Raw genomic sequence first — 72,089 nt, forward strand, 5'->3', positions numbered from 1 at the left:
TTGATAAGACGTACATTTCACTGCTAAACCATTAGAGCAGTTCAAAAATATTATTAGTGCTCTTTTGTGTACATGAATACATATGCCTGAAACAGTTGCTTTAGTACCATTAGTTCACTATGCAGGCATCAAAAGAAGAGAATTATACAGATACTTTGTAGAAATCTCCTAAGATTATCTAAACTATCTTTTTCTATGCAGAATTTCTGTTGCTCTTTTAAGAGTTAGTACCTGGGCTAGAAACTAAAGTCTTGTATCATTAGAAAAGAGGGGAACTCTCAACTCCTCTTTGTTGGTAGAAAGGAGCCATTTCTAGTCCTTATGCTCCATGAGCTAGACATTGTGGGTTAGATCTTCAGCTGTGCCTTTTGCACTCCCTCGATCCCAGGGCTAGTTCCCCAGCATAGGTTAGAGCAGTCTGTAGGCTTAAAGTTGCTTCCGAAGTTGTATTGTGTGCTGCAGATGGAGATCTGGGCCATCTTGCCTGATTCGTCACTGCCATAAATTCTGTAGAACAGTAGCATTTCAACCAGTTGGGTCTATAGCAATCAAATTCTGCAGGACTTTTCCATAAAAGTTTCACTCAGTTCAGTGTATTTATGCCTCTTTAGTTGCCAGTTGCAAACATTTGTGAAATGTGAATATCAATCAGGCTCGTAGCCAAGATTAGTTTAATCAAGACAGAATATTTGTCTTCTTCTGCTTTAGGTGGAAGTAAGAAGTAGTTGATGGAAGTTAGGTCAATCAGATGGGGAATAGAGCATTTGATGTGCTTTACCAGTCACAAATCACAAATTTGGAATGCTGTTTACAAAACAGTTCACAAACAGTCCTTAGCTCAAATGGGCTCATAAAACCATTTGTACAATGATTTTTAATAAGGAACAAATTTATGAAAATTGTGACCCATTCGCAGGTAACACACAAAGGGACAGCGTGATACATTTATTGAATACTGTGTTCACAATGAAAAAATTGATCAGCTCTAAGTCTGGCCACTTGTTGTCATTCAACATATCATGACACTTTTATATAAGAGTAGGGCTGTCAGTACTGGCATATTGGAATTTTCTGAAGATAAGCAATTGATCAACTTAAATTTCCCATGATACAGTATGCTTTCTCACTTGCTGTCTAAACTGCTGTATGGGGTCTCTGTGAGCTGTTAAACGGTTGCTATAGTTTATCCTGGAGGTGGCTCTATTAAAGTTGTGGGTGACATGGTGATTTGGAGGTGTGGGTGTAAGGCAGAGTAAAAGGTGAAATTATTGCTGTACATTTATTTCCACTATTTTAGTGGATCTGAAATCTGCTGAAGTAAATTGAAATCAGTATTTATTTTCTTCTGTGCTGAGGTCGGCAGTGCTGCTTCCCGAGGCCCTCACACGGAGGGAGGCCTCAGCATGTGGCTCAGCAACATGCTTACAGAGCAAGTACAACACCAGCAGCAGCTGGGATGAGTGCTGGAGAGTCTGTTGGTTGACAAGAAGTTGGGGCCCTCCCTCAATGCTGACCAGCATAAAAATTAATAAGCACAAACCAACTTAAACTAAATTGCCCAAAATATACCATATGTTGCATTGGGCGGGGGGGGGGGAGGGGTTACAGTGTATTCTGTAACATTCTGGGATCCTTCCAAATGAAAGGCATTGACCAAGTGCAAGACATATATCAATAACATTAAAGAGTTGCACAGGGTTCTGTACTGGGACTGGTACTATACAACATATTCATAAATAATCTGGAAAAAGGGGTAAACAGTGAGGTGGCAAAATTTGCAGATGATAGAAAACTACTCAAGATAGTTAAGTCCAAAGCAGACTGCGAAGAGCTTCAAAAGGATCTCACAACACTGGGTGACTGGGCAACAAAATGGCAGATGAAATTCAGTGTTGATAAATGCAAAGTAATGCACATTGGAAAACATAATCCCAACTATACATATAAACTGATGGGGTCTAAATTAGCTGTTACCATTCAAGAAAGAGATCTTGGAGTCATTGTGGATCATTCTCTGAAAACATCCACTCAATGTGCAGTGGCAGCCAAAAAAGCTAACAGAATGTTGGGAATCATTAAGAGGGATAGACAGAAAATATCACATTGCCTCTATATAGATCCATGGTACGCCCACATCTTGAATACTGCCTACAGATATATTGGAATAAAGATATATTGGAATTGAAAAAGGTCCAAAAAAGGCAACAAAAATTATTAGGGGAATGGAACAGCTTCCATATGAGGAGAGATTAATAAGATTGAGACTTTTCAGCTTGGAAAAGAGATGACTAAGGAGGGATCTGATAGAGGTCTATAAAATCAGGACTGGTGTGTCGAAAGTAAATAAGGAAGTGTTATTTACTCCTTCTTGTAACACAAGAACTAAGGGTCACCAAATGAAATTAATAGGCAGCTGGTTTAAAACAAACAAAAGGAAGTATTTCTTCACACAATGCAGAGTCAACCTGTGGAACTCTTTGCCAGAGGATGTTGTGAAGGCCAAAACTATAACAGGGTAAAAAAAGAACTAGATAAATTCATGGAAGATAGGTCCATCAATGGCTATTAGCCAGGATGGACAGGGATGGCGTCCCTAGCCTCTGTTTGCCAGAAGCTGGAAATGGGCAACAGGGGATGGATCACTTGGTGATTACCTGCTCTGTTCACTCCCTCTAGGGTACTTGGCATTGACCACTGTTGGAAGACTTTGGTCTGACCCAGTATGGCCGTTCTTATGTTCTTATATATCAAACAACACCGTTCAAAATTAAAGTGATACATATTGTAAAGAAAACAATAAAAATGATGAGCAATGTAGAGTTTAAAAGGCCTAATTTTTAAAGTAACCTTGACATGGTCTCTCTTTTTGAGGGTGGGGAATGGAAGAGATCCACAAATAATTGCATGTGAAATTTTATGGGTATGATTATTTGTGGGTGTAGCTAAGGCATCTGGAAGTCTAGCTACCTCATTTGCAAGTGCCATTAAACAGGCAGATATATGTTCCTATTTGCACCTGCAAAGAATTGCAAAACCGCACACAAAATTATTTGTGGGTGACAAAAAATGAGATTGAGATTTTTAAAAATTAGGCCATAAAACTTTCACTCGTGGACTATAATTAAATAGCATATTACTGCTGATCTGCTATAGGGCTAACTGTACTAGTGTAATCAGGGTCTGAATGAGTTCGCCCTGACATGTAGAGATGAGCTGGGGGAAAAGACTTCAGGAGCAGACCATGTTTGCATAGACATGCCTACTCTGTCTAGGTGCACAGCAGCTGGAGCTGCATTGCCAGAATGATCAATTTTGGCTGGTTGGGTTACACATCACTCTAGTATTTGAATGCAGGGGTAATAAAATGTTGTTATCCCTATTTTACGAGTAAAGGGCAGCAGAACTGTACTTGGCATGCCCTGACTAAGAGGAGGGTCACCCTCAACTGAACTTCACTGGTTAAGCAGAGCATAGGGATGCCAAATCCTACTGAAGATGAGAGTAGATGAGGACAGGTGCTCCTACATGATGATGTGGACTCTCCCCAAAGCATCCTAAACACCATTAGACCTGCCTGTTTCTAGTGTTTAGTGACAGCTGATTTGATTTAACAGCCAGTCTTTGTTTCTAGTTGGTGATCCCTAGAGCTGACATTACTGCTGAGCAAGTCTAGGCGTTAAGCCTCAGACCTTGTGTGAGGACAGTGAATAAAGAGACTACACTGGCTGTGAGTTTCCCCACTACTTGCTGAAATCACCGAGGGCTGGGATAAGTGGTAGAACCTCCAAATGTGCCATCATGGGAGCAGCAAGCAGAGGCAGCAGAGGGGTAGTGGCCAAAGGGGCCAGCGGTGGCAGCTGCGAGCCATCTGCAAAAACAGTAGCAGAGGCATTGCTTGATTGCCTCCCCCCCGGGGGGGGGAGGGAGGAGGAGGTGAAACTTGTGAATGCACCTCTGAACTCTGTGTCTTTGCTAACCGAGGACAGCCAACTGTGTGTGAGGTGCAGTGGAGGGAGAGAGGAGTGCTGTGTTAAAAGGCCATTCAGTCATTGGACTTTCCCACCACATGGCAGGAAACTGAGGCAATGGACACTGCCCAACATGATATGAGGTCTGGTTTGCTTATGGTCACATGCTTTTGAATGCGGCGTTTTCCCAAACTAATGCTGGGTTCCCTTTCCCTTTTATTAAGAGTTCTCTTTTGTTATACACAAACTCAGTGCTTGTGAGTGGGGAAGTATTGCCACCTATAGGTGGCCAGGGGTAATGTTAGGTTTTCCAAGATTACTGGGTAGCTGGCTCTGTTTTGTATAGTTTGGAGGAATGCCAAATTATTGAGCCTGACCTTTGTTGCTGCCGCTTCCCCCGGCAGAAGGGTTACACTAAATACCAAATTTATTTTGGCCTTATTCAGTAAACTATCTAAAGTATAATAGTGAGAACCAATTTAATAAATGAGCTGCTGGAATTAGCTTGGACAGTTATAGCCTTGTGAGAGGGTATGTGGGCACATATGTACAAAGCTTGGGGAATTTCCATTTTAATAACAAGAACCTTGGAGAAGCATGAACAATAACCTGTCTGTTCTTTGCAATGGACAGTTCAGTTGTCGTGCAAAATGAGATTTTGCTAGCCTAATACAGAAATCTTGTTATCAAGTGTGGCTTACATCAGTGTGCTTTATTAGAAGACAGCAGAAGTAATTCTGTAAACATTAAACAAGGTCTAGTTTTTCCTTTTATCAGACTGACTGAATAAGATTAAATCAGATTTGGAGGGGAGTCAAATAAACTGATCTAACTGTGAGCATGGATGTCTGGTCCCATCTATGAATGCTTTTGAGTTTGGCAACAGGCTATAAATATCCATGTTTGGCCTTTGTTCTAAAGCCCTCCCCACAAACACCATCTCTTGGAAGATCTTCATCCTTTTGTAATGTCTGATCAGGGCTTTTTGTGTTCTTGGCCTTATTAATGTGCTCAAAACATTGCACAAGACATCTTCTTCCTACTGCCATAGGTCAATCTTTTCTCTGAAGTGATTACAGACTTCAGTTCCTGCACTGATGGGATGTTTCTCAGACTAAGACAAAGTGTCACTTCAGCTTGATGCATACGTCCAATGGGCTAGTCCAAGACTCTGAGCAATTCCAAGATAAAATCAATATTACACCTCCTTCTGCTTATAATTGCTCTCCTTTTCACATGTAACTAATAGTTGATCCCAAATGTCCTGTTTGTACTCTGGCTTTTCGTTAACCATGCTCAGTACTTTGATAGCACTTTTCCTCTCTGAAGCATTTTACAATGTTAACTAATTAATCAATCCTCAGAACACTCCTAAAAGACTGGTAAATAAGTTTGTGCTATTATCTCCATTTTACAAATGGGAGTAGGGAGGCATAGAGGTTATTGACAGACCCAGGTGTACAGAGAGATTCATCATTAGAACTGTGAGTATAATCAGCAGCTCTACGCTCCACTCACTACAACACTGTCTCAGAGTATGTGTTACTGAATAGACACTGTCCCTTACTTTAGGCTCTATGCAGCACTAACATTGTGGAAGCAATGAGGTTAAATAATATGTGCTTCACCCTCTTCCGGGCTGGATCCTCCGCTTGTGCAGCTCAGTATTAATCCACCAATTTAATTGGGACTAGATAGATTTATATCAGAATGTAATGTACATCTTATGGTGCAGAATGAAGGTGCATACAGCTGAGGCAGAGGTGTGAATGGTGTAATCAGAGGTTCTTAAGCATCTGCTGGAAAAACTGTACAGAATGACACGAAACTTGGCCCATCGCAATAAAGGGCAACCCCCTCTATTCCAGACAGCCTTTGAGAACATGGGGCCTGTAGCTACGCATCCCTCCCCCCCCAGGAAAAAAATTACATGCACGGAAGGGAATTTCTACTGGTAAAAACCTTCAGCTTGTATGATCTGCTGCTAGATTTGCAGCAAAAGTCGGCGTAGCACAGATGGGAGCAAGTTGCTGATGTGGGGTACTTTCCAGTTGTGCCCTACCCAGCAACCCAATGCCATGGAGCTCTTCCTACCCCATTTTTTCACAATGGATTTCCAGGGAGGGAGTATCCTTCCCCCTTCCACTTGTTTGGGGCATTTCTGCCCCACCTTGCTCCTCACTGCGTAGTGCAGAGAAAAGGAGTATGTGACTGTTGATTATTTTCAGGACCTATGGTAGCTATTACACTAGGTATCATCCAAGTTAGGGTGAATAATAAAACTCTGTACACTATAAATACTGTTGTTCAAATGTTCACACATGTGCAACTCCCGTGGTCTAGTTTACAAATGTTTTAATCCAGCCTTCCTCAGTGTGAGGTCTAAGCATTGGGAGTTAAGTGACACAGTGGGTTATGGTGCAAGCTAAGCAAATTTTGGTAGAAACCTCAGCCTGTCCAAAACGGTTTTATTCAAATGTATTAAACAGAATGACAACACAGGGCCTGCTCCAGCAAAGCACTTAAGAATGTGCTTAACATTCTTGTAGTTTAGCAGATTACAGACAAAATTAAAGTTAAGTATGTGCTTAAGTGTTTTGGTGTTTCAGGGCAATAGGGGCTTCAGTTTGATGAAGGGGAAGTTACTGTCTTTTTAGATGTTTGCATGGTAACGCTGTGTGGTGACATTGCATAACAATTTCAAAAAGGAAATGCCACCACATCAAACTATTTGAGGAAGAATTGAGAAACCAGCTGTGCAATAGCCCATCCTTAGAGAGAAGTAAGGAAAGGAGGGCTGGTTGCTGTACTGTGGCCAGCCCTGAAAATCCCCGAACTCCTGCAGGAGCCTCCCTCTGGAATGCGGGTGGGGGGAGGAGGTCAGGTTAATGGCAACTGACTTTGGGCCTGATGCTGTTCTCAGGGTAACTGCGTGGATACTTCCAGTCCAATATGTATGCAAGTCTGCATAACTGAGGCTTTTAGAGCCCTTAGAAGAGTCCAGCTGTACACAAAAAGCCAGTCTAACCCTTAACTATAGCAGACCTGGCAGTCTGCTGTAATACGTATTTGTGTGACTATGGGAATGGGAGCAGGTGTGCAGTGGTGTTGTGAAGACTAATTAGTTAACTTTGTTAAGAGTTAGAAAAATTATAGAGCTACCCAAGGGCTAAGTATTGACAGTCAGTTGTGTAAAATCACAGAGTTTTGTCTGAGAGAGGACTTCAGCCCTAAGTTTCCTATGGCTTTGGCCTCGTAGGTGGTGGGGCACACAATGGGACCAATTCTGGTCCTCATACCTGCCCCATACACTACTACAGCAGTGTAGGGAGGCTATATAGGAGCTGCAGAGGGCCAGGAGAGATCTCTCCTGGCACAGGAGCCAGTTGGAGGCATGCCAGTAGAGGTGAAAGGTATGGGCGTTCTGGGCTGCTGTACAGGCTATAGGCAGCCCACTGAAGCTGCTCTAAACTATCCCTGGGGGCCATTTTGACCTCTGCTCCCTGTTAGGTAGCACAGCACAGAAGCTAGCCTCAACTGAAATGATTGAGAATTTGGCTTAAACAAGGACTACAGAATCTAGTTCATGGGTAATTAAAGAAAGAAATTAACACAAACATCTTTTGCGTTTATGAGACACACAAAACACCAAATACGTATTTTTATTTTCACTTGCTAAACTTCTGCTCTTACACTAAATGGCATCTGTTACTTGGAATGCAATTGTAGTCTGTTGTGACTTTTTAGTTGGGGGGGGGGGGTTTGAAGGACCAGATGCATGGATACAATTTGGCAGGCTTGTGTTGCTCTGGTGTTGCCAACTGAGACGGGTTTCTGGAGCAGCTCAAAGCAGCAGGGGTGTATGGGTAATGCTGGCCCAAACTGAGGTCCCTTCCAACCCTGATATTCTATGATCCTTTGTGTTTGCAGTTACACTGGTGCAAGGCTGCTGGCTTCCAGTGGTGTTACACCAGTGTAACTGTAGGCAGAATTTGGCTCTGTATCTTAGAAAGCATTGCTGTCCTCAACTGTCATATGTGAGAGTAATAACAAGCTGTGGGAAACGTTTGATTATGAAGCCTGAAACCATAGGAAACTTGCCTGGTGTAAAGTTTCTTTAAAAGTTAGAAATACTCCATGGGTCAAATCCTTGCCCCATTAAAATCAGTGGGAAAACTCCTGTTGACTGCAGAAGGGCCAAAATTTCCTCTAAGATGCTTGTTGAAAAGTTTGGGAACCTGAGCAGATTTATAGCTTCAAGTTAAAACTATATAAATATTTAAAATAAGTGAATTTGGCATTTAAAGCTGAGTTTTGATTAAACCCTGGACTCACAGCAAAATTAAGCGAGTGTGAGTAATGACAATTGAAGCCAAAGAAATTTCTCGCACACTACTTGTGAATCAAAACTACAGTGTTGCATACGTTTCTACTACAGGGTTAAAACTGCCAACCCAAATGTTACACGTAATATATTTTTTTTATTTTCTAAGTCAGAAGATTCACTTAGTGTTGGGAGCAAGGATACAAGGGCCAAATATAATGCATGTTGAATTCAACAAAGTAATATTAAGACTCAACAGTTGAAATTTCAAAAAATATTATTGGGAACATCCTCTGTTGATTTCATTTTCTTCAAAGGATTTACAATAACATCTATAAATTATTGTAGTTTGACAGGCTCATTGTGAAATACATAATAGTTTAAAAAAATTAAACAAAGCTACTTTGCAAAGAATGATGTGTAAGTACATTGGAAAAATATACCAGTTTTTCTCCCAGCAATCACAACTGCCATTTCTCCACTATTTCTAATTTTAGCTCTGCAAACTTTGTTTCTGTAACAGAGGGTATTGTGTGTGGGGTTTTGTGTGCAATTGCTTGTGCGTTCTAAATGTCAGTATTCAGATGGAGCTAGAAATTTACCTTTGGAATGAAATTTTTGGATTTAGAAAGTATGATAGAATGCAGCAAACAAAAATAAAATTTTAAGATCCTAAAATGTGGGATTTACAATGTTATTCATGCCTGTAATTTCCCCACCCCCCTTTCCCTTGATGTTAATGTTAACAAAATGTTGGAGCATCATTTAGTCTTTTCCCTCATGTTAGTTGTCTCAGCACCAATCCCTATTACTGCCAAACACACTTCCCTTCTCCAAAAGGGAGGATATGCTGTGATGTCAAAGATCTTCATTGATCTTCAGACAAAGTTTTGCTAAATCTATCAGGTGCTCACTGAACATGCACAGAAGTGATTATTCAATTGCTTTTAAAAATCTAAGAGTTATATGTACCATCCCCCAAATCGAGCAAATGTGCTAATTCTCATTGAGGACTATGTTCATGACAAGTTTCAAACTTCGGCCATTTTTAATTGTCCTTAAAAGCGTGCTTACTATGATGATGATTATTATTATACATTTTGTAATGGAAAGAGTTTTTTCAGGCTTGCATAATTTAAATGTGGTTGAAAGGTTTTTATTCTTAAAATAATTAATCTTGCAGTAGAGAAAACATGGAGAATTTAAGATGAAAAGACAAATGTTATGTACTTATCAACACTTGAACACAAGGGTGATAATTGAGACTGGGTGCATTTTTTACAGCATTGTCTACTTAGAAGCCTAATGTCAATGAAACTTGAGACTTAGGCACTTTGAAAATGTTACCCACTGTTTATAACCTTAACCAGCACATGGTATAATACTGGAAAGAAATGCTAGAATGTAACCATTACTACTATAGGTTTTATATAAGCAAAAGGTAAACAATGTTGCATGAGACCATGAGTACACACCACAAATGCCACAGCAAACTGCTTTTAAATATCCCTGGGGCAACATTTCTTATATTATTACTGGCAGGTTTCTTCTGTTTTTTTATCTGACCTTTTATTAGCACACTGCTAGATGGCTACAGCTAACTGCACCTGGTGTGGTAGTGGTTTCTGTGTGCAATGCCATGTCTATCTTGGGAGACAACATGCATAAACTAGGTTGAGGGAGTGAGGTGAATGGATTGGACAGTGTGTGTACAGATGTGGAATTGCTATGTGGTCGTGAACTGGCGATCATGCTGTGTCCCTAGAGAGTTCATTCAACTATTTAAAAACACACCCACGCACATCTGGGGACTTCAGAAAATGTTAAGTGGCAACTATTTTCATTAAAAGGGAAGATGGTGCTGGATTGGGTTTGGATCTTCATTTCAAAAACCCCATTTCCCTCCTCCCTTCACGCCCCCCACCTCCAAAGTGTGGCTGTTCAGATCTGAGTTTAGACTGGGGGGAAAAGGAGGGGGACGGGAGAGCAGAGCTATGTCAGGTCCTGGCTTAAGTCCCGATTTCAGGATCACCACCTTCTACTGAAGTTCTGGACTGTTCAGATTTGGGGGGTTGATCTGTGTCACTTCCAAATAAATCCTTACAAAAATAAAAATAAAAAGCAGGGGGGGGGAGTCAACAATGAGCCCTGAGTAAAGATGTTGAGCCTTTGCAGTTGTGATGATTTGGGGGCTCTGTCTGTACCACTTCTGAATTGTGGATGATTTTATGAAATTACTGTGTCATGGAAAGCCTTGGTGGATCCCCCATGAATTAGTGGTGTTGTGTCATGTCTCTGCCAGACCAGAAAGAGACGATGGTGAGTGATTCCCCAGCACTCAATGATTGTCTAGTCAAAGTAAAACATCTTGGGGCAATGAGCTGGCTTTAGCTGAGAGAAGACAACTTCTCCTCTTGTCTGGAGGGGTTTGGGAGCAGTGAAAAGGTACCAAAAGGCAGAACAAAAGAAGCAGGTGACCCCCAGCATGAATCTTTAAAAGGATTTGTGGGGGAAAGTGGATGGATGCAGGGGAAAGTGGATTTGCGGGGGAAGGTGGATGGGGGTGGAGAGCCATTTTGCATCAGATTAAGATGAAGGGGGCTGCTTCAGGGGCAGGGTAGGCAATGGCATGGTGGACCCTGCCTGCCTGAAAAAAGGAGAGATGGTTCCCCAAGAGATGAATGGACTATAAGGTGGATAGCAAGTAGGCTAGATCGTCGGGCTCAACAGGTAGTGATCAATGGCTTCATGTCTAGTTGGCAGCCAGTATCAAGCAGGGTGCCTCAAGAGTCGGTCCTGGGGCCGGTTTTGTTCAATACCTTCATTAATGATCTGGAGGATGGCATGGACTGCACCCTCAGCAAGTTTGCAGATGACACTAAACTGGGAGGAGTGGTAGATATGCTGGAGGGTAGGGATAGGATACAGAGGGACCTAGACAAATTAGAGGATTGGGCCAAAAGAAATCTAATGAGGTTCAACAAGGACAAGTGCAGAGTCCTGCGCTTAGGACAGAAGAATCCCATGCACTGCTACAGACTAGGGACCAAGTGGCTAGGCAGCAGTTCTGCAGGAAAGGACCTAGGGGTTATGGTGGACGAGAAGCTTGATATGAGTCAACAGTGTGCCCTTGTTGCCAAGAAGGCTAATGGCATTTTGGGCTGTATAAGTAGGGGCATTGCCAGCAGATCAAGGGATGTAATCATTCCCCTCTATTTGGCATTGGTGAGGCCTCATCTAGAGTACTGTGTCCAGTTTTGGGCCCTACACTACAAGAAGGATGTGGAAAAATTGGAAAGAGTCCAGTGGAGGGCAACAAAAATGATTAGGGGGCTGGAGCACATGATTTATGAGGAGAGGCTAAGGGAACTGGGATTGTTTAGTCTGCAGAAGAGAAGAATGAGGGAGGATTTGATAGCTATTTTCAACTACCTGAAAGGGGGTTCCAAAGAGGATGGATCTAGACAGTTCTCAGTGGTACCAGATGACAGTACAAGGAGTAATGGTCTCAAGTTGCAGTGGGGGAGGTTTAGTTTGGATAGTAGGAAAATCTTTTTCACTAGGAGGGTGGGGAAGCACTGGAATGGGTTACCTAGGGAGGTGGCAGAATCTCCTTCCTTAGAGGTTTTTACGGTCAGGCTTGACAAAGCCCTGGCTGGGATGATTTAGTTGGGGATTGGTCCTGCTTTGAGCAGGGGGTTAGACTAGATGACCTCCTGAAGTCCCTTCCAACCCTGATACTCTATGATTCTATGAGAGGGCAACATTGTGTTTAGGATGTTATATTGTTTTCTATATGATCTGTACTGTTGGTGCTTTATCTGTTATGAGCAATGGCCCTAGAATCTGTGCAAAGCCCCCCTACTGGTATACGTTAAGAATTCACAATTACCATGTTGCCCCTGAGAGAGGTCAACTGTAAACCAGAAGCTTCACACTTTGGGGGAGTGTTCTGGAAGAGGGGTGTTTTTATGTACTGGGGAGCCTGAAGAGTCAGTGTTGCTCCCAGGGTGGGTAGGTGGCTGCACAGCAGGTTCCAATGCTCAGAGAAGGGTCTGCACCTTGAGAGGGCCTGGGGACCCCGTTCAGGCCCCAGAAGCATCACACACCCAGGGGACCCAGAGCACAGAGGCTAGGATTCCCCTCACAGCAGTCCTGGCAGGTGGCCAGGAAGGGGCACTTGCTAGGGTCTGTGACAACTGTGTGTAAACAATTGGCAGTGTTTCAAACCCTGACATCCGTATGCAATTTTTGCCAGTACTTATTCAGGCAAATTTGTATGAAAGTGAACAGGAATTTGAGTATGGCTGATTAAGGCTCTGAAGGTGGAGTCCTAGGAGATGTCAGTAGCTCTCATATGGTTTAACTGCTTAGTATTCTGGCATGCTCAATATGTATAAGGTTCTTACAGTGATAAAATACATTATTCTGTTTGAAAAGTAGGTGCAGTCTCTTATTAAAACTACCACTCTTAATTATATTTGTTTAAATGGTAAGAATCAAATTCTACAGTTACACTTATAAAAATCTGATCTACTCCAGATTTACAGCAGTGAAACTGAGAAGAATTTGGCCCTCTGTTGTAAACCACATTAAAGGTTGTGTTGCTTCATTCCTGATCAGGCTTTATGCCAAAACCTGATTCTATGGGTGGGGATATAATCAGTCTGTAACAAACAAGCTGTTTTGATTCAGAGTCCATTTCCTGCACATTGTAGCAACAATCAGAGAAACTGAAAGGAGCTGGCCCTCTTAAGGCACAGACTTTATACACGTAAGTACAAATGCTTTCAGGAGAAGCACAGGCTTCAAAGTATTTTTCACTGGAAGTTCTCAAAAGGGAAGGCTAATGTCTTCCATATTTTGGTAGCATTCAGCAATAAAAAATAATCCTGTAGCAATCAATGCTTTCCTGTTGCAACCAGTTTACAATTGCTTGAGGAGTGCTCACTTTGCTTTCTGATTTAATTTGAAGAGTTTAAAAGGTTTTGCTGTATGGTTCAATGAGGGTCTAATTCACACCCGTGTAAATCAGGAGTAACGTCAATTACACTAGTGTAAGATCAGACACAAGCCTACAATTTACAAAACCAAACGTCCAGGATAATTTTTGATTATCAGTTAGTAATGCTCATTTGGACAAGTTGCCCTATCATTAGTGGTCTGTTTGTAGAATTAATTTCCTCCTCCTCTTTCCCCACTTCTAAACTAACTGATTGCAGGCCAAATCGCAATCAATCAATCAATCAATCAAATGAACAAGATAAATTCCTTAAACTGCATCTAACGTGAAATGAATTTATTCTGTTCTTATCACTGTAGTTGTACAAAATAAACATGCAAATTAAATCACAGCAACTACTATAGTTATTATAGAAATAAAAAACCTTCACTATCATGATCCTAAATTGTAAAAAGACTAACAACTGTAGAATATTTTTAGAAGATTGAAGGTTGTAAAATATTTTAATACCAAATGGTATGAGCCTGGCGTTATTCCATCTACACTAAAGAATAAGCTGGTGGACTGAGCAAAGGAATGTGTCAACATGGACTGTACCATTCTTTCTTATGGGTGGTATACAGTGTGTTTCATAACCCCTGTGGACATTCAAATATTACTTTGCTTTCTTGCAACATTTTAGTTTGTCTGTTTTGAAATCTCCCCTAGTTCTCTGATTTTGTTGGAGGATTTCAATGCTGAGCATCTAAGAAAGAAAACAATTGTCAGTGAAACTGATCCATATGCGTGTCTGAATGTCTGGATATGTTGCAGCCTGAACAGTTTTGTAGTTCCTAATGCATAACTGCATTTTATTCTGTGTTTATTCACTGCAAATTTCACTTGAGTGCACCAAATACATACTGAATTGTTGGCCTGAGGGCTGGTAATTCATGTAATGGAGTCAATTTAGCTGCAATTTGTTAGTCTGTCTTTCTAATGCATAGGCAAGATTACGGCTCTTATCTAACAAAAACAGACTCATTAAAACAATCCCCAGCAACAACGAACAGAGACTAGGTGCTTCACAGCTACCTGAGCCCATGTAGTTTACTATGTGAGGGCCAAATTTTGGAGCACCTATTTACACGGGTGACCCCTTAATCACATGATCAGACCTTTTGTTTTCTGAGACTGCTTGCCTCAGAAAGTGCTTATCAGGGTGAGTAAGAGCTCCACAATATTGCCCTTAATATACTTATTTAACATTTTTCTCTGAGTGCTTTTAGGGTACTTGAAAGATTCAAGGGGCATTTCAGATGGATTGAGTCATTTTTCTTGTCTCTAGGTAACTTTCATGAGCAGGGCCAAATTCTGATTGCTTTGACCCCGAGTATAACTCAGTTACTTTCAATAGTTGCTGCGGAATTACCCAGGTGTAACTGAGGTCAGACTCTAGCCCACAATACCTTACCCACCTAGGTATACTGAAATTTATAGGGATTGGTAGAGTTGGCCCAGCACTTACACCGCTGACAGAATTGTTATCTGAAATGTAGTTACCCTCCCTTTCCCTACACAAGGTGCAATACCATCGTTTCCAAAAAAAAGTGTAAAATGCTGTGATGAATCTGACATAGGTGAATGAATGTGGTCATTTGGGAGGATGGTTTGTCAAGAGTGGGTCAGTGAGGTTAAGGTATCTTGAGGAGCACAGAACTTGAAAGTGGTTGGGTTCTGGTAGCCAGATCATGAAGAGCTGGGTCAGTTGTCTGAGGTTTTGTTTTTTGTTTTTTTTAAATTAGCTACCAGTCAAGTGGAAGTGGAGCAGGAACTGTGTGGGAACCACTGTTTCAGCATGAATAAACAGTGCCCAGAGACTCCCATACTACAGAAGTGAACATTGGGTAGGTGACCTTGAGAATACCTAATTACTATTGATGGAGGAATGGACAAAGAGCTGTCACCCAGGGTATTAGGCCTGAGGAGTGATAATTTTCTTTTGGACTTCCCCTGAAGGCTAAAACTACCCCAGAGACTATATTATAATTGTTAATTGAAACTGTTTAAGCCAATGAGCCTAAGGTATTTGGGATCTAGAGAATCATCCTTTTGTTTGAGCTGTGTGCCTGAATGCTTATTGGGTGGGACCCACCAGCTGCTAAAGCCAAAGGGGCCTTGCAGTACAAGGACCTTAAATGCTTGTCATGCAGTTGATCTATAGCTGGTGTGCCACCAGTCACTGTTTCTGAAAAGGGTGCCTGTCCCACAGCACTCCAGGAACCCCACTGGTGCTACCCAATCAGAATGGTGGCTTTTTACAGCTGCTTGGCACTGATGTACATGGCTATCCAGCTGTAAGGCATGGAGAATCAGTACCTTTGTCTGTTTTCTCCATGGTTTGCTAGGGACCATCAGTGAGTGCTGTTTATGGTGATGGTCTTCACAGTGTAGGGTACTGTCCATTGGGGACTGAAGTGAGACCACCAAGCCCATTTCACCCCAGTCATTCAACAGCAATAATACATCTAAAAGTATATTGAAGTCACAGGACAGCCCAGAGTCTGGTGGAGCTGGCAGATTTGGGGCTACCCAATAAACTTAATATTTTTTTAAAAAGAAACCCCACTGTCTGTGGCAGTTACTGGAACAATAATTTAGCATTCCAAGAAAAATCTGGATACATTTAAAAATTGGCTCCTACTCCTGTTGATGAATTAGAAATATGCACAGAATGAGGCCTGAGAGGGCGACTTGGCAAACCATAAGAGAGAGCCTCAAAGAGAGCAATAGGGAGAGAGTTTGCCCCTATTCTAGTGGGGTACCGGGGCTGTGGAGGCATCACAAAGGGCCAGAGACAATTCCCTAGTGCAGGCACAGTTCAGTGCCACTGTAAGCATCTATCCCATGAATCCCAGCTGGGCACGGTTGGGGGGTTTGTTGATATGCTCTTAGACATGCTCAGCAGAATCCTTCCCTGCCAAAATACCCACCGAACACAGTGGCACAAGTTGCTATAGACCATGTAAGCAGCAACAGCACAGCTTTCCCATCCGTGCTGTGGGATCTTCCTGTGGAAGTTCCAGGGTTGCTCCTGGCCACACAGCTCCTAGAGGGAAGTATAGTGTCGCTCTTCTCTGTTATGTGCTGTGGCAACTTAGAGAACAAAATGGCTGCTGAACTGCTCATTGAGAGAGTTTTGGGCAATGTAATGGTGCAACACCCTGAAAGGAAGAGGCATCCCAGTTTCACAGCATATGCACTAGCTGAAACTCTTTTACTTTACCCAACGAAGATTCGCCTAAGAATACAAATTCAGCTAACGCCCTGCAGACAGGTGGGCCCAACACACAGAGGAACCCAGCTAAAACTCTGCATTTTATATTTTTCCCATTTATGCTCAGTGGAGGTAACAGAGCAGAGTTGGAGCCCGTGGGCTGCTATAGTGGTTGCACAGCAACCAAGTCCAGGAAATACGGCACTGTAGCTCTACTCAGCTGGCTGCTCTCATTCCAGAGCTCGTCGGATAAGGTAGGTAACTGCTTTGACTCTGTTTAACCATTCCCTTTGTGGGGAGTTCAGCTCAGGGGATTGGGGAGGGGTTTAAACAACATTTAGGCAAATGACTCCACGCAGGGATAATGGAGCAAAGAACTGCTAGCCAGCTGGGAAAAATGAGTCAAGCATCTATTCGGTTTTGTTTGCTCACAGGCATAACCTATTCATACAGTGTATTTTGCCACAATATTCCCCACCATACACAGTAGCAGAAGAGGAGAGAGAAAGCAGTGTTTGTTGGTTAGAGCACAGGACTAAGGTTCAGCACTCTGGATTCAATTCCTAGCTTTTCCACTGACTCTCTCTGTGACTTTGCCGTGTCACTTAGTCCACTTTCTATGTGCCTCCATTTGTCCATCTGTAAAATGGGGTTAAAACTACCGCTCTGCTAGTAGCTCAAATGACTTTTGTGAGACTTAACTAACTAATGCTGGTGAAGCATTTTAATCTTCTCGGATGAAAGGTGCTTCATAAATAAAATATTGTTTATTAGATTGTTATAGTTTTCAACAACCTATCTACAGAAATACCACTACTCAGAATCCTCTATAAAAATACCAAGTGGCTGAAAGCAAGAAATAACAATTCCTAGCTTCTCTGGGAGTTTATACCTAGCTTCCTTCCAATCCCCACATTCAAGTGCTACTATTTAGATACCTTCCCTCCACTGCAAATAACCTGTGTAGATTTTAATTGAATCCTACCCCACTACTGTGATAAAATGGTGACATTTTGTCAGTGGAGATTATATATGATTTGTAATTGTTACTCAGACCTGAACTAGGGCTTTTATTGTAGAATAGTGTCATGCACTTTATATGGGAAGCTCCTTCCACAGCTCTGTTTCTAATCTAAAGCAACAGGCCAAGGTCTCAGAACAAAGTCCAGCAATAATGTAGCTATGCCGATTATACAAGCACATTGTCAGTGTTCAGACCAGATACAGCACTGGCATGGCACTCTGAAGCAGTCTGAGACATTGGGGAACTTATAACTGTAGTCTGTGTGTGTTTGATTCATTACTAGGGCTGAAGAAAGAGTTAAAACAGGGAGGAAAAAACCTACCCCATTCTTTTGTGTATTCCATAGGAAACCAAACATGGCATCTTCTATGAGGAGCTTGCTCTCAGACCACAGCCGATATGTCGAAGCTTTTCGTCTGTTCCTTGAGAATTCGACAGAGCACCAATGCATGCTGGAATTCGTTGAGAAGAAGCTGCCGGGCATAATATCGAGGTAACCGAGTCAGATGTTTTATCAAAAGGACAAACCCTTGATACAATTCTGTACAAGTGATGAATGTATGCTTCTGACTGCAGGAGCCTGGGCTTGCAAGGGCTGCCTGAGAGTTATAGATTGCCCTTTTTTCCCCCTCTCCCCCCTCTGTAGATCTTTGATAGTGCTTTAGTTAGAGATTTTATTTAGACACTCCACTGAAAGGCCTCTTTTTGTGATGAGGTCTGACTAGAATCATAGAATATCAGGGTTGGAAGGGACCTCAGGAAGTCATCTAGTCCAACCCCCTGCTCAAAGCAGGACCAATCCCCAACTAAATCATCCCAGCCAGGGCTTTGTCAAACCTGACCTTAAAAACCTCTAAGGAAGGAGATTCCACCACCTCCCTAGATAACCCATTCCAGTGCTTCCCCACCCTCCTAGTGGAATAGTGTTTCCTAATATCCAACCTAAGCCTCCCCTGCTGCAACTTGAGACCATTTCTCCTTGTTCTGTCCTCTGCCACCACTTGCGAACAGCTGAGCTCCATCCTCTTTGGAACCCTTCAGGTAGTTGAAGGCTGCTATCAAATCCCCCCTCACTCTTCTCTTCTGCAGACTAAATAACCCCAGTTCCCTCAGCCTCTCCTCATATGTCATGTGCCCCAGCCCCTAATCATTTTCGTTGACCTCCGCTGGACTTTCTCCAATTTGTCCACATCTCTTCTGTAGTGGGGGGCCCAAAACTGGATGCAATACTCCAGGTGTGGCCTCACCAGTGCCGAATAGAGGGGAATAATCACTTCCCACGATCTGCTGGCAATGCTCCTTCTAATACAGCCCAATATGCCGTTGGCCTTCTTGGCAACAAGGGCACATTGCTGACTCATATCCAGCTTCTCGTCTACTGTAATCCCCAGATCCTTTTCTGCAGAACTGCCGCTTAGCCAGTTGGACCCCAGCCTGTAGCAGTGCCTGGGATTCTTCCTTCCTAAGTGCAGGACTCTGCACTTGTCCTTGTTTAACCTCATCAGATTTCTTTTGGCCCAATCCTCCAATTTGTCTAGGTCACTCTGGACCCTATCCCTACCCTCCGGCGAATCTACCTCTCCCCCCTGTGATGGTACCTCCCATAAGGCTTTATGGAAATATGCATATGAATGTATATATATAACATAACTAGAATGTGTTTTATACTACTTATGCCATGTAACATATCTCTGTAAAGGTTATGATCTATTGAATCTATTAATCCTATTTGTATGCATGTATCATTTTTGTATTGGAAGTTATGAATATTGGCTGCATATTTGCTTGATTCTAAGTAGGCTGGTAGTGAAGCAGTTGGTAGCAGGAAATAGTTAGATTTAATTGTTTCCTTGTATGCAAATATAACTTAGATTTAATAAACACTAATGTACAAAAAATATATTAACAAACTGCATAGGATTTTAATAATTTTATTTAAGGCTTTTATGTTTATAAAAAACAGATAGCATTTTAACTGAAATTAAAGATTCTCTCTGGCTTTCACACAATCTATTTACTAATCAAATAAGCTTACGGACTACCTTCCCTTGAAGGCCTGGGGTGAAATCTTGGATCCATGGAAATCAATGAGAGCAGGATTTCACCCCTGGTTTCTGTTCCCAACTCAGCCGATGCTTTGTAATGGGATCTCGAGCAAGTTACTTAACCTCTCTGTGCTTCAGTTTCCCCATCTGTAAAATATAAATACTTTTGCAAAGTACTTAAAAAAAGCTAAAAGTGCTTTTATAGTCTACATGCAAAATACAGCCGGTTGAAATTTTCCCAACAGAACAGTTTTCAGTTCTGTTGAATCAGCATTTTCCAGTGGAAATGTTCCATGGGAACGTGTTGATTCCATCAACTTTCCTGCCAGCCTGTCCGGCTTCCTGGGATCCTTGGCTCCTCAGCTCCATGGCTGTCTGCCTGTCACAAGGGGGGCTACCTACGCTTGCCAGCAGGCTGGCTTCCCAGCTGCTCAAGCAGGCAAAGGAGCTGGACAGCCCAGCCACCCACACAGCAGGCAGCTGGCAAGTCCAGGAAGTGTGAACGTTTTATTGTTTCCGAAACAATTATTTTGGAATTTCAGTCTCAGGAACGATTTAGTTTTCATCCTGATTTAGGAAATCTCATTTTCAAAAACTCAAAATTTATCACAGGATGGAAGTTCTGTTTCCCGGCCAAGTTCTGATTCTCAAAACCCATTCTCCCAGAGACAGAGGGAATTGCAGGGCTCGTGCTTCAGAATCTTTTTTAGCTGTGTGTAAGCCCTCCGGCCTGTAGCCTGAGAGAGAAGGGAGTGCTGTTGTGATGGTTCTCGGGGGTACCTAGGGCTGTGACTCACCTTCTTACCCCCTGCCTCCCGTGGTAGGGAGCCTTCCCTGTGCTGAGCTCAGCGACAGCTTCCCAACACTGCCAGCTTTCTAGCCACTCAAGTGCTCTCCTCTGGGCTACGCCTGTAATATCCAGCCCCATCACTGGCTACTCACATAAATCCCTGGTCTGCTGTCCCCGTGAACCACGTACACACCAGGCTGTAAGATTCAGCTCTGGTCCAGCATTTCTGACACCACAGCAGCTAGGTATATCTGTAGTGTAGACACGAATAACATTATTATCAAAGATTCAAGTGATAATGAGTAAAGTATTAGAAACAAAAGGTTACATGTAAAACAATCATAACATGCTTTCTAGAGACCAACAGGTTAAACTCCTGTTAAAGACATTCTCTCACCCAGGGTCTTTTGCAGCTTTAAAACGAAGGTTAGCTGATAAACTGCCTGTTTACTTCCAGGATAAGGAGGTGTCTTCTTTGCCTTCTATTTATACTGCCAAGTTCAATGTCTGCCCTCCCGCGGCTTGTTTTTCTTGTGTGCTGCTTCCCTGTTTACTTCACATCTCTTTGGCTTTGTATATAAGTGGGCATCCATTGGGTTTCTTAACATGCTTAATTTACATACTGACAGAGAGAGAGGTGAATACACATCTCTTATCTGACAGCCTGTTTTTTCACCTCTTCTGGTGACTCATACCTTGAAACAGAATCGAAGAACATATTTTCAGTGTGTATGTATACACACATAACGCCTTACATAGTATCTGCACATACATTTGGCAATGATGATAAAGACAGCGACTCAGCTTTCATTTAAGACCTCACTGACATTCTTCATTGAACCAGAATGTACCTGTCAGTCTCAAGATATTCCTATTACTCCCTCACCAGCTGTCATTAAAGGGTTCTTAGGTCACACCTCCCCTCTTACAATGCAGTAGAATCAGCCACAACCCTCTAAAAAGAGGTAAAATTCTGATCCCACTGAAGTCAATGCGAGTTTTGTCATTGATTTTAACAGAGAAAGGATTTCACCCCAGTCATTAATGACCTCCTCCTAGCTAAAGTCAAGGTGTGCTGCTTTATTAGTCTAGATTGCTTGGCTGCATTTACCACAGCAGATCATTCTCTGCTCCGCCTTCTTTTCTCTTGGCATCTCTGACTCTGCTGTTTTCCTGTGCCTCAGTTTCTCCATCTGTAAAATAAGGATAATACTGACCTCCTTTGCAAAGGGCTTTGAAAGCTAGAGATAAAAAATGCTGTACAAGATCTAGGTATTCATGTTTTTGTTCAATAGAGTTACTCTGGATTTACACAGGTATAAATAAGGCCTATGTGTGTGTGCTACTAAACAAACATTAAAACAAAGTCCATGCTCTGAATAGCTTATAAACCAAAGCCATGATCAGGTGCAATCAAGTACAATACAAACATATCCATTATATATATACACACACACACAATTTTGCATATGTCCGAGGACACACTCCCCTCCAAGATGGAAGAAAACGTGTGGTGGGCCCAGTTTGTTTTCAGCCCTAAGACATGCAGAACTCCCATGGATTGCCTGAGTAATGACTGAATAAACACTGAGCATGAATCCTTAGCCTGGCTCTATGCCTGCCATGCACACTTATAGTTCTATGTTAATATAAAGCAACACATATCTGTGTACATTGTCTTATTGTGGGGTGTGCGTGTGTTTTCCTAAGGGTGTTAAATCTTTGCAGTAATGAAAAGAATCTATTAAATATCTAGCCTAAAATACGCAAACCTATTTTTGTTTTCAGCATTGGAAGTGGAAAGTCTGCCATCAATATTCTAAGTGTAGGTGGTGGTTCAGGTACAGTAAAACCTTTGTATATATTTATTTTTTCCTGTGGGAATATTGGATGGCAAATCGCAGATGAGAATCGACACCACAATGGGCCTGGGTGGATGCACCTTTCCTTGAAAAAAATGGGTTCAAATCCAAACTTGGCTCACTAGTAAAAACAAGGTTTCTGGTGATATTGGCTGCTGTCCACCAAACAAAAGCATCACACAGCTGTCAATCTGTACTCAGAATAAATCCATGGGAATAGCAGAGCAAATTTATAGGCTTATTAGAGTTACCTTCATAAAGTAATCTATAGCAACTGGCGGATTACTCGACTCAAAGACTAACCTATTCCATGTTACTACTTAGAGACTGGTTCCTGCTCACCCTTAGTTGCTTGAATAATAGTTTGTCGGTTTGAGGGACTGGGAAATCCACTGGAGCCCAACATGTACCTTCACACACCCACTACCTTTATTTTCACACAGCAGGAGTCCTGCAGAGATTCTGTGAGGCTGGGGCGTGAAAGGGGATTATGTTGCAGTTGAAGTATTCCCCCCCACCCCCCAAATGCTGAGGGCCTGGGCTCACTACTCAGTGCTGTGTAAGGCAGAACTCCTGTTGATTGCCTGAGTAAGGAGTGAATACAAAGCAAGCAAAGATTTGGGATTTAGCCCCATGTCTGCCATACACATCTACGGATCTGGCAGGTTCGGATTATCGTCTTTAGATAAGAAGAGAAGGGGAAAGGAAATCAAAAGAAAGGGAAAGAAACTAATTCTGTAAATTCTCTTAATCTTCTATATCCCATCCACCACACAATGAGGGACACAGTGCTTGGTCCTAATATGTGTGTCCGTCCCAGGTATGTGTGTACAAGCAGGGTACAAGGAACCGCCTCCTGCCCCTCACAAGAAATCTCTCCCTGAGCTCCCTCTGTGGCACTATCCTCTACTCAGGACTGTGCCTAGCTGGCTCAAGTTAGCCCAGAGTGTTCACACACAAAAACCAGTTCACATGGCTGTCCTATCTCCCTTCATTTTTCATCTTGCCAAGCTCATAAAATCCCTTGAACCTTCACATAAATCAGTCTCTCCTGTAACTCGTTCAGTTTTACTGTACTTCTGTGCACTACCTACACAGAACTGATTCCTTCTGCATCTTTAGGTGCCAAGGACGGAGCAGATCATGAATAAAGTTTAAAAAAAAAAACCCACAAACCTATTTCCTTCCTGGTACATAAAGACCTCTGCGTATGAACTCTAAAATCTCTAGATTTGGCTTTGTTCCTGCTGTCACATTACATTACAAGTTCATATGAATAATCACTGACCATGCTCACCACAAAGGCCTCTTATAGAAATTACTGGTTCCCAAGAATTCCTATGCTTTAGATAGTTATAATGCCATCAAACATGCATCTCTGAATCCTCATTTGCTGATGAGATACTGTGCAGGAGACAGACACTTTGAGCTTGGTCACATAAGGTTTTTTTCCCCCTAACATTTCCCACTATTGTTGCCCCCAGTTCTGGTCCACTAGTGGGGTAGTGATGCTAGGGTAGACAAGGTATTGGTAGCCACCATCTTTTCAGCCACTGTGGTGTCTGGGTGCTGTTGAAAACCTGAAGGTATATATGTAGATAAATAAGGGAGTGGCCTCACTACATGATATGCCTTCCTAAATACTGCTTACATAAGTCTCCCCACTTAATACCGATGTCCTTTAGTTCTAGTCTGCCCATTAGACTCTATTAGATCAACAAATTTAAAGTAACCCTTAATGTAATTTAAATGCTTTAGTCATGTCATCTCTGAAGACTAATCTCATTTTTTTCAATCTTTCCTTACAAGTAAGAATAGCCATGTGTAAACGCCGAGTAATTAGTAATAACCTTGACAGTGAGACAGAGTAGAGAGATTTATTTCTAAACAAGGGGGATCATTTTATGCCAAAAAAGTGTTGTTTCTCACAGGATCATTTGAGTCAGTCAGTGGGGTGTTTAACTATCTAATCAGAGAGACGCATCTTAGTGTGACAGACACTGATTCAATAAAGTGGCAATTGCTCATTTTGCCATAACCGAGAAGCTGGATTCTCATTGGCTCTGAGAGTGGACTAAAGTCATATGCTAAACTCAGGACAGCTCATTTGCTCAACTACCGTTATACTTTAAGAATAAGCTGTTTTCTGATTTGCTGAGGTTTCTCTCCCCCACCCTGAGTGTCTGTGAGTCAATAAGGAAGGTTCAGCTGTTCGTTATTTTAATGGGTTCACACCACTTTCATGTAGCCTCAGGCCCATATTGAGGCCAGTATGAAGCTGTAAAACCCTGTGAGAGCTCAGTAAAGATTGCTCTTCCTGGGGCCTCATCCCCTTCTGGGCCCTCCAGCATGCAGGGAGCATGATTGTTGCTGGTCCTTGGTGCAGAGAGTACAGGTGGATGGATGGCTCCAGGCACTCATCCTGCTTCTCTCATCCCTAGTGCACCCACACTAAGGCCAGGCACGATCTGGCCATTCAGTGTAGCTGTTTGGGCCCATTATAACCAGACGATGGAGAGAGTCTGCTGTTGACTACAGCTTGTGCCTTATTAAGTTTCCACTTCAGTGCACAGCATCCTAATGTTGCTGTACCTGTAAAAAACATAAAAGGCATCAACTGTGCTGTATACTATCCCTTTATTTAAAATTTTTAATTAGAAACTTGATGGTGAACATAGTGATAGCCTTTAAAAGGTAATTGTATTAGAGAGTTTAAATACTTCCAATAGCCTAATTGCCAAATTGTTGATAATGCAAGCTGCCGCATATTTGACTATAAAATGCCTCAGGACACCTGTTTGCATATAAAAGAACTCACTGAAGTTAATTAAGGCTGTAGATTAAGTCATGAGTCAAAGTTTTTTTGTTTCAAAATAACGTAAAGGTGGTGTGGCCATGAAGAGTAGAAATTTCCATCAACATATGGAAATGGGAAATTCAGATTTTATTTTACTGAGACTGGTACAGCCTTTCCAAGGGGATATTTTTTTTTTACAGAAGGTTGATACAGAAAATGAACTCTGTAGTAGTTAGTTAACAATTCCATGTTCCCAGATTTTCCCACAGCAGACTGTGAACAAATTAATTTGCTCTGATTTTCAATAAAAAGCAATTTTGTGGTGATAGCAAAACCATAGCTATTTGTTACTTCTGAAATTCAATTTCCCTTTCTTGAAAGAACATGCTTACACAAATGCCATGTAAACATTTGTTTTTAAAAAGATAGTTAGCTCTGAAAAGATTAAACCCTTCCCCATGTTTTTATGTGCCTGTAATAGGGCCTTATTCACACACAAATAGTGCAAGACTTGAACCCTTCGACTGTAGTGTGAAGTTAAAAACTGTAGTGGCATGTAGCAGAGCGCAGCAGGGCGCCCATGGTTCCTGCCTCTGCCAAGTCTACAAAGTCACTCTGAGATCCTGGGGTTAGTAACCACTGGTGCAGTTTATTCACAGGGTTTGTTCCCACCACTGTTTCACAGTTGGCCCTTCACCATCTGCAGGCAAAAAGGAGGGGAGAACGACCTCCCTGCTTCCACTCCCTGCCTTTTCCCTTTCTTTCTGCTCTTTCCCCCCCGCCCCCGTCCCGCCCTGAGGCTTTTATACAGCCCCAGGCTAATTACGCGGCAGCTGTCTCTGCTTCCCCAATTAGGGCCAGGTTATCTCCAGCCATCTCTAATCTATCCCCCTAAATAGGAGCTGGCGTGACAGAGGGCTGAATCAGAAACCCTTTGCCCAGCACCCTGTCACATGACATATAGTAGGTCCAGAAGCAAGGCATGGACCTCTTCATGTCTGCAGTGGTATGACGAGAAGAAGGATGGTCCAGTGGTTAGGTCGCTAGCCTGGGACGCAGGCGACCTGAATTCAATTTCCTATTCTTTTGCCAACTTCCTGTGTTACCTTGGGCAACTCTGTGCCTCAGATCCCCGTCTGTAAAATGGGCATAATAGTACTTCCCTACCTCACATGGTGTTGTGAGGCTAGATAAAGTGAAGACATAAGGTGCTTAGATAATGGGAGTCATAAGTACCATGTGTACCAAAAGAAGTCACATTAAACCAAGCTGGTGGGGAGAGGGGGAGGAGGGAATGAGCATGTGAAAAGTTGCCTGCTTGCCTCCAGGAAGGTTAGCCAGCCACTCTCAAACACATCTGTATCTCTTCAACTTACCAAATTCACCCCAGTTATCCATTTTTGCCTAAGTACATTAATGCTGCTTGACTCCACCTACTCAGTTGGAAGTCCATTCCAACTATTCACCATCCCTCCATAAATTCTTCTTGCATACAGTCTCTGTTATCATAAATCTCTGTCCATAGTCCTACGCTTGATTGAGTGTCAAACATTTTATACTTTAACATCGTTTAAATACTTCAATCTTGTCGCCTTTCATGACTAAGTTCAGCTGCTCCTTGTAAATAAGACCCTCTATTCAATTTTTCATTTTAGTTGCCCTCTGTTTTCACTCTCGACCTTAACTGAACGTTTAGACAAATAAGGTGACCAACACTGAACACCAAAACTAGGCAGCCAGTGCAATCTAAGCAATGCCTTTATAAAGTGTTACAGCACAGTGTCCTTGGCATCCTTCGTCATACAAATGAACGTCTTATTTGCTTGCTTTACTGATGCTGCATATTGGACTAGGAATTTAAATGTTGGCCTATCAATACACTCATCAATAACATCACTGCAGCAGCTTTGAATGATCCCTTGTGTACAGAGAAAAAGCAGCCAGTGCTGTTATATTTGCTTTATGCTGTATACAGAGACACACAGTATTCAGCTTAGTCAGTCACAGAAAGAGCAAAGCACTTTAAGCACCAAAGGAAAAAATGGCGATTTGCTTCAGTTTTCAAATTAATTTTCTTTTTTTCCCCCTTCTCATGTGTCTCATTGGCCAACAAAGACCCCTAATTCACTCTCAAAAATAAACACAAAAGACTCTCCAAATGGCCTTGTAAAATACAAATAGGGGAATACTGTGATGGCTTAGAGATTTTCTAATAGGACACGGAGCTTTTTACCTCTGGTTCATTGTTTCCACACCAGCCTGGGTTGGTAGTGACTAGAAAAGGGGCAGATCTGCAGTTTGGATCCAGATCTATACTTTGCCAAAGATCAGGGATGATTGTATCCTGGATTTTGGTATTGACCACTCTCTAATAAAACCAGATGACAGCTATTTAGTGGCATGTGTGAAACAAAATAGGAGGTTCAGTCCATTTTTGAGAGGACGTGTACATATCACTACAGAACATCACATCTGATACCAGTGTAATAGTGTCAGAAAAGTCAGACTCATGAGGGACTGATGGAATTAATCTTCAGTCCCTAGAGATAATCTTCCAGGATGGGGTTGAAGAAATTCAATGAGAGCAATATGTGGAAGACTACACTGCCAATGTCCGTGTGATACCTGTCCAGTACATAAATAGTGGATTTAATCATCATGGCAATTGATCTGAGACCTACATTTTCTTTTAAAAAAAAGAGGGATTTTGGGAAGGATGATAGCTAGCAGAACCCTCACATTTAACCTTGCTCTGATTTTTTTATTCTGTTTCATATTTGTATCCTAGGTGAAATTGACCTTCAGATTCTCTCAAAAGTACAGGCTAAATATCCAGGAGTTACCATTAACAATGAGGTGATAGAGCCAAGCGGTGAACAAATCCTCAGCTACAAAGGTATTTGAACTAGCAAATGCATTTAACGAAGTTGAACACTGGCTGACATATCATCTTTATAAGGCTTTTTGTTCCAATTTCACCTCAACAAGAGGAAAAAGTTACTATCTTCATTTAGGATTAGTAATTTTTCAACTGTATTGCTGAGTCCTGCCTTCTTAGCAATGTCCTAGTTCCTGATCCTGCAAAGAGCGCTGCATGGACAAACCTTATAACTACCCAGATGCCTCTGCTTATCTCACACTTTTTATGGCACAGTATTTATCAGTATGTGCAGTGTTAGACGCTATCTGCAGCCATGCCTCCTTACATGGCTAGGTGGTCAGATTTTATAAACTAGACAGGGTTCAGTAACTGGATGAGAGAGCTATAAGTAAAACCCTAATGTTTTAGGATGTAGTGTTTGTGTTTCAGTGGTGTGGTGCTCTTCCCTCAGATGGTACTGACTCAGTGTCCCAGAATAGCATTGAGGGGTCTGCTTGAGATTGTATTTAACAAGAATGCCAAGAATTATTTTTAAGTGGTTTGCAAATATTAACTACCTAATCCTCATAATACCCTACTGAGTTAAGTATAGTCCTCACAAATTAGGTAACTAAGGCATAGAGGTTAATTAGCTTGCCCAAGATACTGACAACGTTAATGTACAAACTGGCATTCAAAAGATCTTTGCTTTCAGTCCTATACTCAGAGGCCTAGAACATGCCTCTCTCCATAAATCAGAGATCCCCACTGATTGTTTTGTGAAAAATGCCCTGGCATACCTAATAAAGTATGAGTGTTTAGTCTTTGCCCTTGGCCAAATTCTCACTGAAGTTTCAACTAAATGTATTCATTTTGATTGCCAATCTTAGCTAGTTATGTACTGTCAAACACCTACTGGGTTCCATCAGTACGTGGCTATACATATTCTGGTGATGGGCAAACTGATTTCTACATATAGATTGTACGCTTTTGGAAGCAGGGCCTGTGGCCAGCCTTGCTCCTCGTGGGTGCAGACCAGTACCAGATCAAAATGTGCAAGTGATTTTAACAAAGCATGTTCTTCTGAACAAGTGGTGCACATCTTAGGCTGAATTTACCACTGTGATGCAGGGCTGCCCAGAGGATTCAGGGGGCCTGGGGCAAAGCAATTTCGGGGGCCCCTTCCATAAAAAAAAGTTGAAATACTATAGAATACTATATTCTCATGGGGGGCCCCTAAGGGGCCCGCGGCCTGGGGCAAATTGCCCCACTTGCCCCCCCCCCCCCTCCCCCGGGCAGCCCTGCTGTGATGCTGCCGTTTTTATGCTGCTATAACTACTGGAAACAACATAGTTACACTGCCATAAAACTGGGAGTGCAGTGGTGAATCAGGCCCTTGAGTCAGTAAGCCCACTCTAAACACACTTCCCTCTTCCTAATATTCAGTCTTTGTACACACATTAAAACAATGCTGCAAATGTTTCTCTTATTACTCTCCTGTAATTAGCATCACTCTAAAATACCCTCCCTTTCTTTCATTCTTCAATACAAGACCCTGAACGAAAGGCCTGGCTCTGAACACACTTAAAATGTGGAGAAGTTGGGATGAGGACCTAAACATTGTTCCTTTCTGTAATGGACCGAACTAAAGCTTGGGTCCAGGCACTAGGATTTTGAGGAAGCTGGAGCCAGATTAAGTTCCTAACTTCCAAATTTTTGCTCATTTCTACTGAAAAGTCTCTACAGCAAAGAGTGTCAAAGATAAAGGCATCAGATCCCATTTGTACTTCATCCTACAAAGACTTGACCAGTCAGTCCCTCACAGAACTGGGCCGATCTTTACTATGTATTACCTTTATTTGTTCACATACTATAACATATAGGCTTCATTTTTAATATTCTGTTATTACATTAAAAATGATGCCAACATGTAACTTTTGGCTACATTACAATTCTGAATGGAAATTGTTTCCACATTTGCAAATGGGATCGACTAAACGCCATCCTCTCTGTATTTTAGAACGTGTAGCTAAGACACCGAACCTTGAGAACATAAAGTTTACCTGGCATAAGGAGACGTCGTCTGAATACAAAAGTCGAATGAATGAGAAAAAAGTGCTTAAGAAATGGGACTTTATTCACATGATTCAGGTAAAAGCTATGCATAGTAAATGTTGTTGAAGTCCGTCTCTACAGAGTATGCCTAAGGTCAGTGACCTCATTGTGCACTTTAATGAGAAGAAAGGTAAAGAATTATTAAGAAATAAACTCAACCTACAAGTGAGCAGCAAAAATGAAAACTGAGTAGCAAGGCAACTTTAGGGTTTAGTAGCCTCATTAACCAGGCTAAGGTGGCAGTCAGCAGAGATGTAAATGTTAACTAATGTTTTTTTAAGTTTTCCCTCTCTGTATTTCTAGGTTCACTGAAGTTATCACAGACAGTGTTTTCACTGCTAAAAATCTGTGTATTCCCCCCCCTCAGAGTAACTAATGCAGGTGAGCTAACCCAAGGTAAAAACACAGTGGAGACAAGGCACTGTAGTTTTACCATCAGTTAAACTATGTGAGGTGAGCACTATATCCCCACCTGGGCTTGACCTTGCCTACCTTATCTGTGCCTTGTCTCCACTGTGGTTTTGCCTTGGAATAGCTCAGCTGTATTAGTTACCCTGAGGTAAAAAAGGTAAAGACAAGGCCCCAGTGAAGACAAAGCCCCAGAATGATTAATGATGTCACAGAAAGATGCGTTTGTGGACCAGACATTGCCAGAAGGATTTCGGGAAGGGGGCAGAGAAGAATGTTAGCAAACATTAAATTAAACACTTCTGTGCTGAAATCGCCGCACAGCCTGGTTAGTGGTGTCATTCAGAAAATTACAGAACCTTAACACCACTTCCCTGGAGCGTGAGCTATTGCATGTCGTTTCATTCTAGGGACAACTTTTCTTAAATAGAGTCCCTGATCCATACTACTTCTATTGCAGTCAAGTGGAGTTTTACTACTGATTTCAATGGGAGCAGGATTGGGTCCAAGGTGTTTTGGCACCTTCTTGGTTTTCTAGGCATGGTAATTAGACAAGTGAGAAGGAAAACGCAGTCCCTTTAAGTGGTCAGTGCTTCTCCATTGATGAGAGGGCTAACAGTCTGGTCATAAAAAAAGTAAACTCTCCACTTCTGTGATGGAGCTGTCCCAGGTGAGCAGAAATCCTAGAGTGGTAATCATGTCACTCTGTATTGTACATAACCTACATTATTCTGGACACATCCTATTTTTATTGGCTAGAAATGGCATCATGAGCAAAACTTTCAGCAATTACACAAAAGTTCTAGGTTTCTTTTTTTTAAAAGGTATCCAATGCAAACCTGGACAAAAAACTTAGGGCAAGACCGTCACTTGCCCAACACACCCAGGCAAGGTGTAAGGGGGCATAAGACACCCCCTCACTCCTCTGTGCAGGGTACCCATGTTGCTGCCAAATGTGAGCAGCCGCCTCCTCTCATGCAGATGGATGGGAAGTGGGCGGAGCTTATACATTGCCCTCCCCCACAGCGCGTCAGTCCACAGAGCTGAGCTGGTGCAGAGAAGGAAGTTATCTGCTCCAGGTCAAGAGGTGCTCCAGCTTACTTACTTACTGGAGCAAAGGGGGAACCAGGGACCAAATTGTGGCTCTGAGCAACTACCTGATGCCTCTTACTCAGGGCTTGTAGTAAATCCACTTACGTTATTTAGGAGCTGACCCTTAGGGTTGCCAACAGTCCCTTATTACAAGGGACATCCCTTATTTTTTCATCTTTGTTCAACAAGAGCAGGAGTTGCTGCAAGCTTCTCCCCCCGACATAGCTATTGCTGCTCATGGGGGCTGGAGTAATTAAGCTGAGAGAGCAGTCGCCCAGTCAGCTTTGAGCAGCTACGTTAGAGAACTTACAGAGGCGTAGCTGCATTGGTACATCTGCAACTCTGTGAGCTCTCTAGTGTAGCTGTAGCCTCAGCTTCCTCTCAGGGATACCTCCCACTGCTGCTCCCACTATCTGCTCATTTTCTGCCTCCTTTCTGGCTACACACAGACAGACGCTGCCCACGCCCCTGCATTTGCCATCAATCTCCAAGGAACCTGTCAGGCTTGGAGTATTTATTTTACAGTATTTCTTTTCATTTCCAGATGCTCTACTATGTAAAAGATATCCCTGCTACTATTAAATACTTTCACAGTCTGCTGGAAGCTAAGGCTAAGCTCCTTATTATTCTCGTATCAGGTAGGTGATCTTAAGTGGGTTCTTTCCACACACAGTGCAGATCTGAATGTGCACCTATGAGGACTGTATGTGTTCATGTGTGCACACATCTGAATTCGTCATAGGCCAGTTCTCCATTAACTTAATTCCTGTACTATAGAGCTTAAGCTCCTAGCTTAGTGAACTGCCAGCCAACTAGACATGTATTATGTGTGTGTGTGTGTTTTATATACAGTAGACTGTATGCCTCAAAGTCCACAAAATAAAAACAGAACTTTGTGAAATTCACAAGTCAGAATCTTGGCAACTTCGTTTGTAAAAAAAATTGTTCCCTGACCACACACAATGTCTCTCTTTGCAATACATTCAAAAATACTGCTATAAAAACAAGGACAGTGATAAACTCATAATAGACAGACAATGAACCAAACAGGCTTGATCCTGACACTCTTACTCAAGTAAGTAGTGCCATTGATATCAGTGAAGCTATTCGTGCATTAAAGGTTACAGGATCAGGCACAAAGACTTGTAACTCTTAGACACGTGGCATTAAGCAAACAGCAGCAATGGTGCCCTGTTGTGCCATACAACAGGTGTTGGTGGACATATGGTCCATTTTCCCCTTTAACTGCCCATTTCCTTAATATCATCATTTTGTGGAAAATCTCATCTGCAGAATTAGATTGGCTGTTTCACATCTGATTGAGATACTGTATGATCGATTCAGTAGCAAAATGGAAAAACAGAATAAGTTAGGATTCTACAGTACTGTGACATCAGATGACTATGGATTTATTAGCATTACCATGACTGGAGTCTAACATAACCTCCTGGGAAATTTCTCATACAGTTATATGGGATTTTCTGACGCTAGGATACAGTAACGTGTAATCGTTGCTAGGATATGTAAACGTTCACCTATGATTGTCTTGGCAAGGCCCTTAGGCAGCTAAATACCTTTGAGGAACTGGGCCTCAGTGCTTAAAGTTTTGTTTTTATTAGATTTGGGGAAATTTGTAATGTATATTTTAAATAATGAAGTTCACCCCTTTTTGTGTTCGAGAAAATTGTGCTTTTTGCAGGCAATTCATAAAGGTACTATTCAAAATTGTTTTTGAATCATTTTTGGCTGGTAGCTTGTTAGCAAGCTGTTCACTGCAAGTATTCCATATTTAAAATTACAATAGTTTACATTAGACACACAGGTGACATGTTTCAGTTCCGTGATTGCATCAGCATAACTCTTAAAATCAGGTTCCTGGCACAAATACCCGGAAATCTGAATTTGAAATTTCTTGTCCATGAATGTTCTGGGATATTCACTTGACTCCCTTCAAGCTACCAGTAAATGTATTCACTGGAATATTCATGGAAGGCAAACACAAAAAAGGGCATGAACACAGTCAAAAGGAATTTTTACAAATTTGAACTAATGCATAAAATATTTGCAGTCCTCACCCAGCGTTACAGTTTTTGCATGGTATTATTCCTTATTGTACTTCTCTCTGAAAATGCAACTCATAATTCACGATTGCATGAGTCAATCTACATCTACAAGTAAGGCTGTTAGAAAACATATGTGAACAGTCATGATTGCTGTGTCTAGAAGTCTGAGTTATGTGTCACAAGTTTTGATAGGCCAGCCCTCCCACCTGAGTCAGAACAAGAGTCTCGAGGGTAGGATTTCTGACCTAGAGTGGCCTTTTACCTGGAGAGAGGTGGACTGGTGACAAGGAAAGGAGGAAGATAATGGAATAGAGAAGAGCAGAAAGCAATGGAACCAACAAGGGAAAGGAAAACTGAATCAGAGGCAGCTTAGAATAGCAGAGAATAAAAAAATAAATAAAACTAAGGAAGAGGAAAAAAGAAGGGAAAGAGAAGAGCTTCAGAGAGAATGAAACAGGAAGAGAAGGGTGAGATGGGAAAACTACAAGAAAATAAACAGGCAAAAGCAGTTTCAAAATATAGCTCCCTCAAACAAACAAACAAAACAAACAATCAAACAGAAAAACAACCTGGGACTAAAAAGAGAAGAATTAATAAGGATACATGGTCTCTCTATGACAGTTTCAGTCCCTCCAACTCACTCTGTACTTTTCGAGAGGCCAGGACAGCTACAAGAGTTAAGTTGTAGTGTTTTTAATCACAAATCAAAAAAACCCCCATTCAGTTAACATCATCTTGAAAACAAAAGTAGTGCCATATGTTGCGCCTACAGAGAGCTATTATAATGATGCTTCACTCAAGTAGTGTATAATTGCTCCACTCAGAAATGGCACCAAGTAACTGAACACTGACACCAGCAACTTTTCTCCAATTAGTGCTCTGCATTCATTTTCAACCAGGTGAAAAAAAAATATCATCAGAGTCTCCTCTAAACCACTGAAGTATTTATTATACTGTAGGTAACTGTTTACAGATAAAGCCAGTTTTGGAGACTGGTTTATTAGTTAAGGGAATTTAGAGTCCTATCTCTCAGCAGGGCCTCAATTAGGCCTGGATTTATTTCCAGCCCACCCAATCAGGGTGGTGTCATCCTTTTTATAAATGATTTACACTGGAAATGCTGAATCATGGAACTGAGATTAGAGAGAGTAAAGAAATCAATCCTGCATTGTCATCAGCTTCCCTGACTGTTCTTTTTCTAATGCCCACTGTCTCGGTACCTCACTAATTCAAAGTATGTCTCTGCTGTGAAAACGTATGTATGTACAAACGTGTGATCACTATGGGCCAGATTGTGGCTGGTCCTTAGATGCATGTGCAGGATTGGGGAAGGCTATAGGAGCATTCTCATCCCTCCCCTCCTCCCCGCCCCTGCTGCCTTGCAGGGCCGGCTCTAGGCACCAGCGTTCCAAGCATGTGCTTGGGGCGGCACTTTTCAAGGGGCGGCATTCCAGGTTTTTGTTTTTTGCTTTGGCAGCGGCACTCTGGCTTTTTTTTTTTTTTTTTTTTGCTTGGGGCAGGAAAAACCTGGAGCCGGCCCTGCTGCCTTGTACAGCCTGAATAAGAGCCAGCCAAAATAGCAGGCCCTGATTGCTCTCCAGAGGTGCAGAGAGGGAGGAATCTACTCAAGACTGTCCCCCACCAGCTCGTGTAATGGGACTGACGGGGTGTAGCAGCAGACATACTCACCTGTACCCTAAACAGCGTGGTAGAATTTTGAGGTAGAATTTTGCCCTAGCCTTTGGTGCGGCTCTGCACCATCCTTTACTCTGGGCTCTAGGCAACTTGCACAGCCTAACCCTATATAAATATTAGATATAACTAAGTGTTTTGTTTTATCATTTAACAAGCCTTAAACTTAAAACCGTTAAACTGCTGAATAATCCCTGATTTCAGAGTAGCAGCCGTGTTAGTCTGTATCCACAAAAAGAACAGGAGTACTTGTGGCACCTTAGAGACTAACAAATTTATTAGAGCATAAGCTTTCGTGGGCTACAACCCACTTCTTCGGATGCATATAGAGTGAAACATATATTGAGGAGATATATATACACACACATACAGAGAGCATGAACAGGTGGGAGTTGTCTTACCAACTCTGAGAGGCCAATTAAGTAAGAGAAAAAAAACTTTTGAAGTGATAATCAAGATGGCTCAGTACAGACAGTTTGATAAGAAGCAAGTGTGAAAATACTTACAAGGGGAGATAGATTCAATGCTTGTAATGGCTCAGCCATTCCCAGTCTTTATTTAATCCTTTGTTGATTGTGTCTAGTTTGCATATCAATTCCAGCTCAGCAGTCTCTCGTTGGAGTCTGTTTTTGAAGTTTTTCTGTTTTAAGATAGCCACCCGCAGGTCTGTCATAGAATGGCCAGACAGGTTAAAGTGTTCTCCCACTGGTTTTTGAGTATTATGATTCCTGATGTCAGATTTGTGTCCATTAATTCTTTTGCGTAGAGACTGTCCGGTTTGGCCAATGTACATGGCAGAGGGGCATTGCTGGCACATGATGGCATATATCACATTGGTAGATGTGGGTACCCGCATGGCCCCACAGTATGCCAACATTTTTATGGCTGACTTAGAACAACGCTTCCTTAGCTCTCGTCCCCTAACGCCCCTACTCTACTTGCGCTACATTGATGACATCTTCATCATCTGGACCCATGGCCAACGGAAAGGGGTGGCATGTCTGGCTCTTCTGCGGCAATTCGGCGGCGGGTCCCTCAGTCCCTCTCGGAGGGAAGGACCTGCCGCCGAATTGCCGCCAAAGAATGAAGGGCTGGGTTTGTAACGGAATCCTCCCTGAGGCTACTAATGCTGCACAAGCTGTCTTGTGAGTGGGGATTCGGTGGCTGAATCCATCCTATCCCTTCCTCCAAACCCCACTGGGCATTGGTACAAGGGAAGCAGAGGCAGGGGTATGTGGACCTCCTATGCAGATTCTGTGGATCCTGCCCTTTTGCTGCCACACCAGACTGCATTGGTTCCACTGTGTGCAGGCCCATCTACACTCAGGGGTCTTACCCACAGGGCCGGCTCTAGGCACCAGCAAAACAAGCTGGTGCTTGGGGCGGCACATTTTTAGGGGCGGCATGGCCGGCGCCAGAATGCCGCCCCTAAAAATGTGCCCCGGCCGCCCTAGCTCACCTCCGCTGCTGCTGCCGCTCGCTCGCCACAGCTGATTCGCGCACCGCTACTCGCCCTCCCTCCCAGGCTTGAGAGCCTGGGAGTGAGGGGGAGAAGCGGCGCCCGCGCCGCGGCCACTCGGAGTCTCCCCCTCCCTCCCAGGTTTGAGAGCCTGGGGGGAGGAGGTAGGGCTGGGGATTTGGGGAAGGGGCGGAGTTGAGGCAGGGCCGGGGGTGGGGTAATTAAAAAACGGGGGGCGGGGGGCGGCCAAAATTGTTTTTGCTTTGGGCGGCAAAAATCCTAGAGCCGGCCCTGCTTACCCATTTAGTGTAGCAATTATTTTGCATATAGCCTCTGTGCTCCCATGTCATGGGCTGTGTCTCCTGGGCTGTGCCTCCTGAAAGGTTCAGCTCAGAATTGGGGCCATAATGCTTAAAATAATACATCTGAAACTCTGTTTAAATACACTCTTATTTTTAATATGATTTTAATCTGGCAGGAACCAGTGGCTGGGCCAGGCTGTGGAAGAAATATGGACCTCGCTTACCTCTGAACGATCTTTGCTTATATGTTTCATCTGCTGACATCAAAGAGCAACTCAATACAATAGGGCTGAAGTATCAGGTCTATGAGCTTCCATCCACTATGGACATAACTAATTGTTTTATCAAAGGGAACAAAGAGGGGGAGCTGCTGATGGATTTTTTGACAGAAACCTGCTATTTTAGTAAAACCTCTAGTCTAGACCTAAAAAATGAAATAATGGAAGAACTTAAAAAGCCTGAATGCAGTGAAGAGAAAGATGGAAAGGTTTTTTTTAACAACAACTTGAGTGCAATAGTGATTGAGCCATGATTAAGATCTACTGGATTTCTCAGTCCAAAAACAAATGATCATATACAAACAGTTAACCACTTAAATGTCTGTCTGTGTTTCATACTCTATCAATTAAGTTTACTAGGGTATGGCTGAAAGAGTTTATAAACAGTTAGGAAATTAATATTAATAGGTGTGACAAATGCACATTAATACATTACTAATTCTTCAAAAATATATTAATACATAACTTGCTAGTCAGCAAGTTATACTTTCTTATATGGTAGTTCTATAATCAGAATACATATAACTAGCACCATTAATCAAAGCCCAGCAAATGCAAAACAATGCACTTCTGATGGATGGGTAAGGAGTAATACTGACCTTGAACGGATATCATTATAATTTAAATATGCTATCCAGCCAAATAGTTTTTTAAATGAAGTATGTTTGGAAATCTCCAGTAGAACTCCTCAACCTCGCTTACAAAACTCTTCCCCCATAACTACCGATCCTTGGATTGGTTCCTCTGCTACTGATGTGGTTTTGAAGTTGTTGCAACACTGCCTTCAAAACAACATACTTCTGGTTATCTTCTGTAGGCATTAATTGCATGCATCTGCTGCCCTACTAATCAACACCATCTCAAAGCACTGCTCCCCTGTTCACCTATTTCCAAATGTATTTTATTTCACCTACAGCTTCCCTTCCCCATGAATCAGATTCATATACACAGCTGATTCTGGAGAGATAAAGCTATAGCTCTCATAGACCATTTCTCAAAATGAACAGGCTCCCTGGGCAATGGTGATCATAACTTCCATGCATGCAGAATATATTGGCTCTTCACATCAGATGCCCAGATCTCTGCAGCACTGGATTAGAGAACAAGGTAGTATGCAAATCCTTAGTAGGCATGAGTTGCTGCTGATCTTTTAAATCAAAATGTTGTCTCATGTTTGTATTTTCAGTTAGAGAAATATGTATTTCCCCTCATTTCTCTTAACTCTTGTGTAACAAGGGCTACATGTGTCTGGTGGCCTCCATAATGTACAAGATGTAAACATAAAACTTAAAGGACGAAACAGAAATGGCGTCAGTGGGGTTCTTCTTGTTTTCAACAGAGTTACACCAGGGCTGGAGCTGGCCCAGTGTCAGTGGTTTTCAAACTTTTTTTCTGGCGACCCAGTTGAAGATAATTGTTGAAGCCCGTGACCCAACAGCTGAGGATGAGGGGTTTGGGGTGTGGGAGGGGCTCAGGGCTGGGGCAGGGGGTTGGGGTGCAAGAGGGGGTCAGGGCTCTTGACTGGGGACAGGGATGAGGGCTTTGTGGTGCAGGAGGGGGCTCCGGGTTTGGGGGAGGCTCAGGGCTGGGGTAGGGGATAGGTGCAGCAGGGGTACTAAGGCAAGCTTCCTGCCTGGCCTGCCTGCCTGGCACCGTGGACCATGCTGTGCCCCAGAAGCGGCCAGCAGGTCCAGCTCCTAGGCAGAGGCACACAAGCAGCTCCATGCGGCTCTCGCCCACAGGCACCACCACCACCCCGCCCCCCCAGCTCCGGAGTGCGGAGCCGATGCTGGGGCGCGGGCAGAGCACGGAGCCCTGTGGCCTCCCCGCCTAGGAGCCGGACCTGCTGCTGGCTGCTTCCGTGGCACAGTGCAGTGACAGAACAGGTAGGAACTAGCCTGCTTTAGCCGAGCAGGGACTTTTAACGGCCCGATCGGCGGTGCTGACCAGAGCCGCCGCGACCCAGTGCCTTACATTCTGCGACCAGTTTGAAAACCACTGATCTATAATATAAGCTATTCGGCAAGAAGGATCTTTTTTTGAAGTTATCTAAAGACATTGACCCATTTCTGACTCAGGGTACATCTACATTGCAGCTGAGAAAATGAGTCCCAGCTCAGGTAGTCAAACAGGCTAAAAATAGCTAGCTAGCAGGCTAAAAATAGCCACAGAGCTGGGGGTAGCCCGGGCACAGGGGCTGAGTATGTATCTGGGGGGGTTCTGGGCAGGTTTGTGTTTGGGTGCCTAGGCCAAGCTACTGCCCGACCTACCTCCAGCTACAAAGCTATTTTTGTATGCTGGCTCAAGCACACTCCCAGCTGTAGTGTAGACATACCTTGGAGGACTTTCTTCATGCTTCTCAATGCTGGTGAAGTGATTTTATCCTAAATCCCTTCCCTGAACTTCACTGTCTTCACTTCAGTAGTTGATTAATTTGTTTTGATAAATGATTTCATGGTTTTAGTAGCTATTATGCTATATACAAGGTACAGTGCTTAGTGGAATACAATATAGCTGCATGAGTGAATTTAATAGCTTGAATACTCAGTTCATTCAGTGAAGCAGGTGAACTTGATTCAATATTGAAATGGTTTACTGTAGATAATGCTTTAGCTGCAAGATGGGATCTTTAATTTTGTATATACAGCCAATTCAATATCGATGTATTAAATATTTGAGGTGATGGGTGATTTAGTAGGAAGTGTACCAGGCATTACTAGCAATTTACAGTCATGTTGGTGTGACTTGTTTTACATATCTACATCTAGGGATCAAATATTAATCCCAGTGTACTTTATAATGTACCTACTATATTTCACAGCTGCTGCACTGAACAGAAACTACCACTTTTATACAGCAGCATGTGCAGTTTCATGTTAACAGACCTAAATATATCCTGTAATACTATGACAAATTCTGAAAGGGGAGGGAAGGAAATCTCCCCTTCAGACACAATGCTGTATGCATCTCTAATTACAACAGGTGCAAGATTTCAGCCAGTTGTCATCTGTTATGGGTGGTTTGTCCCCTTCAGTGATACAGTAGCTGGAACTCTTGGGAAACACTTGTTGTAATGTTGCCACCAAATCAAAGGGAGGGGTGGGGATGGTTTTATAACACATCAAGAGCACCCTCTCTGGAAGCTGTGCCAATTCATCCCTACCAGAGATGATAGATCCCTGGAAATTTACAGAAATACATTAATATATAACAAAACTTTGACTAGATGGAACATAAGAATGATCAGACCAATGGTCCATCTAGTCCAGTATCCTGTCTGACAGTGGCCAGTGCGAGATGCTTCTGGCACTTGGAGGTTTAGAGACACCTGGAGTATGGGGTTGCATCTCTGATAATTTTGACCAATAGTCACTGATGGACTCATCCTCCATGAACTTATCTAAATCTTTTTTGAACCCAGTTATACTTTTGGCCTTCACAACGGCCTATGGCAATGAGTTCCACAAGTTGACTGTGTTGTGTGAAGAAATACTTCCTTTTGTTTCTTTTAAACCTGCTGCCTATTAATTTAATCAGGTTACCTCTAGTTTTTGGGTTATGTGACGGAGTAACTAACAATTCCCTAGTCACTTTCTCCACACCATACTTGATTTTATAACCTCTTTCAAAGTCCTCCTTAGTCATTTCTTTTTTAAGCTAAACAGTCCATCTTTTTAATCTCTCCTCATAGAGGAACTGTTCCATTCCCCTAAACATTTTCATTGCCCTTCTTGCAGAAAATGGCCTTTTCCTGTTTTGTTGTTGTTGTTGTTGTTGTTGTTTGCTAGGGTTATTTTGGAAGTTACTTTATCTGTAAACTGATCTGTCAGTACAGCTTTATACAGAGGAACAAGGTTCCAAGCCAGTTGAGTGTATTCCAGCATGGTGGGAGAGTTAAGGTTTTCCTATCTCTTACAATTGACCGAGCAGCCAACAGAAAGGTGCTCAACTTCAGCCTATCTATCAAATGCAAGGTTGAAGTGTCCTAAGAAATGAACTTCTGGGTACCAAAAATCTAGTGATGTTTTTGAGGCAATACAGAGCCAATCAGGAGTTAATTTTGGACAAGTCAGCTGATTGTAGTGTTTCCAGCATCTGGAATGTCCATTCTAAGCAATGTTGGCACCATTGAGGGTAACAAGCCTTGTGGATAGGGGGAACCAATAGATGTGGTATAACTTGACTTTAGTAAGGCTTTTGATACTGTCTTGCATGAACTTCTCATAAACAAATGACTTAGGAAATACAACCTAGATGGAGCTACTATAAGGTGAGTGCATAACTGGTCAGAAAACCATTCCCAGAGCGTAGTTATCAGTGGTTCACAGTCAAGTTGAAAGGACTTATTGAGTGGGGTCCCGCAGGGACCAGTTCTGGGTCCGGTTCTGTTGAATATCTAATCATTGATTTAGATAATGGCCATAGAGAGTACACTTATAAAGTTTGTGGACAATACCAAACTGGTAGGAGTTGCAAATGCTTTGGAGGATAGGATTAAAATTCAAAATGATCTGGACAAACTGGAGAAATGGTCTGAAGTATATAGCATGACATTCAATAAGGACAAATACAGTGTACTCCACTTAGAGAGGAACAGTCAGTTATACACATACAAAATGGGAAATGACTACCTAGGAAGGAGTACTGCAGAAAGGGATCTGGGGGGTCATAGTGGATCACAAGCTAAATATGAGTCAACAGTGTAACACTGTTGCCAAAAAAAAGCAAACATTCTGGGATGTATTAGCAGGAGTGTTGTAAGCAAGACACAAGAAGTAATTCTTCCGCTCTACTCCATGCTGATTAGGCCTCACATGGAGTATGGTGTCCAGTTCTGGGCACCACATTTCAGGAAAGATGTGAACAAATTGGAGAAAGTCCAGAGAAGAGCAACAAAAATGATTAAAGGTCTAGAAAACATGGCCTATGAGGGAAGATTGAAAAAACTGGGCTTGTTTAGTCTAGAGAAAAGAAGACTGAGGGGGAACATGGTAACAGTTTTCAAGTATATAAAAGGTTGTTACAAGGAGGAGGGAGAAAAATTGCTTTTTTAACTTCTGAGGATAGGACAAGAAGCAATGAGCTTAAATTGCAGGAAGGGAGGTTTAGGTTGGACATTAGGAAAAACTTCCTAACTGTTAGGGTGGTTAAGCACTGGAATAAATTGCCTAGGGAGGTTGTGGAATCTCCATCATTGGTGATTTTTAAGAGTAGACTAGACAAACACCTGTCAGGGATGGTCTAGATAATACTTAGTCCTGCCATGAGTACAGGGGACTGGACAAGATGATCTCTCAAGTTCCCATCTAGTCCTATGATTCTCTGATTCTCTGACAGATTTGTTGAAAGAGAACAAATCCCTGTGAAAGACACTATGGAATCCTATTCCTCTAGCCAGGAGCAGCAGAAGCACCCTAAAAGTGTGTGTGGGGGGGGAGCACAGGTGCCCAAACCATGGCCCCATTCCCACACAGTCTCTTCCCCCACTCATGGCACCACTTCTGTGCCACGCCTTTCCCCCGGAGGCCCCAACCCCTGCATGTTCCTCTCTGCCCCCTCCCCTGCCACTTGCCCTTACAGCTGGTAAAAAGTGGGAGGCATGGCCCCCTGGCCTCCCCAGTTCCGGCACCCCTGCCTCCAGTTCAAGAGGATGTGTGCCAACTCTCTTTTCCTTAACAGGCAAGGAAGAAGTTTGTTTTGTACAATCTTACCAGCTTTCTGTGCTTCCTACTTAAAAACAGAATTTGCTCAAAAAGAAAGGACTCTAGTGCTGGCCACTTGGAGCTCAGGCTGAGTAAGAAAACTCCTTGTAAACAGAGGAATACAGGGAATTCTGGCATGTTCCGTTTGTGTTTCAGGAGATCTCAGTTTTTTAATAGAGAATATATCAAATTACTGAACTTCAGTCTATATTGCCAGCCACCTCTGTTAACAAGGACAAGTGAGAATTAGACCAGTTGAGTGTTAAAGGGGATACACTACTCAACTTTAAATTGGGCACTTCCATTTCCAGGAAGGAAGCAAGGAGAAAGGAACCTAGTTTGGGGCTTGCTGGTTCACTGAAGTTGTAAGAGATTTTTCATGCCTCTCAAAGGACATTCCATTTTTGCCTAATGACAGGTAAGTGGGGCCATTAACTGGGCAGCAGGATAGTACTATTTTATAATTCACAAGAAGACTTCCCCCCCCCCTTGAGATTTATGAAATGTTAGCTTAGCTGAGTCCCTTTCTCTGCCACATATAATTGTTTGCCTTAGGAATAGAACAGATTGAACCAAAGGGCAAGTATTTTTTCCCAGAATAGCTTTGCAGAGGAAGACACTTCTGCACTGTCTTCTGCCCACACTCCCACTTTGGCTTAAACAGGTTGAACAGTAGGGGCCTGATCCTTTTCTAATGCACACAAATCATGAGCAAGTCCAATTAAGTCAATGTAGCTACACCCGTGCAAAACTTGTGTAAATCAAAGGGGAAACAGACCCATAGTGTTGTATTATCTATATACATCTCTACCCTGATATAACACGAATTCGGATATAACGCGGTAAAGCAGTGCTCCAGGGGGGCGGGGCTGTGCACTCTGGTGGATCAAAGCAAGTTCGATATAATGCGGTTTCACCTATAACGCGGTAAGATTTTTCTGGCTCCCCAGGACAGCGTTATATCGAGGTAAAGGTGTACTTAAATGGGAATGGAAGTTTGTGTCTTCTATTTGGCCAAGTATATTTTTCAGAAACTAAAAACAAACATTTCCAGCCAAATGCAGCTTGATATGTCTGTTTAGCAATTGGCATTGCCTCTCTCATTGGCTGTGGCTATGATGAAGCATTTTGGCTAAATGGGTAGATCTCCCCTCATTTCTCTACTTTATGAGCACTTGCACTCAGGGTGCATGGGGTTTATCACAGGAAGTGGGAGAGTTAGTGGGACTTTTGTCAGAATATTGACAAAACTTCCAGCTTTCTGCCTCACCTGCAAATAACTGTGGGCTCATGGCTCTTGTGCTGTGTGATGTGATCATTCCCAGACATGGCTCCTGCAAGAGGCTTTGTTTATAGGAAGAGTGTTACTAGGTGGAAGTAGATGAAAAGGAACTTGTGAGGACCGGACTGTTGGAGTGATGCAAGACATAGGGAAAGAGCATAGCCACAGAGAGCAAAAAGGCTGGTTCCAAAATACCCTTCCTTCCTGCTGTATTTGGCCTCCAAAACACTACCCCTACTTAAAAGGGCCCCAGTTCTCACAAACTGGCTCGGTTCAATGCCAAATCCATTTGTCTGAGCAGCCTCAAGTCTGTCTCTTTAGAATATTTTTATATATAATTTAATCATGCTGGTTAATTACAACAGCAATTTGAACAATTGCGTTTACATCTCAGATGCTAGCGTCATTTTCACAATGTCCACGTATTTCATGCTTGCAGCTCATGATGGGATATTTAATGTCATTACACAGTAGGGCAACGTCTTCATATTAATAAAAATACAACTGCTAAAATGAAATGGATTAATATCTAATTTTATATCTTCATTTACATGATGTGCAAAATTATCTTAAATATTTGTTATGGATGAAGCAGCTTTCCACCAATTTAGGCTTTTTTCATACTGGAGAATGTTAACATAAATTGTATCATAAATCATAGCCTAGTAGAGTACCAGAAGGCGCATATAAAAACCCATATCTTTACTGCACATATTTCCCATTAACCATAATCTATTAGTAATTGAAGTTCATTACAAATTCTTGTAGACTTTATTGCTATCATGCTGCATGACATACTGAACCTGGCTTGCATAACAAGAAGTCCTTGCTGGGAAATATCCTATTAACAATGACAGTGCATTTGTCATAGTGATAATAAACCCAAGAGCTGCCTGTAGATTATAAATTATTGCAGCGCCATTTGCACTGCTGTAGTTTAAAGTTTTGTCAGCACTTCCGTTTTAGAGCACTGTTTTTCAGGGAGTTATGACTGAACCGTAAAAATCTGCAACAAGCTGAACCATGGCTTTCAAGGTCTCAGCCCACGAGGTAGGGGGTGTTTGTGTGTGTTTGAGAGGTTTGGTTCACTCACATTTAAGTTTTAGAAGAAGAAACCTAGTAGTTAAATTAGAAATACAAAAGGAAAAAATACATCCTAATTGATTCTACTGGAAAACATGAACGTTGACAAGCAATTGGCCAATATTGTTTCTAAAACTTTTGTTAGCATTAAAACTAAAGCAAGAAGAGGGGTGTAGCATGACCAGACGAATGATCATACTCAGCTATGCCATGAGGCCTTAGACAAACTCTGTGCTTCTGTTTCTATCTATAAAATGGGATAATAATGTTTACCTGCATGCGTTGCAAAGGACTAATAATTAAAGGGTGAAATCCTGGCTGAGCTGCAGTCACCTTTATGTCTATACAATGCTTTGAGCATGCAAAGCTCTATATAGGTGACAAGTATCAAAATAAAGTTACCAAGGAGTTATGAAGTATAAATATTATTTATGGCCCAAAGTACACATTGGGTCCAAATCTGCCCTTATTTAACTTCATAATAAATTACTTCAATTTGAGTGCATCTAACATATTTCAGGAACTCCCCCTGACTTCAATAAGGCTAGGATTTCAGCCCATACCTACAGTACGTATTCAGTCTTAAAGTACAACATGTGTCTGGATGGGCTACATAACAGATCTGATAGTAAATAATCATGTTTCATGTATATAGCATCTTGCATCTCAATGTCCCAAAGTGCTTTAAAATCTTTAGATGCAAAAAAAATCACTTCCTCTACCACCGAGGTGCAGCAACCTCTCGGGTAAAATTTAGCAGCTGTTTAATTGCTCACAGCACCATTACACAACAATTTATGGCAGGAAGTGGAGAATTCTGTAAGCAGCTGAAAGTGAGGAAATTTAGAGAAACAGAATGTAATTACTCAAATTGGAATTTTGCCAGGACACTGGAGCTAACACCTCTTCTCATGCCTCACCCATCTATTTAGGGGTGACGACAATCATGAGCCAGTTAATATAGCATATTTGGACTTTCAGAAAGCCTTTGACAAGGTCCTTCACCGAAAGCTCTTAAGCAAAGTAAGTTGTCAGGGGATAAGAGGGAAGTGGGAGGGATAGCTCAGTGGTTTGAGCATTGGTCTACTAAACCCAGGGTTGTGAGTTTAATCCCTGAGTGGGCCACTTGGGGATCTGGGGCAAAAATCAGTACTTGGTTCTGCTAGTGAAGGCAGGGGGCTGGACTTGATGACCTTTCAAGGTCCCTTCCAGCTCTAGGAGAGAGGTATATCTCCATATATATTTTATTATTTTAAGGTCCGCTCATGGATCAGTAATTGGTTAAAAGATAGGAAACAGAGGGTAGGTCAGTTTTCATAGTGGAGAAACGTAAATGGTGGGGTCCCCCAAGGATCTGTACTGTGACCAGTGCTATTCAATAACATGATCTGGAATAGGGGGTGAACAGTTAGGTGGCAAAGTTTGCAGATGATACAAAATGACTCTAGATAGTTTAGTCCAAAGCAGACAGGGAAGAGTTAAAAGGTACCTCATAAAATTAGGTGACCAGGCATCAAAAATGTTAGATGAAATTCACTGCTGATAAGTGCAACGTAACGCACATTGGAAAATATCATCCCAATGATCCATACGAAATGATGGGGTCTACATTAGCTGTTACCCTCAAGAAGGAGATCTTGGAGTCATCATGGATAGTTCTCTGAAAACGTGTTCAGTGTGCAGCAGTAGTCCAGAAAGCTCACACAATGCACTCAATAGATCTTGTCCTTGCTTAGATTGGCAAAGCTAATGAGGTCACAGCCTGACATGGCAGAGCTGGGGTTTTACAAAATATCTAGAAATTAGGGCATAAGCACAAGTCTCTATATCTACTCGATAGCCTTGAGGCCAGATTTACAATTATGCTACAGCCTATTTGTACTGCCCTGAGGAAAGGACATGGCAAAGTTCTGTTAAATAACACTGATCCTCCACTGGCATTCAGTTCCAAAGGGTTATTTGCTAGTAGTGTATGTTAGAGCAGCCTCTGGAATGCTCAGACTAATGCTACATCTGGGGCTGGCATAGACTAATCCATGGGATCAGGGAACCACAACTGGCTCCCCAACATCGGCCTTCTGCTGAGCAGGACACTCCACCCCCAGCTCCCCTCTGCTGAGACGTCTATATGAGTAGCAGCCTACTTCTCCTTATGCAACAGGGGACAAAACAAACTTTGACTCTGCCCATTTTCCCCCTCTGCCCATATGCACAGAAATGGAGCTGGAGCCAGGATCAGGCCATGGGCCCATCTTGCTCATAATGACTGAGTACTGCACATATATATTATTACACTTTTTATATCATTTTACTGCAAAATCATATCTTCATCTAATAAAGGATTTAGTATTGTCCATCCTATAATTTGGGAGGAGATGAAAATGTTTCTCTAATAGGTTGAGTGTATTTTCTTAAAGGAAAAAAATACATAGCAGCTTGTGGAAGCTGTTTCAAAGGATTTAGAAAGTTAGAATAAATCTCCATGGATTTGTGGTTAGAGTGCAGGTGATCTAGCCAAAAGTGCATGCCCAATGCAATTTATCTCCTGGCTATATAGATAACATTTTATAGAGAAAGGCAGACAGACATGCGTGATTAGATGGAATGGATTAGGCTCAAAGGCTAGAACTTAGTTCCACTGAGGCTGATAGCAAAACACCCACTGGTATCACGGATACCAAAATTTGACCTTCAATTATTAATTTCTTTTGAAATACGAATTTCCAACCAAGAACAAAAACCAGTTTAATTTGACATTAAAAAGCCAGTAGACTTGCTTTGCTATTTCATTCTAATCAATATATTTTGGTATTTCCTCATCCATATTTAGTATTCTGTTATTTTTAAGTTTTAAATTATCAAATGTTTTAAGAGCTTAAAATAATTTTAGTAAGCAACAGTCAAACAGCTGGAAAGTATTCTTTATTATATGATAAGTTATTTTCAAGTTAACAAAACAATAGTTTATTTTGTTCACTTCCAACAAAACCCACACTTCAGAATCCACTTTTCATACCAAATCAGTCTGTCTGTAAGACAAACTGTCTAGTGCATAGAGTGTTTACCTACACATAGCAAAAAGATGTGCTACATTAACTTCAAATTCTATAATATGACTAGCTTCCTTCTTTAGTCTCATTGCTAAACAGTGATGGATATCTGTTCTTCTGCATTGCTTTCTTCTCATATCTCTTTGTCCTGCTCCTATAATCGATCATAGATTTTTCTATCAGGCTTCATGTCATATTAGAATAGTGGACATGACTTGTTTAGAACAAACTGCATCAGAATGTACCAAAGTAAGCTAAGCAGTTGAGCTGTACTAAAAATTATTACTTTGAACTGATCTATGAAGACAGTAATAAGCTTTTATTTTTAAGTAGTTTGGATAAGCATACTCTAGACATGGACATCAGCTCTGCTATATAAAATTAGAAATATTCTGCATATCATATTCCCATTTTAGAAAGAAATCACTGATTCAGAATCAGTGGAAATATGCTGCACTACTTGCATATGTATTTTATCTGGGAAGGATTCAAATTAAGAATATGCACTTAACTTGTATGCGTGGTGGTTTATGTAGGCTATCTAGAAGAACTTCCATCTTGGGTTTCTCATGCATCTACATCTGTAAAGATTCTCAGTGAACACCCCTCCAATGAGAGCCAATCATGTATTTACATTGCAAGCTCTCTGGAGCAGGGACACTTACTCTGAGTTTGTACGATGAGGCCCTGATCTTGGCTGGTGCTTTTAGACATTACTGGAAAACAAATAATAAAATGATTTAGGGGAAGAATATCCATGGATGAGGAGCTACAGCATTTTGACAAGGTAACTGCTGACGAAGATGCTAACTGAAGTGTCCAGCCCTCTCCTGGAACATTCAGAAGAGTAACAAGGTTCATTGCCCCTCTAAAGAGGCAAAAGCACAGCAGCATGTTGCTTTAGCTGGAGTTAAATCACTTCACAAAGCAAATCTAGCACTGGATTGATTTAAAATAAAAATAACACAGAATGTATTAAATAAAAGAGAGAGGTTTGAAGTGAGTTCAAGTATAAGAGACAAAGTCAGAAACGGTGACGAGGAAATAAAAGTGAAAAATGCTTCCTAGTGACTAAGCCTTAACCAATCTGTAGTCTTGAGTCAATCAAGGGAATATTCTCACCACACCTCCTTCCAGCAAGATAGCTGCCCATCCCCTTGGACAGGATCTCCCACAAAGTCTGAAGTGCTCAGGTCCTTTGTCATTTTAGTTGTAAGATGCCAATGTCCATGATGTGAGGGAAGGTGCCATGAGGTCTGATGGAGAAGACTCCATGCTGGTTTCTTCCCCCTGGTACGCTCTGCAATACAAGTTAATCTGTCCCTGCAACCTGATATGCCAGTGGATGACCACTTGACTGTGATTGCCAATTGTCTGTGAGTGCACCAGGATGGAGAAGTCTGCCTTTTCTTTGTCTGGAAAAAAAAATCGGTTTACCCACTCCCCAGACTTGTCTGGTTCAAACACATTTTAAGGCCATATTTCCTTTACATGTGCATAGCCCTTTGGGTGTTTACTGTACATACACCATACAAGAATATTAATGCTCAGTGTGTTACTGGTTTTCCAATGATACCTTACACAGCCCTTATTAGAAACAGATTATGACATAAGTGAAATAGGATACACTGAACTGGTCAGGCCAGCTGAACCTCATTACCAGATACCACTGAGCCCCTTGCCCTCTGGAATGGGGATGCTCTTAGGGTCACAGAGGCTATTCCACACAACATATTTGAGCGTGAAGACAGTTTTTCCTGATATTCAGCCTACAGTCCCCCTTTCTTAATTTCATTCCATTACTCCTAGTAATCCTGGATCAAGTCACTCTGGGAGCCCTAGACACACCATGACATGGTGGGGCACCATTTGGCCCTGAGTGAGCATTTCTCAAATGAAAGGGATGTTCATGTAACTTATACGAATACACTTTTTCTTCTGAGTGGAAAGGTTTTTTTTTCAACTGCAGGTTCTCTCTCAGGTGTCATGAAATGTTTTGGTTTATCTCTGGCTGTGAAGGTAAAGAACTCTTGAAATTCCAGCTTTTAGGAAAATAAAATCTAAGCAGACTTGTTAGTCATAAATTAAAAATAATCCAATGGAAATTGTGCAGGAGGGATCTTTTCAGAAATGAGGTGAACAAACTGCTGCTCAGGTGAACATTTGTTACTGCCATGGCAGAAGGTAAACTATTCTCATAAACAGGTAAATAGCTCCTGCTGAGCTGCTCAATAATACGGTATGGCTGGAATTACGTAATATTTTTTTTTAAATTGGAAATGCAGAGTATGCAGCTTTTAAAAGATACAATCAAGTTTGCAGCCTGACAAAGGTTCAGTATTTGAACACTAAGAGAACAGAGAGATTTGCTCTGCCCTTAAGACAAGTAGCAGTAAATATAAAACTAAATCGGTTATATAGAAAAACAAGGAGTGCTGCATCCCCTGCATTACAATTCCAGGATGAACTGGACCTTTGACCTCTCACTTAGCCTCTCCTTATCATCCTTCCAAATGACGAGCCCGCTCCTGTTCTTCTCCCAGGGTGTAATCCTGCTATTCACCCTGGTCACAGCACTTCTGATTTACCAACCATGAGTCCTCAGCAGGTCCAACTGGGTTTTAAGCTAGAGCTGGGCAAAAAATTTTGGCTGAAACTTTGTGTGTAAGAAAAATGAAGCTTCAGTGATACCAAAACATTTAGCAGATTTTGTGGCTGTTCTGCTGAATTGCTCATGGTGGGGAAAAAACACAAAAAATATTCTGAAGAAGTCAAAATGTTTTTTGTTCATTCAGTTCGAGATGATTTTTGTTTTGCTATTTCCTTCACATTTTTAAAACAAATGTAAAAAATTACAAAATGCTTGAAATCAAAATGAAACATGTCCATAGACTTCCCTGGTATAGGCCTCACTCCAGGAGCTGTGAACAGTGCAAAAATGCAGTGACAGAACAGTTTGTTCAAAACAAAGTGTTAATTATTTATCCACTGGAACTTAACAGAGAAGAAAAGGGTTGTATCTTACCTAAACCTTAGCCTTTCCTTCCACATTTTGGTAGGCACCCTTTTTCCCATGTGCTCTGAAGGTGGAATGTGTCAACAAATAACATAACTTGCTGTACAAAGAGGCAGGGCCTCAGTTTAAAAACCTCTTTCAAAGCTCAAAATTTACTACTATTAAGCTTAATATATGGGCAATTCCACCTCTATTCAGAAGGAGCGGCTTCTTCTGAAAATAAGCTATTCATTTCCATTTGCTTAGTTAATAGAATAAATGTAATGCCACCCTATTATTTATTATTCATATATCATATATGTGTCCAATGGTTAACCATACATAAAAGTAGGCAGTTCCTGCCACACTCTAAAAACTGGCAGTTAGGAGATGGGATGTACTGGGAGAAAGAGATGTGTGTTCGGCACAGTTTATAAAAAGCAAAACCAACACTGTATCTATATATCATTATATAAAAGACTGTTACTGCTCAGGGCCTTCACGGAAGAGGTGGCAGAGTAGGTGAAGTGCTAAAGCTGCAGCTGAGCACTCCCAAGGAACGGCTTCCTGCCAGATGCTATCAGTAGCATGGAAAACAAACTAACGAGCCTTAAAACAGGAGGGCCTGTTCCTACCTTCTTTGCACAGCTAAGGCTCTCACTGACCTAAAAGGAAGCAGGCTCAAGTTCTAACTGATTATTTATTATTTGAATGATCACAGCTCCTACGAGGACCAGAACCTGAGGTAGGTGCTGTACAAACACAGAAAAAGACAGTTCCTGCCCTAAAGAGTTTACAATCTAAGTATATGGTGAAAGACAATAGGTGGAGCAGAAGGAAACTAATGAAGAAGCCCAGGCAGGAATCTTTTTAAAAAGCCTAATTAATCCAAATGGGATCAATAATGTTAAAATAAACTAATGGAATAGGAGTTTTTTCCACCAAGGAGAAGGAATACGTATTATAAAGTTATTCATTTCTTTTATGTCCTTACATTTTCTTAAACGCGATCAAAAGTTATGATGCCATCATATAACTAAAGTCTCGCAAATCCTCCAGTTTGTTACTTCAGTATTGTCTGTGACTCTCACTTTGTTACTTTCTAGCTAGTGAAATAATAAATAAAACCAGTCTCATCATTTACATTTATTTTGACAATAAAAAATGGTGGCTAATTAAAAAGGTTAGCTAGAATCACTGGGAAACTTTGATTACCTTAATTAGCATATTTAAGTCTAGCTTAGAAATGGTCTCTGAAACATTACATTGTTAAAATCTGTTTAGTGCCTATAACCATTCTGCTGATTTTCTCAAAATATGTTCTCCTTATAGGCCAGTGCTAAACTGTGCACATTAAATGAGTTCAGCTTAATGTTGTGTTAAAAGAGTTGGGTCTCTAGAGCTGTCTCTCTTCTTAATAATATGTAATCATACACCATCTATTTAGTTTTCATTTAACTTGCCCCATGCAGGCAATGAATCCAGTTTAATTAAATGTTCCTTTAAATAGGCAAATGAACTAGTTTGCACCTATAAAACCTACATGCCATAGGCTTAGGGTGCCCTCAAGATACAAAATCCTAATAAAGAGAACATGTAAAATGTGCATCTAATAATCCAGAGGAAGTTTGACATTTGCTATGTAATTTAGTGAAACAGGCATTTCCTTATGGGCTTCATGAAAGATTATGGTGTGAGCAGCACCATTTTAGTGGCTGCTGGAGAGCCACTAAATATTTTTAATAATGTTAATAAACAATTAATTTAAAGATTAGACTAGCATGTTTTAGAGGGATATTATATACATATAATAAATTATACCCAGCTGCTGTAGGATATAATGCTTTGGGCTTGATCCTGAGCCCTGCTACAGCCCCTTAGCTTTAATATACCTCATCCTCCTTCCTGACCCCAAGGCATGTGGCCTATGAAGTAAGGGAGCATGACTAGAGTGCTCCTGAACTCCAACAATCCCCTGTTGGTAGACGGTCCCTTGGGGGCCATAGCCAACCACGCAGTGTTTAGGACAGCCCTGAGGCCCTGATGACAGGGGAATGTTTTCAGTTTAAAAACAGACATAATTGAAACCCCCTACCCAAGGATAAGAATAAGCATTTAAGATGGGATTCAGAAGGGGGATTTAAACTACAATGATCAGCATTGCAACACCGACATTTTAGGTGCTCTGCTGCTTAGTGGAATCCAGAGCCCTGAGTTACTCTCCCAGGCTCCCTACGCAATGCATGGGGACAGTTAGGAACCTAAGACCTGGATTCACAAAAGCCAGCCTGCTGAGTGAGGAGCTGCCTAAGCTAACCAGTAGGGAATGTGTAAGAGAGGGATGTGGCCTACACCCTGGCTCTCAAAGGGAGTTAGGTGCATAAGTCTCAGCCAGAGGACGACACCTAACTCCACTCAGGATTATAGCCCTGAACTCTCCCCTGGAGTTAGTTAGGCATGTACGCCATGGCAGCCCCTTTTCAAGAAAAGCTAAGGAGCAGCAGTCCGGTGGTTAGCACCCACACTCCCTAGCGCTGAGAGACCTAGGCACGGACTAGAACCTAGGCCTCCGATCAGTGTGCCCCAGCCACTGCACTAGGGGGTGTTGTAGGGCAGGGCTCTCTCATTCTCTCCTGTTGATGCTGTTCCGTTGTGTAGAAATAATCAAATAGACACTGGGCCAGAGAAAGGGCGAGTAACTCTACAGACCAGTGGTGAGGGATCTCCCCTGGGAGATCCAGGTCCCACTCCCCGCTACTCTCATGAATAGTTCATTATTTATATCAAAGGGACCAGCTCCAACAGGAGAGCTTGAGAGAGCATTGTCCAAGAATACCCCTTCTGCCAGTGACTTGGGGTATCCTTCTGGGAGAGGGGGAGACCCATGTTCACACCCCTGCTCCACAGTGGCCAGAGTAGGGATTTGATGTCAGGTTTCCTGCATTCTGGATATGGGATTAACCACTAAGCTACTGGTTATACTGGTTTCACTTCGTTTGACCCTTTGACCGCACTCCTGTCCCTGTTCTTTTATTAGTTGTCCCCCGTAATTTTTTGGTCTCCAGGTCCTGTGGACCCCCCCGCCTTAGGCTGCGGGGGGGGGATCCTTTAGCTGCACCCGCCCACTTCCTGGATCCCAATAGAAAAAAAAATACTCAATGACAGGTAGGTGCCTAAACCTTTTCAGATCAGGACCTTAGCCAAAGCCCATATAAGTCAATGGGAATTCATTTCACTGAGCTTTGGAACAGGCCGTCATTGATTATTTTAACTGTTCATGAAATTAAAATATATTTTTTTAATAGCTGTATTTCAGCACCAGGTGCTATACAATGCTTTAAAAAGAGGTGGATTTTAAATGTAGTCCAGTCCCTTCTTAGTCCTAGTCTTCTCTCGATCATTCAGTTCTGGCCCATTGTTTCAGGCAAGTTTTCAGAGGGCTGGAATGAGGTAGAACAGGGAAATGAAGCAGAAATGCATGAAAACTTTGATTTTCCTTGAAAGATTTGGGGCCTTTTTAAAATTACTAAAGCAACAAGGAAGGAAAGACTGAAGCACCCAACTCATTAGTAAAATGCATGCAGTGGCTAATATATGCACTGCACCTGGAGATGCCAATTCACGTAATTACAAAAGAGAAAAACACCAGGGAAACAAACAAGCATGAAGACAATAGCATTAGAAACAATATTAAATTAAGCACTCCTCTCAAGATGTACGAATTTGCAGATTAAATTGTGCATTACAATCCCTGCTTTGACATCACTTAGCTAGAATCCCGGAGAGAACCTAGGAAATTTAAAACAGACTTTCGATTCATATTGAGATACCGTTAGAAATATTTCTTTTAAAAGATGGAAACATCTTTTCTTTTTGCCTGCACCAACTTTCAGAAATCAGCATAATGCCTCAGACTGAACAAAATATGGATAAAGTCACTTCACCAGTGTCTGGAGAAATAAGAGACCTGACAAGGAGTACACAGTGTGGAAATATGCCATGACTAGTGGTGCATTAATGTCTATCTCGACCTGATGCAAAGCCCATTTAAGTCAGTGGGAGTCTTTCCATTGCCTTAATAGGCTTTGAATCTGGCCTTTAGTGAATGTCTCAGGTGAGGTTGACCTTGTAGATATGAGAAAATATATGAGAAAATAATAGGGACATAATTGTTAACACATTTTAATATTATTCTGAATATATTTATTGTTATTGTTTCTAGGGTTTTTTCTCTAATTTTGTTAGGTTTCTTGGGTAATTGAAACCCTTCTCTCTACCGTCACTTAGAGCCCAGCTGCCCTTTCAAAATTGGCTTCTAACCCAATCGCAACTTTCAAATCACCTTGTGATATAAAAACTAAATTTGCAACATTGAATGGTTCTCAGTTCTCTAGGACAGGGGTAGGCAACCTATGGCACACGTGCCAAAGGCGGCACGCGAGCTGATTTTCAGTGGCATTCACACTGCCTGGGTCCTGGCCATCGGTCTGGGGGGCTCTGCATTTTAATTTAATTTTAAATGAAACTTCTTAAACATTTTTAAAATCTTATTTACTTTACATACAATAGTTTAGTTATATATTATAGACTTATAGAAATAGACTTTCTAAAAACATTTAAATGTATTACTGGCACGTGAAACCTTAAATTAGAGTGAATAAATGAAGACTCGGCACACCACTTCTGAAAGGTTGCCGACCCCTGTTCTGGGAAGTGGTTTGCAAGTGGCTGGAGGCCCCCAAAGCACTGATGAAATGGTGGCTTGGCACTTTGGGGGAAGCTAGCAATTTAAAGAGGTCACTCTTTCTCCTCCAGGCCACCTTTTGGTCTCCTGTGCTTTCAGGAAAAGGGGCAGGAAACTGAAACCAAAACAGGGCTCCCTACATAAAGACTCCCCTTTATCATCAATCATTGCATGGAAAACGTAGAGAACTGATTAGTTGGAGGGAATGGCTAAGCAATGGAATAAGAGAACAGTAGGACAAGCCACCCTGGTTGTGGTGAACATCACGTCCTATGCTGGCTGAGTTCTGTTAAGAAATGGCTTGGATTAAAAATGAATGAATACCCTAATAGAGAAAAAAATAATTTCTGCTGTTTGTCAAGGTCCCAAGCAATGAACATATTCAATATGGTAGCTTTGTGTGGGCCATTTTATACTTTACAATTAAGAGTGGAATAGCCTATAAAGTGACACATAACATATTAAACACCTTCTGTGTCTTAGAATGTGCAGTCTACGTTTTGCTAATGGACATTCATATGGCCCAGCTGCTGTAAGCCATATGGCCGCTCTGTTAATTGTGCTACAGTATATTCAGAAATGTACTAAGGCTCAAATTGGATTGCATCAGGGTATGCAAAGAGGCAGAGGATGTGTGGGGAGTTAAAATTATGTTGGTCAGATAATGTGCTATTAAATGTGGTTCTCATTTTAGCATTTGTGGATTTAATTCAGCTTCCCTATTTGTTATATGTAGAGTAGCCAAAATAAGTCCATAAAATCTAAGCAGCTGAGAACAGATGAAAACAGAGCTAATAATATAGTAATTAGGAATGGAGCCAAAGCAGCAATTACAGATGTCCAGGGTGAAAGGAAAAGTCAAAGAAGGGAAAGGAATTTGAATACTCTGGAAAGCAAGAGAAACATAAATAGTGTCCCCTCATAGAAACTATCTATACCAATGGGCTAGCAAGAGGCCATGCAGCCAAATGGGTTGGTCTAGCAGTTGAAACCACATCTCCCCTAACCCTGAAGTCCATGTTAACACTTGGTCACTTTACTGCCACCTTCACCTGGTGGATGACATGTGAGCAAGACCCAGGACAGGAAATCACTTAATGGACTGGGCAGGAGTTGAGAGAGGTTTCAAGCAGGCATTCTTTCAAACCTACAAGACTCTCTGGGTAAGAAACAGCAAGTTTATGTCATCTTGGAAGATCAGGGTAAGAACTGCTCAGTGCTCTTGATAATACAGTTGCATAAGTAAGTACATTTTGAGATCAATTAACTGCAGGCGTCACAATAAGTTACAATGAAGGGGACAGCAACCAGATGTTTGAAAGCAGCAAACAGGCTGCCAGAGGAAATTCAACAATGACTATAAAGCAGAATGCCCACACCTTAGAGAGTTTTCAGTAAATTAAGTGCTGAGTGAATGGTTGCATTGGCTTAAGAGCATAAGAATGGCTATACTGGGGGTCAGATCAATGGTCCATCTAGCCCAGTACCCTGTCTTCTGACAGTGGCCACTGCCAGATGCTTCAGAGGGAATGCCAGAACAGGGCAATTATTTTATAACTTTTATACTGAGATTACAGAATTAGAAACTGAGCTCAGCCTCTATAACAAACTGTATATTTTATATGCCAATCTCAGCACTAGAGATGGCAAAGCACTCAGCAAAATTTCAGTGCTGTTTGCAGAACGGCCCAACAGTTCGGCTCCTACCACGGTCACAGAGCTTCCATCTGAGGCATGAAAAAATGTTCAGACAGTATCACAACTTCTTTATTGTAACGTAGAATTCACAATGCTTATTTTCAGGCTGTGCAAAGAGGCTCTGCCATCTCACATCCACTTACAGAAAACTTAAAGTGGCTTTTATCAGTGAGCATGCGAGACCTACCTCCACTGCAGAATGGAAGGGGGGTTGCAGAGAGCAAATATGGGGCACTTAAAAATGCATTGTTTTGTTTCAAGGACAAAAAGTGTTGTTTGACCTTAGCAGAGGCTCACAGTGATAAAAATGCTGTTCAGTAAATGATGCAAGGTCATACTTCAGATATATTAACTAGAAAGGTGCTTTATTGTTGTTTCTTCTGTTTTCTTCAGATTTCTCAGGTGCATCCCATCCAGCCTCTCAAGTTTTTAAGATTTAGAAAAATCCTAATTTCTTAATCACATGTTCTGGAATGATTCTGATTTCCCTCAATATTTCCTCCTGCCCCTGGGGAAATATACCCTACGCTTGTTTCTGGCATCTGTCTTCCATAATCCTCTGTGCACACCAAGGCAGAGGATTTATTTAATGGTTTAGAAATGTCCACCTCTTAAATTATTTTTGGTTGCGTTGTTCTCTCTTAGTGGGAGGAAGAGTGCTAAAGATCTTTTTCTTAAAGTGGCACTGTCAACTTAAAAGTCACACGTCAGTCTGAACATTTTTTTTACCTACTGTTGTTACAAGTAACACCTAAGATTACCATAATTAGAGAGATTAGAGGGAAAATATATTTCTATTCCCTTTCTTCCTCAGTTTGCTTACTTTCTGCATTTGACAGTATTTCAATATGAACAGTCAATTTCCCTATTTTATGCATTTGTATGGTTCCCATCATGGTAGTATCTGAGCACCTCACAATCTTTAATTCATTTATGTTAATAACACCCCTGTGAGGATTATTCCCAGTGTACAGACAGGGCCGGCTCTGGCTTTTTTGCCGCCCCAGGCAAAAAAGCCTCCGGCCACCCCCCCCCCCCCCCCCCCGGGGCGGCGACCCCCGGCGGGGGCTCGGCTCTCACCCCGGCAGGGGCTCGGCTCTCCCCCCCACCCCGGCGGCCAGAGCGCCGGGGGCAGGGCGGCGAGAGGGCGGCGAGCCCCGGCTGGGGCTCGGCTCTCCCCGGCGGCCAGAGCGCCGCGCCGCCCCCCTCCAGGTGCCGCCCCAAGCACCAGCTTGGGTGCCTGGTGCCTGGAGCAGGCCCTGTGTACAGACAGGGGACTGACACCCTGAGTCTCTCTGTGCTTGTCTACGCTGCCCTGCCATTTGAACTGTGTGAGCACCAAACTGCTTCACTGTAACTCCCCCATGTGGATGCTGCAGGTGCAAACTAAAAGGCTGACACAAACTAGGAACCTTTTAGTTTGCACCTGCAGCATTCACATCGGGTAGTTACGGGGCACAGCAATTTGGTGCCCACTGCTATCTACTCCTGTAGTCTGGACTGCAGGACAGTGTAGACATAGCCTCAGTGACTTGCCCAAGGTTAGGTAGGAAGTCTGTGGCAGAACAGTGAGCTGGACCTGCATCTCCTGAAGCCTAGGCTAACACCCTAAGAACTGCCTGATCCTTCTTCTCAGGGAAGAGATAAATATTTTTAAAGAACACGTTGTAGAAGCCTAAACATTGGCAGGGACGGATATAGAACTTGAATATTTTTAATTATTTTAAAAAATGAACTCGATTTCAAGTTGGCAGTATCCCTGTAACCATTTGTGTCATTTTGTTTGTCCAGGTACTTTTTCTTCTATTCTTTGTTTATAAAAAAAATAACATTTTTAAAAGGGGGTAAGATGGCTATTAAAAAAGCTGCTTTCAACCCGAGACTTGTGCCAAGAGAGGAAGATTTTCCTTCTTTCCTCTTCACTTCTTGAGCCATGCAGAAATCTCTCATGCCAAACCGTTTCGCTTCTTCTATCTTTATTACAGGCCTTAGGGTTGCATCATTCTGGACCAGCTGCAATCCAATCTGGCCTAACTAATACCTCTAATATAATATTTATAACAAACCCCTTTGAACCAAGGGTGACTTTTGCCGACAAACGCCATGAGCTATCTCTCTCCTTTCCGTTTTATTGTCTGCTGCTTCTGGCGAAGGAGAAGATCTGATAATGAAATTCTCCTTCACCATTTTAAAGGCACAAGCACATTTGCTCTACCAGTCTATTCATTAGAGAATGCTTGCTGATCAGATGCTAGTACATTCTAGGGCAGCAAAAATGTGATCACAATGGATATCATGATATTCTGAGCTCATAGCACATCAATATCATGATGCAATTGCACATTGACTTTTACATTTGTTGCTTTGGGGACATATAAATTGCTGATCAGTTTTATCTAAGATATTTTGGACATAGGAGAGTTATCGGGTGTTGCAACAGGAATAGGAAAGTACATTCAATTTAAGAACAAATACCAAGTTTCATAGGACTATAAATTGGTGTAAAGCCTTCTTACAGGGGAGCAAGTATCTCTCCTATATTTGGTTACAGCAGAGCATTAGAGCATATCCTGTAGGGAACAATCCTCCGTTAGCCGGCGGATGGACTAAATAACCTACTAGACCTTTTCCCCGTCTAACTTTTATGATTCAAATAGCTTCACTCTTGCAAAAGTAGTTTTGTGGGGATATTAGGTTTGGATAATAATCCAGATTACATGGAAGACAATAAAATGCCTGGAAAAATAAAGTATCCACCATGGTTAGAGATAACCAACATTTCTGAACTCTTCAACCCAATTCAAAACAACCAAGTAGAGACAGTAAACAACAAAGATTGTGGAACGGAGCAACACAATAAGCACACCTTGGTTTTAATGCTGCATCCTTTTAGCCACCCTCTGCCTCTAGTTTGTCTAATTAGATTACAATAGTGTGAGGGAAGGACTTGTTATATAAACTAGTGTAAGGAAGGTCAACTAAATATATATGGCAGCATTAAAAAAAACATGGAGATGTGTGTGGGAGCAGCGGACAAGTGGGGAACAAACATTTGGATGATGGGTCTTTTCCATCTCTTCCTTGTATGATTTAAAGCCAACGGTCAACTCTCATTTCATATTGTTACTCATTGCTGTAAACCAAGGATGCTCCTTTAAAGAGACAGGCTGACATGAGGCAGAGGTGACCCATAGTGGTGGTCCTTGGATTGTCCAGATCTAATCTAAGTACAGAGCAAGAAAAATGCATTCTAAATACAAGGCAAACAGCAAGTAGCTTGATACTTTCATTATTTCAATTGTGAACTATAGTTGTATTTGTTCTTGGATAGACAGGGGAAGTGATTTATACTGGAAACTCTCCATTGGCCACAAGAAGCAGAGTATCATTGCTTGTTGGAACCCTCATAGGACATATTTTAGAGTTTCAGCTCTTCAAGGCAGACAGTGCCTTCCTTCCTGTGTGTACAGTGCCTAACCCATTGTGATCACTAATGGACAACAACAATAAATGTTGTCTGAACAGCAGCAAGGTAAAACCTATGTCTGACTGGCATTGCTCAAGTGTAACTATTTAGAAGTGAGACAACTTGCCCAGCTCAAACCCGCCTAATGAGCTGCCTTCTAGTCGATTCTTAATATATGACAAACCAAACAGCAGAAAAACAAGACAGCAGGTTCAGACAGTTAAGCTCTAGATTGACTTCATCCAAGTTAATGCTTTTTAATCACTCTCTGAACAAAAGATTTAGTTCTCATAATCCTCCTTTTGCTCAATTTGCTGTTCCTCCTTTATATGGAATCTACTATGTTTAATTTCCCTGGGTTTTTTTCTGAATGAGTTTTCATAAGAAAAAAAATTGCTAATATCTCAGGACAAATGATTTTTAAGGGCCATCATTTTTGCAATGCCATCTTCCCTCATATGGGTTCCTCTTTGGAAAGCAGCAGCCAGAACCACATGTATTCTTTTTCAGTGTGTAATCTGCATGCTCTTGCTGTGCTTGTGTTATTCTTTATTGCACTGAAGTACTGTTACTGTGCATTTATCTAACGAAAAACATACAATGATTAAAGCTAGTTTGAATGAGAACAGAGTCTGCCAGCCCTTCTGTCTCAAAATTCTCAAGTACCAACCTTTCAATTATCCTTTAAATATGCACAGTGAGAGCCTGATTTTCAGAGATGCCTAGTGCCTGCAGCTCCCATTGACTTTAACTGGAGCTGTGCTCAGCACCTCTGAAAATCTGCCCCCAAATGTGCTTTTAGTCAAAAACTGCCAGCCAAGCTTTTCCCAAATACATAGTTCTGGCCCTCTGAGTAGTCCATGCACATCCCCTGGACTGCAAAACTCTCTCCTGAACAGTGCAAGAACAGGTTCTCTACATTCTAAGGCCCACTGTTGGAATCTTTAGACTCTATGGTCATGTCTACAGAGCATGCAAAGCCCACACGCACTAGCACTCTAAAAGCCCACCCCCGCTCTACCTCTCAAGCTTGAGAACCTGAGCTCCAGTTCACCTTGCATCAAAGCAACATCTATATAGCTATTTTTAGTGCACTAGTTTGAGCCCTGCTAATGGGAATCTGTGGACCTGGGCTGGAAGTCTCACTTCCAGATGCAGTGTAGACATACCTGAAGACACAAAGGCATTTCAGATAGAGTTTTGTAATACCAGAATTTGTAACAGTAGGGTTTTTTTCCCCTATTTCTTTAAATATTAAGGGCCAAATTCCACTCTCAGATACACCTGTGCAACCTCATTATCTTCAGGAGGCCAGATCCTGTGATGGTGTTAATTGTGGCTGATTTACATCAGTTGAGGATTTGGCCCAATGAATCAGAAGGGTCAAATGTGGAAAATACTGTCCTTTCAGACATACGTAGCAATGGTGTGAGTGTGTTCACTTTATATAGTAGTATTACTGCATCCAGTCATACCCATCCTTCAAATTTATTATGGAACAAACAGGATGGATGATGACTCAGCCAGTGGTGGCTTGACATTCAGAAGCATAGACCTGCTCCCACTTCCTTTAAAGTTCACAACAAAACTATTGTTGGTTTTGGGGGGGTGGGGAGAGCAGGCGTGGGTTACATATTTCTTGGCTGAGATAACAGGCAGGCTGGCCAGCTTAAACAAAACCAACATCCTTGAATTTTTAACTAACACGAAGCTATGCTTCCCCCCAAAAAACAGCTTCTCTCTGGCATTATTTTTTGTATCTGAATGTAACATAGGTATAATATCCATGCAAAGTCCTCTTATCCAGTCAAGTCATTCCCTTTGTAGATTTAAGAGTGTGGGGAGCAGCTTCAGCATCTCTCATTTGTCTCTGATTTTTAATCAAAAGGTTTCTTTCTTTAGGCCAATGGTCTCTTGTATTAAAGACTAACAAGACTCAGGGTGAAGAAAAAAGGAAACAATGTCACATTCTGAAGTAACAGTTAAGAGGATGCTACCCACTTCCGGTTGGTGAAGTTGCCTGAGCTGCAGCCCCCTTGACATAATAGAGAGGAGCCTGGTAGTAGAGTGTTCTCCAAGAGGAGCCCCCTCAGCTGTGAAACACGTTTTTGTCTTTGTTGGAAAACAGTACAGGAGTGCTGGCCTGCAAGGCACGCTGCAAGGCCTGTCTTTGTGGTGGGCTTTTCAAGAGGGTAGAGCAAATTGTTGGGGGGTGGGGAGATGGGGAGTTCTTGTGGGGACATTCCCACCTATTCGGCTGTACTGAGGTTGGAGCTTTGCTGCTGGTTTTGGGTGGGCCAAGAGTTTATTGTTGTGGGGATTTTTGTTATATAAACAGTGTAGTGGGTGGGCACCTTTGAAAATGGTTTTGAAAATATCAATCAAAATATATGTACAAATAATTAAAAAGTTGCAGCCTCAAGGATTGAGTCCATCAGAAGCATGATCCAAGATGCCCTAGCTACTGCAATGAGATTCTACAAGTCCCATAGTGAGTTTTCCAGGTAGGCTGCCACACTCTTAAAAGCGAAGTCATTAGGGCTGATAGGCAAATAGTTTCCTTCCTGGGCCACATGTGGAGGAGGCCTATGTATTAATTTTGTTTGAGTTGCAAATTCTATAATCACCATGAGGAGACGGGAAGGACATGCAAATGCAATGTTCTTACTCCTGGCCTTTGTGAGATAACTATAGTCTGTTTTTATTTGCTGTGAGTCTCATTTTGGTCTTATCCTGTCTGCCACCTGCCATTCATTTCTGTGTTCAATGCTGCATTAGACAGCACTGCTGCTTGCTTTTGTCTGCCTCTCTTAATTTCTCTTTTCTTTTGAACAATGTTGCACATTCTCTAAACTCTAATATTCACTGCCTAGCCACCTGCACACTCTCTCACTCTCCCTGTCCAAAAACAAAAGCCACCCTAAAAAAATCCTCTTTACTCCTGGGCCTGAGACAGCAAAGGAGTACAACTGTGTACAATTCAGGAGTTTTAGTTCAGAGAGGTTTGTATGAACTTTTGATTTGGTTTTGAACTTCCTGAGGGCAAGTCTTCACTACGGGGGGTCGATTTAAGATACGCAAATTCAGCTACACGAATAGCGTAGCTGAATTCGACGTATCGGAGCCGACTTACCCCGCTGTGAGGACGGTGGCAAAATCGACCTCCGCGGCTCCCAGTCGACGGCGCTTACTCCCACCTCTGCTGGTGGAGTAAGAGCGTTGATTCGGGGATCTATTGTTGCGTCCCGACGAGACGCGATAATTCGATCCCCGAGAGATCGATTTCTACCCGCCGATTCAGGTGGGTAGTGTAGACCTAGCCTGAGTTTGCACCCCCTGAGAGTCACTAGAGTTTCAGGTTCAGAGAAACCCAAAAACTCAAAGTAAAAACCAGTTGAAACCACTGACTATCACCTGGCTTCATGTCAAAACAATAAGAACCTGTGAATGTCACATGACTGCTGTGAGAAGCTATAAAATAGCCTTAACTGAAACAGAGCATAGGTGTTCTTAAAAGCTCAGCAATCCTTTTGACAAACTTGGGCTGTACTATGAGTTTGTCATCAACCAGCTGAGTTTCATGTTTCATTACAAACATTTTGCAAAGTCCTGGAAGACAGCTGTGTACATGGTAAGATTCAGAATGATTTTGTTCATGTTGTGTAACATAAAAACATTGCACCTGATTCTGATCTAACACAGGTGTAAGCCTGGAGTGACTGAATTGAACTCAATGCAGATATATGAGTGTAAAAAGCAGCGTAGGATTAGAATCAGGCCCATTGATCTGAAGGCTACTTCAGCCCGTGTTTTGGAAGGCTGATAGTCTTTTTGTTATTAAGGATGCGTTCTTAAGGGAAGACTGAAATTTTTACAGGACAGGGTCATATTTGGGTCTGTCATAGGGCAGGGCTTCTCCCCAGCTTCCAAACACCCACTGCCATCCTCAGGCTACTTTAAGAAGGTTTATTCTCTTAGCACAGGCAAGTAAAGCAACAGAAAAGTCTCTTAACTCACTCCTTTCTCTCAGGCTTCGGGGCCACCCCTCCCAGGCACTCTGGCACTCTTGCTCCTGGCAGCTTCCCAGTTCTAGTCAGCTCTGCTCCCTTCCCTTTGCTGAGCCTCTGGCCCCTGGCTCCAGGGATGCACCACAAGAGTTACTTCATTCCATAGTGGCTTCCCATCCCAATCACTCCCTTCCACCTCCCCATTTCTTTTTTCTTTTTCCATAGTGAAGCAGACTTGACTGAGTAGTTTATAGCCACCACCAACTATAATTCCTTAATACTTAGGAGTTTATGTTCTCTCACTCTGCCCTGTGTCTTTCAGGTAATATAACAACACTTTTTTTAAATAATATTCTATATCCCTGATGTTTTTACTAAATAAGATAATGTTATTTTTGTTACCATCAGACATATGAATTCCTTAGAGAGCTTCCCCCTTCCTTTATCAAAGCCCTTACATACCCATAAAAGGTGATCAATTGTTTCTTCCACCTTACGGAGTGCACAGGGTCCATCTTTGTGTCCATTTATTCAAAACAGATTTTTTGTTTACGCCACAATGGCCAGTTATTACGCTAAACAAAAGCACTTTGTCAGTCCTTTCCAGGCCCTGAAGGATGTCGTTATTCTCAATTCTAGAGCACAATTCAAAAAATCTTCCTCCTCTTTTTTCATTAATCCACATTTTTTGCCATTCCTCTTTTAAATTTTTCTGTACTAGGCTTCTGAATTCCTGTTTACTCAAGGGTATTTCTGTGTCAGTCCTTCCATTCCTTACAGCACTTTTAGCTGCTTGGTCAGCCATTTTGTTCCCCGTTATCGCAATATGCACTAGGATCCCAGCTAATGCTACACATATCCCCAGCTGTACTAACTCTGTTATTAGAAATATAATGTTATTGATTAAATCACTTCTACATACTGAGACACCCCTTTGATTGCCATAAGGCCTCAGACTATCTGAAAAAATGACCGCTGTTGCTGGACATACATCCCAGATCCAATTTAATGCTAGAGTTATTGCTACTGGTTCAGCTGTTATGAGAGCTACACAATCAGATATTCTTTTAGATGTACTAATTCCCAATTTTGGTATGCAATATGCTGTCCCTACTCTTCCTGTTTTTTGTTTTATTTTTTGGACCCCATCTGTATATATTTCATCAAACCAACTCCACTTTTCACTATATGCTGGTACACTTAATTTTTAATTCTTACTGTCTCTTTTTACCCATAAGTTTCTAAAATTAACCTAAATCCATGTTTGGGCATGCGACTTTCCATCCATAACGAATTTTCCCATGACTAAGACTTTTAACTTCATTCAGCTTTTCGTTGTCTTTCAGCTCCTGCACCCCCACTTTACCTTGAGCAGCATGTAGCATTCTAACATCATGTGCTATAGTTTGCTTACCAAATTCCCAACAGTCCTCATATATTTGGTTGGTCCTTTTGTCATTGCAGTTCCCATTAGCTTTGGCCAAGAAAGTTAAGTCTAGCAGTCTCATTCGCACTGTAACTGGCATTTCACTAGAAGCTATGTGTAGTGCAGGGGTCGGCAACGTTTGGCACGCGGCTTGCCAGGGTAAGCACCCTGGCGGGCCGGGCCAGTTTATTTACCTGCTGACGCGGCAGGTTCGGCCGATCGCGGCCCGCACTGGCCGCGGTTCGCCGTCCCGGGCCAATGGGGGCGGCGGGAAGCGGCGCGGGCCGAGGGATGTGCTGGCCGCAGCTTCCCCTGGCGAGCCGCGTGCGGAACGTTGCCGACCCCTGGTGTAGGGCATATAGGCATTGTAATAAATGCACCGCACACAATTCGTAGTGGGTGGGCTTGTATTAAATCTAATTTTTTATGTTCTGATTTTGATGCTGACTCAAAAGCTTGGCAGCCATAGTCAATAACTGGTCTGATTAAGGCTCTGTGTACTATCAGCACTGTTTTCTTACTTGCCCCCCAATTAGTCCTAGCAAGACTTCTAAGCAGGTTAATCCTTCCTGTACATTTATCCTTAGCATAGTTTGTATGATCTTTTCAAAGTAATTTAGTATCAAATATTACCCCTAAGAACTTAAACCCTTTTAATTATGTCTATTTGTTCTCCATATAGATGCAGTCTGGATTCCTTCATAACTTTCCTTTTAGTAAAGATCAACCCTTTGGTTTTAGCAATGGATAACTTGAAACCCCATGCATTTCCCTAGTCAGAGATCTCATATACCTCCCCATTTCCTGCCCTCTGGCCACTCTTTATAGGGGCAGTGTGGCCCAGCCCCCTTTAATTGACTAGATTGGGACCAGCTACCCTGTCATCAGAGTCTTTTATTCTTGACAGTGTCCTTTGAATGTTGGCAATTATTGTTTTTCTGAGATACCAAACATTTGAGCCCATATTTAGCCTGCATATAGTTAAGTTTTATAAAGCCTAATGGGAATCCAGGAATTGCCATAACAGATCTGAACAGTGGTCCATCAGGTCCACTATCCTGTGTCTGACAGTGGCTAGTACCGGATGCTTCAAAGGAAGGTGCAATACATCTTGTTGTGGGTAGTTATGGAATAACCTCCCCTTAGGAATAGTTTCATTCTAACCTCCATTAGTTAGAGGTTGGCTTATGCCCTGAAGCATGTGAGTTTATATCCCTTCCAAATGGTTTCATCTATGATTCACAGGGCCCCCAAATAGGTGTAGAACGGTAATTCAGTGTCCATATCTTGAGGCTGCCAACAAGGACACTGAGGATGGTGATGTGGACACCTATGCATTAGGAACTAGAATGAGTTCAGCACATCATTTCACATAGGCCACCAGTCAGATTCCTGAGTGCCAACAGAATGCTCAGTGCTGGGCAAACAGAAATGGCAGAGCCCCTGACACAAAAGCTCATGTTGGAGATTGTAATAACTTTCAGCCATTCCTTCCTAGAGCCAGAACTCAGAGTTTGATAAATCTCATGATACAAAAAAAAAATCTTCTGAGATAATTTTCTTTGCCCACTTTGCTGATCATATCATACCCTCTTTGAATTGCTCTTGCTTCCTGTTTATCACTACAGGAAATTCACCACGCTTCCTGATCTAGTTTGAATTTCAACTGATAACTTTGAAGTGAAGGTCTCTACTATCCATTTCCAATGGCCCCAGCCATTCACTCTGTCAGGGGATACACAGTTGAGCTCTATAATGCCTATATATATCCCAGATGTATCATAGACCCATTATGTAAATTTATTTGCAAAAATAAAAAAGCACCCTTTATCTTCCTTATAATTTGCAAAATTTAAATTCAGCACAACTTTCAGTCTAAATGAAATCAATTAAATTGCACTATTAACATCTTACAAACTAGACAATACTGTTGACATATTTACCCTTTAAGTTGATTATAAATGTTGATGCACTTAAGTATAAGTGCAAATTAATATAGAGCATTCCATGAGATTTCTCTCTCAATTTAGCAATTTCAATGAAATTTCTTAATGAAAATAACTACTGTTTCCTGCCATTGTGTAAAGTCAGACAACAGTGATCAAATACACAGGCACATATCAAATATATGCAAAATCCTCTCCCAACAGTTTTTGCTGGTGAGAGACAAAGAATATGCCCTAAAACCATGTGAAGGAGAGAAGGCCAGATGACTAGATTGAAATTATATCTAGATTCATCTGGAAAACAGGAACATGGTTTCTCTGAATAACAGACACAGAGCCCCAGGCATTTTATATGTTCAAAAATTAAACTTACAACTGGCATACATCTGGCAACGATCCTGTACACTAAATCCATTTGGTTGGCCAGATGGCCTGAGACTTGCAGCTTTTTAATCTCACACACAAAGCACTTCAGGCTGGAAAAAAATAATAAATACAACATAATACAGCATTGTGACACAATGCTCCCTTTATTGGTTTTGGAACTATAGGTACTGAAAAATATGGGCAAAACAAATGTTGTTTTCACAACTTACTTTCCAAATATGACATATTCTGCCACTGCTTCTCCTTTTCTTCTGTCTCCAAATGCTTATTTACCATCAGTCTGCATGCTGTAGACAGGAAAACTGCATCATTTGCCACTATTCCTTTGCAGTCAGGTGAAGCAAGAGTGTTAAGTCTTAATACTCCTCTATTTCCTAGTCTCTTCAGAAAAAACAGTCCGTGATGATTGTCTATTTAAAAGGGAAGCAGCTTTAAGATGTAAACTTCTCTATAGTCAATATCTTCAAACAGCCATGGGCTAGAAACACCTGACACTTTATTTTCATTGCTCAGGATCTGAGGTTTTTCAACTGAAAACTTTCTTGGATCTCAACTCCAGTTAATTCTATTTCTTCCATTAACTTGAACTGGAGCTGTTGTCTTTTCCCCTTTATATAATCTGAATTCCACTGATCATTCCTTCATTGAAGTTTCTCATATAGATTCATAGATTCTAGGACTGGAAGGGACCTCGAGAGGTCATCGAGTCCAGTCCCCTGCCCTCATGGCAGGACCAAATACTGTCTAGACCATCCCTGATAGACATTTATCTAACCTACTCTTAAATATCTCCAGAGATGGAGATTCCACAACCTCCCTAGGCAATTTATTCCAGTGTTTAACCACCCTGACAGTTAGGAACTTTTTCCTAATGTCCAACCTAGACCTCCCTTGCTGAAGTTTAAGCCCATTGCTTCTTGTTCTATCCTTAGAGGCTAAGGTGAACAAGTTTTCTCCCTCCTCCTTATGACACCCTTTTAGATACCTGAAAACTGCTATCATGTCCCCTCTCAGTCTTCTCTTTTCCAAACTAAACAAACCCAGTTCTTTCAGCCTTCCTTCATAGGTCATGTTCTCAAGACCTTTCATCATTCTTGTTGCTCTTCTCTGGACTCTCTCCAATTTCTCCACATCTTTCTTGAAATGCAGTGCCCAGAACTGGACACAATACTCCAGCTGAGGCCTAACCAGAGCGGAGTAGAGCGGAAGAATGACTTCTCGTGTCTTGCTCACAACACACCTGTTAATGCATCCCAGAATCATGTGTGCTTTTTTTGCAACCGCATCACACTGTTGACTCATATTTAGCTTGTGGTCCACTATAACCCCTAGATCCCTTTCTGCCGTACTCCTTCCTAGACAGTCTCTTCCCATTCTGTATGTGTGAAACTGATTTTTTCTTCCTAAGTGGAGCACTTTGCATTTGTCTTTGTTAAACTTCATCCTGTTTAACTCAGACCATTTCTCCAATTTGTCCAGATCATTTTGAATTATGACCCAGTCCTCCAAAGCAGTTGCAATCCCTCCCAGTTTGGTATCATCCGCAAACTTAATAAGCGTACTTTCTATGCCAATATCTAAGTCGTTAATGAAGATATTGAACAGAGCCGGTCCCAGAACAGACCCCTGCGGAACCCCACTTGTTATGCCTTTCTAGCAGGATTGGGAACCATTAATAACAACTCTCTGAGTATGGTTATCCAGACAGTTATGCACCCACCTTATAGTAGCCCCATCTAAATTGTATTTGCCTAGTTTATCGATAAGAATATCATGCGAGACTGTATCAAATGCCTTACTAAAGTCTAGGTATACCACATCCACCGCTTCTCCCTTACCCACAAGACTCGTTATCCTATCAAAGAAAGTTATCAGATTGGTTTGACACGATTTGTTCTTTACAAATCCATGCTGGCTATTCCCTATCACCTTACCACCTTCCAAGTGTTTGCAGATGATTTCCTTAATTACTTGCTCCATTATCTTGCCTGGCACAGAAGTTAAACTAACTGGTCTGTAGTTTCCTGGGTTGTTTTTATTTCCCTTTTTATAGATGGGCACTATATTTGCCCTTTTCCAGTCTTCTGGAATCTCTCCCGTCTCCCATGATTTTCCAAAGATAATAGCTAGAGGCTCAGATACCTCCTCTATTAGTTCCTTGAGTATTCTAGGATGCATTTCATCAGGACAACGCAAGTCAATGGAAAGACATCTATTGACTTCAGTGGAATCTGATCAGGCCTTTACTAAACCATCATGTCCCTATTTTAACTTTCACACAGTCTGTCTCTTAGTTCAGTTTGTACCACCAAAAAGGGGAGTACATTGTTATGAGTTTGACTTCATTCATCTGGGTTTTATAGTAAAGGTACAAATACTGCATGCCTGAATGAAGGAGGCAGAAATCCAAACTGGCCATCCAATAAAATCTGTCAGAATTTCTACTCTCTCATCCTGAGCTGTATTTGTGTGTTAATAAAGGCTACATATTACACTCAGCTGATTGCTTGTCATAAATGTTACTTGCCTTACTCTCTGGTTAGTGGTATTATTGATATATAGTCTACTCTGGATTCTGTTAACTCACTGTCCACCTACAGTTTGGTAGACACATTCATTGGTACACCCCACCATTCAAGTTATGTCTTTTGGGTTGATTCTTTGTGTTTGCAGCTTTAGAGACATCTTAGTGGATAAACTATTTGACCTACTAAAGTAAGTATAAAGAGAATCCTCTCTTAATTAATTCCTCTGCTCAAAAACGCATAGTTACTTTTTTTTTTTCTGAGCGGCTTCCAATTTCATTAATCATTTCAGACATTTTTAGGTCCCTTGGGTTGTGGTTTGGCTGTAGATTCCCTTCCCTGCTATACTTTTCCCAACATTTTCAAAACATTCCTACCTAAAAAGTCAAGCCCCACATCCTCAGCTGGTGTAAGTCAGTGTAGCTCCATTCAACTCAATGCAATTCCAGTGCATGTGTAAATAGAGATAGCCATTCCCAT

General features: G+C 41.9%; 1 protein-coding gene across 3 annotated transcripts; it reads left to right on the forward strand.

Annotated features, from left to right (window-relative positions):
* Positions 1–12,981: 12,981 nt before the first annotated feature.
* On the forward strand, positions 12,982–38,101 carry HNMT (histamine N-methyltransferase). 3 transcript variants are annotated; one of them, XM_026647438.1, is made up of 9 exons: positions 12,989–13,066; positions 15,040–15,141; positions 16,639–16,765; positions 17,882–18,028; positions 22,159–22,211; positions 27,818–27,925; positions 29,910–30,040; positions 32,049–32,142; positions 37,197–38,101. In XM_026647438.1, exons 4-9 carry the CDS (start codon positions 17,892–17,894, stop codon positions 37,550–37,552), a joined length of 879 nt encoding a protein of 292 aa, XP_026503223.1. In that variant the 5' UTR covers positions 12,989–13,066; positions 15,040–15,141; positions 16,639–16,765; positions 17,882–17,891; the 3' UTR covers positions 37,553–38,101. The 3 variants fall into 3 exon arrangements, with proteins under 3 accessions (XP_026503225.1, XP_026503223.1, XP_026503224.1); XM_026647439.1 differs by lacking the exon at positions 16,639–16,765; XM_026647440.1 differs by lacking the exons at positions 15,040–15,141; positions 16,639–16,765 and having other exon boundaries at positions 12,982–13,066.
* Positions 38,102–72,089: the final 33,988 nt, after the last annotated feature.

Source organism: Terrapene carolina, unplaced genomic scaffold (genome assembly GCF_002925995.2).
Source record: "Terrapene carolina triunguis isolate 2854851 unplaced genomic scaffold, T_m_triunguis-2.0 Scaffold62, whole genome shotgun sequence".
Classification (NCBI taxonomy): domain Eukaryota; kingdom Metazoa; phylum Chordata; order Testudines; family Emydidae; genus Terrapene; species Terrapene triunguis.

What these genes read in the sequence shown, in the direction of transcription:
- HNMT (XM_026647440.1), top strand. Translation starts at nt 17,892, where the DNA reads ATGGCATCTTCTATGAGGAGCTTGCTCTCAGACCACAGCCGATATGTC. An exon ending in ACAAATCCTCAGCTACAAAG is followed by an intron (nt 27,926 to 29,909) that starts GTATTTGAACTA and finishes TCTGTATTTTAG; the next exon opens with AACGTGTAGCTAAGACACCG. An exon ending in ACTTTATTCACATGATTCAG is followed by an intron (nt 30,041 to 32,048) that starts GTAAAAGCTATG and finishes TTTCATTTCCAG; the next exon opens with ATGCTCTACTATGTAAAAGA.